This window comes from Centruroides vittatus, unplaced genomic scaffold, assembly GCF_030686945.1.
Source record: "Centruroides vittatus isolate TY-2023 unplaced genomic scaffold, ASM3068694v2 contig_397, whole genome shotgun sequence".
Classification (NCBI taxonomy): domain Eukaryota; kingdom Metazoa; phylum Arthropoda; class Arachnida; order Scorpiones; family Buthidae; genus Centruroides; species Centruroides vittatus.
The window spans coordinates 2,158,434-2,230,522 of NW_027122212.1; the positions used below are offsets into that span (position 1 = coordinate 2,158,434).

General features: G+C 31.0%; 3 protein-coding genes across 3 annotated transcripts; 1 reads left to right on the plus strand and 2 right to left on the minus strand.

The window, feature by feature from the left end:
* Nucleotides 1-22,845: 22,845 nt before the first annotated feature.
* LOC136976196 (ionotropic receptor 21a-like) lies at nt 22,846-31,450 on the minus strand. Its single transcript, XM_067271423.1, has 7 exons — nt 31,308-31,450; nt 28,028-28,118; nt 27,635-27,793; nt 27,419-27,566; nt 27,116-27,348; nt 23,177-23,430; nt 22,846-23,092 (listed from the first exon to the last, which is right to left on the minus strand). The coding sequence occupies exons 1-7, from the start codon at nt 31,448-31,450 to the stop codon at nt 22,846-22,848; spliced, it is 1,275 nt and encodes a 424-aa protein (XP_067127524.1).
* Nucleotides 31,451-49,877: 18,427 nt separating this feature from the next.
* Nucleotides 49,878-58,949, plus strand: LOC136976197 (probable glutamate receptor). Its single transcript, XM_067271424.1, has 6 exons — nt 49,878-50,051; nt 54,576-54,734; nt 56,367-56,514; nt 56,604-56,830; nt 58,416-58,672; nt 58,748-58,949. Exons 1-6 carry the CDS (start codon nt 49,878-49,880, stop codon nt 58,947-58,949), a joined length of 1,167 nt encoding a protein of 388 aa, XP_067127525.1.
* A 4,531-nt stretch (nt 58,950-63,480) lies between these two features.
* Nucleotides 63,481-69,523, minus strand: LOC136976199 (glutamate receptor ionotropic, kainate glr-3-like). Its single transcript, XM_067271425.1, has 7 exons — nt 69,502-69,523; nt 69,282-69,421; nt 68,889-69,047; nt 68,673-68,820; nt 68,370-68,602; nt 63,812-64,065; nt 63,481-63,727 (listed from the first exon to the last, which is right to left on the minus strand). The coding sequence occupies exons 1-7, from the start codon at nt 69,521-69,523 to the stop codon at nt 63,481-63,483; spliced, it is 1,203 nt and encodes a 400-aa protein (XP_067127526.1).
* Between the last annotated feature and the right edge of the window lie 2,566 nt (nt 69,524-72,089).

Genomic DNA, 72,089 nt, shown 5'->3' on the forward strand with positions numbered 1-72,089 from the left:
GCAAGGCGCGTCAAAGGCAGAAACACAAAATCGCAATTTCGAGTCCTATTTTGAAAAAGAAAATATCAAATTTTTTCGTTCCAAATGTTTCTCATACGGATGAATCACTCAGGAGCTCACTGTAGCACCAGCCACATAAACTTCATGTGGACACGGGCACATTCTGGCGACACTGGTAACGAGGAGGCTGACCGGCTCGCTAGAAAGGCCTCCTTGAGTACTACAAACATTAACTTCGAAGACGTCCCGATGGTGGCAACCAAGAAACTCATCTGGAACACCATGATCAATATATGACAACGCAACTGGGAAGAGGAAGAGACAGGAAGGACAACTTTCAGCTTCTTTCCAGACATTGCACAGTGGCTACAGCTTCAACACCTCAGCATTAACTTCAGAACTACTCAATTGTTCACCAACCACGGGAACTTCCTGGCCTACCTAAACAGATTTGGGCACAGGTTACGGGTAAAACTAAACATTTATGATTTGAAAATAAAAAAGTGCCTGAACGCTAATCAATTGCAACTTAAAATAAGTAATAAGAAAATTATCCAGGATAATTTTCTTATTACTTATTTTAAGTTGCTAGATAGATAGATAATATATTTAGAAGGATTTTGCATATAAATAATCTTACTAGAGTGTTGGCTAAATTCATAGAAATAATGAAAATGATTCAGCAATTTTTACGTTTCAATTTGATAAAACGTCTATAACATACCATTGAAACAAAACTAAGATACAGAATATCTACTGGAGGTTCTTGCTCAAATTACAACTTAAACAGATTACAAAATCAGTAAAACCATTTTATTAGAGCAATCCATAGTTTGAAATACAATGATTCTGTTTTTACCTACCACCATCAGAATAAGATATACAAAGTATCAAGCTTATACAAGAAACGAGTACTCATGGATGACCAAAATTACTTAAACAATAAAAAACAGATTGTTTCTCTCTGACTTAATCAGTAAATACTGTAAATCAACAACTTACAACTCCAGAATGAAAAATAATTGTTACCAGAAATAAGATTAACAGTGGGTCGAACAGCACCTTTATTTCAATTAGTAATAAATGGAATAAATTGGAAAATGTATAGAAAAAACAGAATAATTACAAATTATCAAGAAAAACTTGAAAAATAATATTGATTTTGTGTTTTTCATTTTTTTGTATTTTTTTTTGTTTTGTATTCTTGTACACTTTGAAGAGGTCAACTGGCTATAGTGTATTATTTAAATAATTAAAATAAATATTCTCATTTATTGCACTTATTGCTATATGTTGAACAACAAATTTGCGCTTCCGCACAACATACATGTAGAATTACAATTCTACACGTTTGAACAAGAATATGAATTCGAAGATATTATTATAACATTGCTGCTTACTGCCATGGATTCTATCAAAATGAGGGCCGATTTTAACACTGCTAACTACGGAAAATATACCACTAAGTAGCTTGTGTTTAAATTAGAAAAAAGTGAAAGAAAAATAATTATTTTTAATCGGAGAAAATTTTGTATAATAAGATATTTTATTTTTTAATATTTTCGAATTTAAATAATTCAAAACTTATATCAGAACTAAACTGTTTATTCATTTTAGAATTCTGGAATTAACAGACAATTTAGCGGATGCACGAATTTTCTGTTACAAGTATATTAAACGTAAGAGAGTTAACATATAAAACTGTCATCAGACCCGTGCTTATGTATGGGTGCAAGTGCTGGCCGATGACAGCTACCGAAGAGAAGCGATTGCATGTGGCAGAGATGCGAATGCTGAGTTGGAAGCGCGGAGTCAAGAGGATGGATAGGATTAGAAATGACTACATCAGAGGAAGTTTAAAGGTAGCACCTATATCAGACAAAAATAAAAAGCCACAGACTGACGTTGTTTGGACACGTGGTGAAAAGAAATGAGGAACATGCAACAAAAAAGGCGCTAAATATGAAACTACAGCAATATAGAGATAGAGAAAGACACAAGAAAAGATGGATTGAATGTGTAAAAAAGGATATGCTGGACTGTGGAGTGGATGAAAAAACAATTTGGGATAGATCAACGTGGCGTAAATTGATATTCCGGGCTGACCCCAAATAATTTGAGATATAAGCCAGGACGGAGAATATGTATATTAAACGTACAGTAATCTAAAATATCATTCATCGATCTAAGAAATTATGTATGCGTAGTGTGAATAAGCTTTTGTCTTTATAATTTGTGTATTCTGATTTAAAATGAATTATTTTAGTCCAAATTGCAGAATAATTGTCAAATAGTTTAATTTTTTAGATAAAATTTCGGTTCTTTATAAATTCATATAAGTTTAAATACGATACACAATAAGAATTTGATTGAATTCGAAAGAGAGCGTTTTCATTTTATAAAGTAACGAGCTGTCATTTATTGTAAATAGATTTATTCATTCTGACAAAATAAGGTTTTGTAAAATTTTAAACTATAAGCCGCTCGAATAGTAAACATTGTCCAACGTATAATAAAAACGTTACGTGGAAATAGTTCAATAAATATGCTGTAAACAATGATCTTGCGAATAAATGACGTTACAGTTGTATTCGAGGCTGAAAATTTTTCAAGTGTTTAAGCAACAAAAAGTTCATATTTTGTGATACTTTTAAATTTAAACAAGAAATCAATAAGATGTATTTTAAAGAAACAATAAAATTGTCAGAATCGTGCTACTTTGTTATTTTCTTGTCAATCATTATCATTTCTATGACAACAGCTTGGCGGTGTTGGTAACAAGTACTTTTCTTCCACTGCTTCTATTCAATAATAACATGAATTTCTGTTTTTTGAAAATAGTTTTTCTGGCGGTGAATTATTGTTCGATCGTGGGAGAAAACAGTAAGTACGACACAGTTTTTTCAAAATATCTCTGATATATTTTTAAAAAATACAGGTTGCGTATTTTAATAAGAAAATTTTAAGTTATGTAATTTGTTATTTTTATAGTTTTTTTTTTATTCAACTTTTGAACAGTTTTTCAAATATTTTTAAATGCATATCTTAAACGTATCACTTATTTCCTACACTTTTTAAATTACTTATTATTAATATACAACAAATAATATTAAAATGTATTAAAAGATTCAAAATTTGATTATTGTTGATTAAATTAGCTGTTAAAAGAGTTTTTTTTAAAATTAGGGATTTTTATTTTCTATTTATACGTTTGTAACGTGAAGTTGTCGGTCATGTCGAAGACCGTCTGCTTTCTATACATTTTCTGTCAGAAACGTTAATCCGAAACCATTGTTAATCAAACAGTCTGTTTCGATGCTAAAAACTAAAAACAAAATGACATTATTTTATAGAAATTCGAGAGTGAGGACCTTAAAGAAAGTGTTTGCAAATTCTCAAGATCTAGAGTCTCACAAAACTATATATAAAAATTAATAACTATTGATACAACCAAACATACATAAGAATATATAACACATAAGTACTGTATATAATAGGAAAAATATATATAATGAAATTATTTTGCAATTAAATTATTAAGAAACTATTTTATCTTAATATCCGGATATTTTTATTTCCAACTGTCTACGTTAATATATTTTAAAGTAATTTATACATAATTTATACATTTATCATTCTTTATATGAGCGATATTCTATGTAACGTGTAATGCACTTTACGAACTTAGATACATTTCAATAATTTTCTAATTTAATAATTCTACAGACAATAAATATCATTGTTACTGAAGATAATAATAAAAGTAAGGTACCTGTACATGAACCAAATTTTGTTACCCTGTAAAAAAATAATTTTGTTTGTTTGTTTGCTTGTTCCACCCTTTAAAACATGTTCGTTGTAGCTCTTTACTTGTATTTCTTAAAAAATTTCATAATATTAATGAATATGACGAACTTAGAAAATAAATAGTAACCATAACTATTCTAAGTGACAAAATTTCCGTCAAAATAGGTCAATTTTGCCATTCCTTATTATTATACTTTTTACAAGGATGCGTATGTAAAAGGAGCTTGAAATTAATTAGAATTTTTCTCTAACTTTATTTTATTTTATTTTATTATTATGTATAAAAAACTACATGAGTCTGTCCCTTTGCATAATTAACGAGGGTTGAAAGAAAAACTTCAAAGTGTTTACTGGTACCTTCGTGTTCATCTACTTGACACAGATCAGAGCCTCTCAAGAAATCTTCTCCCATTTACAATACATTTCTTGATTTCTCGCCATGTTATCTGAACGAAACAAAAATAAAAATCTATGGAATTTAACTACTACTTTTAATCATTATATTATTTATTTTAATTTATTACATCTTGGCTGTTTAATTCTAAATTATTTTACCTTAAAAGATCTTCGACAGGAAATGTTTTATGACTAACAATTTATTTTTTGAACATAACACGAATGCTATAGTATAAAACGTATTAATTTTGATAAAATTATATAAGTTTTTTCGAATAATTAACCATAGTGTAGAAAATGTAATTATATTTCTTTAACATGTCAATAAAATTCTGATACGGTTTTCATGAATTAAATCATGCGATACAGAACCGAACTATGAAATATACATATCTGTTATTACGCTGTTTGGATAATAAAGTATTTTTTCTCCATTAATAAACAGTTTCGTGTATTTTGTGAAGAAAATATAAAAACTACAATTAACTTAAATATTAGAAATAATTTAAAACATTAGTTTTTAGCAATGCATGACTATAGCTTATTGTAAACAAGTCACAAATATTTTGTAACACTCATTGAAAATTTTCTAGAATATGAAAATGGAAGTTATGTATGGAAAATAGCTCTAAATTTGGTAATTTCTACTTATTTTTGTATAGATAAATGTTTTAATTAAATAAAGATTTTTAAATTGTGAAATTATTTCATTATTTATTATATAATTTTTTAGCCAGATATTAAAGGAAACACATCCATCGAAAAAAGAATTGAATCGGACGTATTTTTCAATCTTATTCAAGAGAAGTTAAAATTTCGGTAATGCCTTTTTATGAAATTAAATATTAAATTTTCAACTGAAAAAGGTCTATTCTATAGTCATACTCAAAATATAGTAATAAAGGCAGTCTAATGCTTATTTGTCTGATCCTAATAAGTATATACAATAGACTCTTTCATATTTGAACTAATATGGGCGAGAGTGATCCGGATATCGAACATTACACTCGCTTATCCGGATAAGGAATGTAATAATTTTTAAATAAGACAGTAACATATATATCTACTGTATGCATAATAAATGTTTATTTTGAGCTTAATAAAAAACATTTAAAAGTATACACACTCCAGTACGTAAAGATAAAATTCGGAGTAGTGTACAGTGCAATACTTACGAAAACTTTCCATTGTCTTTCATTATTTTGCATAAGGGAGACTCCGGATATGAGAGAGTCTGCTGTAAATTTGAAACCGAGAGTGGTAGCCGATTTAAACACTGCTTTTTTCTTTTCGTATTTTAATATTTTCAACTTCTTAAACCTGAAAAGCATTGTATTTTTAAAATTAAAACTAATAATACAGATGACGATTCATATTTTTTTTTAAATATTGTAATGATGGACTAAATGATAAAATCAAATTTAAAATCTTGTGAACCATTTAGAATTTATAACGAAATACTCTTAGGTACAACAGTAAATTCAAATTCGTGTACTATACAGAATGATCGCATTCGTTTTTTATTTTTAATATAATGTAATGATTTTTAATATTTAATAACCAAATCAGAACAATAGCTTAGTTTTGATGATTTAATATACGATTTAAATACAATCAGGAAGTAATTGCTTCTGAGTAATTTTTGAATTTTGAATTTATATTTTACTGTAGCCAAACGCAATATGTACTGTTTTGATTATTACATTCAAAATGTCAGTCAATATTCCGATATTTTTAGATACGAAGTAATAAATCCAATGCCGAATGTGTATATACAGAAAAATGAAGACGGTTCATTTTCAGGATCCTTCGGATTGGTTGCTAACCAGGTAAATTCATAAAATCTGTTCTGTTTTTGGTCTGAAAGATAAACTTTCAATTCCAGTTAGTATAATACTTCCTGCGTGACAATAATTATGATTTACACTTAAATAGAATAAAAAATTCGTTAATTATTAGGGAATGTAATTTAGTTGAAGTTGACTTAGAAATAGAAATTACGTTTACTAACCTAACCTGAAAATTTGGAGAATTTTCGGAATTTTCCAACACTGATGATGATTAAATACGATAATTTTCCATTAATCAGGACAGGAAAAGTATATCTGTGTAATATAAATTTTATATGATGTTGAAAATGATACGTAAGAGATAATGATCGTTTTCTTTCGTCGCAATATGTTTTAAAAGACAGGCTAATTTGAGAGCTTTGTTTCCATTGCTAATTATCAAATTTTTATCATTAAACAATGAAGAAATATTTTATTAACAACTATCAAACGTAGTAACGCTCTTAAACTGCGCTTGCAGGAAAGACAATTATCTGTCTAATATTATTTTTCAACAAAATGTAGAATTTGTGTATTATGAGTACATTTTTACTTTTTGAACATTTTATAAATTTAGTACGTAATTTTGTTTTGTTTTAATATAAGTTATTTTTATAATCTCTGAGTTTTAAAAACAGGAAGCTGATATGACGTTGGATATATTTTCTGTAACGTACGATCGTTTCCTTGTAGTGGATTTTTCGTCAATCTTTGCAGTTCGCCCTATAACATTTATGCTGGAGAGCGGAGATGCAAAATTCAGCTGGAAAGCGATTGCTAGTCCTTTTGCATATCAAGTATTTATGCATAATTATATAATCTTGTATTATTTTACTCTTTTTATTTTCATATTCACACTTTATTTATACACGCGTTAATCATTTTAACATGTTCAGTTTTTTTTACTTCAAAATTTAAGTTTATGCCTATTGATTTCTGTTTTATCTAATTTTGGGTTAACAATAAATAAACTAATATAATAAATTATATTTTAAAACAAAATAATAACGGATCTGTGGATATATAATGTTACTAACAAATTGTAGAAATAAAATCTACATTTATTCCATTTTCATTCTTTTCCTTATCTTTTACATTTTATGAAACTTTTGTACAATTCTGTCAATTATAAAAAATACAATTAACAGAAGTCTCTTTTTGTCGCGAGTGTCTATAACTAAGGTAACAAACACATTTAACGCAGTAAATCAAAATAGCTACCAGTAAAAGATTTTAAAAAGTTTATATCATTTTGCATGACAAATAGAATTATAATGTCAATTGGAAGTGTAACTGAATTATAATGTCAACATGTCCAGAAAACTGGTGTGCATACTGGGGAAACTATTCCAAAAATAGGAATCATCGTTATACGTGCAGACCAATGTTGACTACAATTAACAAATTTTTAGGAAGTCCATTAACTGTTTTTGGTTTCGTGGAGCTATATAGAGATGACAGCCATATAACTCTCCTCTGAGCCTGCTGTTGCCACTGCAAGATACGAATGGCAACTATGTATAAACGACTAGAAGAGAAGGAGCGTCTTGCTAGATGGCCAGTGGTGTGTCTCCTGCTTTTCCTACAGGGTAGAGCCCACTTCCCATCTTTCTTAATTCCGTGAGCATCATCTCTGATGACGCGGATACAGTTTTCTAATTTATCCCCACGCATTAACATCTGAAGAGTGCGTGGACACTTCATCAATCCTCTGACACATGGGAAAACGACTGCTATGCTAAGGGCCGTCCTAATGTGCTGAGACATCGTGTTGGATGTCTGAACATTCCTGCACGCCGTCAAGGTAGGCACATTGACTAGTCAGCGATATACAGATGAGATCCATAAACCGCATTCGAGGCCATTTTTACGCAGACATTGCCCAATTTATTTTTACAAACGATAACACTAGATCTCTGAAACCTGATTACATATGTACAGGATGCTCTAAGTATGCCATTGCGGTATTTTTCCAGAAACTTGCTATGAACTAAAATCTGCTTTTGTGAAGGAGTGAGATTTATTGACCCAAAGGTTTTTCCAAAATTTGTAAACAGCAAAATGGGTCATTTTGGATGATGTACAGCAGTCAGGGATAGTCACATCGCTATTAGCATTTTCTTTCTGGGAATCTGCTACCTCATGATTTACGTACTGTTAGCAAAATGTACAATACACACCTTCGTAAGTTAATCTGTTGTTTTTATTTGGTATGACTAGTTGATCTCTCATCGAATACGGTATCTGTCTGTATACATGCCGATTCACCAAGTACTTTTCCAAATAGCATACAATTTGTTTTTACCTTAACTTCGAAATAAAGTGTAGGGCTATGCATTTCGAAATGCTTATCCTTAACTAAAGCAAAGAAACTTCTCGTGTTTCGCGTAGACGAATGAACTAATATTGTACATAAGTTTCATAAAGTATAGAATTAATATTTTTTTCTACGTGCTTATATATAAAGTAAAATGAAAAATAAAATTATTAAAAATATTTTATTTTAAAGAGTTGGATGGCCATTGTCACATCAATTTTAATCGTTGGATTTGTTTTACCTCAAATAATAAATTTTAATCACACAGAAGTTACGGAAAATGATTACTGGACTTTTAAAAATACATTTTGGTTCTTATTTGCGACGATCACTAAGCAAGGTACACTAGTAATTAATAAAGTTTTTAAATTATGTTCTCTTTCATTAAAGTTTTTATCATTTAATACAGCTGTAAATTTAAAGTCCATGCGTAGATTTTCATTCCAAATTATCAGTCGGCACTTGGTTATTATCCATTTTCGTTATGGTATCAGTATATAGCGGAAGTCTGATGTCGTTCCTAACAGCACCCGTACAAGAATCCGCACCTACGACTTTTAATCAACTAGCAACGATTGTAAAAAGTGGAGAATATTCTTGTGGTGCCTACGACCAAGGCGCAGTTTACACATTTCTGATGGTAAGTGACAACACAAAAGTAACTTTTCTTAAATTTGATGACTAAAGACATTTATGTAGTTAGAAATTTTTAATGTTCTATCACATTAGTTAAAATAACAAAATGATAGTACTGTACGCAACATGAAAGTATTTATAGACATAGACTACATCACTTTATAACCCGTAGCATGTCGTGTTAATAAATAAATTAACAAATCAAATTAAATTTCAATATTAAATTATAATAATAACAATTTTTAATGCTTTCAATGAATAAATATTTATTTAACTGCGTTGATTTATTACTTTTGCAGGAAGCTAAGACTGGAGTTGCAAAAATATTAAAAGATCACATAAGTATAAAAAATAATTTCTTTAATTATTATAACGAAAACATCGTCTTTGATCTTTTACAAAACCATCGATTTGCTTTTATTTCGGATAAAGATATGCTAACAAATTATAAAAACATTTTACCAGGAAACTGGTACATAGCGGACGATGCTCTTTTAACTGTAGGTGGTGCATATGCTGTCAGTAAAGGGTTTCCTTACAAGAAACGTATAGATAAAATGTAAGTAGTTTCCTTCGTTACTTATGTGATACACTTGAAATGTTTCAATGAGCAATTAAATGGTCGAACAGCAAAATAGGATGAACAATATGTTAATTATTTATGTACATAAAATTATTATTGCTTAGGATAAATGCATTTACATAATTGGAAATAGTTGAGTTCAAATTAATGGCTAGCTTATTATAACTTTAAAAATTTTATGTATTCCTTTTACTAATATGAAATATACAATTCGAAATTTAAAAAAGAAATATAAATATAGAATCAGCTATCAGATATACAATATTTGTTAATTTAAATAAAGCAAATGTTTTACTGCAAGGCAGCAAGGTTACATATTTCAAGCTACAAGATAAGATCAATGCCCTGCAATGCAAAGTGTGTTCATCACGGAAGTACATTGAACCTCTCTGTGAATTTCTTTTCGTCAAGCATCTTTCGTGCGTGCAGAAATAAAACCTCTATCTTTGTTCATTTTTGCATTTGACCAATATTTTATTTGTAATAGGATAAAACGAGGAAAATGAAAGGGTTAGGAGAGTAGACCAGAGTTTTTTGAAGTTTTAAAGCGGGTACCCCAGTTGTCTAGATAATGAACAGTAAAAAACAATCATGCAGTTAAATTCATTTCGAAATCTGCACAGTTCTGTCCATTTTAGAAAAAATTTACTTTGATATCTAATATTTTTGAGTGTTTGAATTTATGCAGTCAGCTTAATATTTTTACTTTCACGGTTGTTATAAATTAATATATAATAGAGGGAAAGTATGGCTATCGGTCAAAATGACCCCCTCAAGATTTTTAGAGTTTTGAACTCAGGGCACCTTAAATCGTCGAGAAATGCCAAAGAATTTGGTTTTATTTGCTGTATATATGAATATTAGTGTGTTGAATGCAAGGGACATGATTTTATTCATCGTAAGCCAAAGTTAAAGAAAGTGAACTTTCAATACTTTGGATTCACTTATATCAGGAATACTCAGAAGATTCTATTAATGCATTAAAGATTTTGATGTGCTTTTCAAATACTATATCTGCGAAAATACGTTTTCAGTAACTGCAGCTACAGAAATAGGTTGAACGGCGAAAATGATATGACTCTACAAGTTACATCCATCGTGCTAGAATTTTACAACTTAGCACTTCAACTGTACTTTAGCCCTTAAAATTAATTTAAATTTTATAATTTGTGTAACAGAAATGTTATTTGAGTGTTATCTGAATGCTATTTTTTAAATGTTTGGGCTGCAATTTGAAAAATTGTGGACCTATATAAATTTTACTCGCATCTATCTGTCCTTCGTTATCTCTAAAACGGAATTAAATAGATAAAAATCGAGACCAGATGTGGAAAGCTTAGGGGTAGAAGACCCCGATTAACTTTTGGTTTGCACCGGAAATAACTTTATTTCAATTGAACATTTTTTCCTGAACGGAATTAGATAGATGACTGACATGACTCCGTTGTTAACGGGAAAAGTATGGTGTACAGTAGGAAGACACTACTAAATTTGAGAGCGTTATGAAGAAACATTGCAGTCCGGCATTGAGACGATGTCACAATAAATAATTGCTCGATATTTTACAAATTGACTTGAAAGGGGTCCACAAATATTTTTCTTGAAAAAAAGAGTTCCACTTTACCAAGGAATTAGGGAAACTTTGCTTTAATTTGTTACATTCGCTTTCTTTCATGGCGAGCATCTGAAAACAGCCCTTGGCTATGTCGCTTCGTTGGGTCATACGTTCAAATATATTGATAAATTAAGCTGCGTATTTTATTATGTAGATCAATAAATTGCGTAAATTGTAAATTTGCAATCTTGGGAAGATTCCCTACAGAGCACTTTTAAGATCTTTTAAGTATTTCTTTATCGTTAATATAACAATATTTTTCGGATATTTTCATTACCGTTTCACTTTACATTTAAATGATAATTTTTATTTGTTTCTTAAATATCAGTATTCCATTATTTCATTCAAAATATTTCATTTATTTTCAGAATTTGTCGATTAGTAGAATCTGGAATTCATAATAAATTCTACGGAACAAACGAATATTTTGAAATAAATAATTCTGAACAACTTGCGTTAAATTTGGAAGAGCTTCTAGGATTATTTGGATTACTCATCATTGGATATATTCTAGCGATTATGTGTTTACTTCTCGAATTATTGCTTGCTAGACAAAGTACGAAAAACTGCAAGTCAAAAGTGTAAAACTTTTTTCGAACGACACTAATACAAAATTACTTAACGTTGTGTGAAACGTAACCATTGTTTTCAATTAAAAAATTCGTTTTTATCCACTACTACTAAATTTAAATTATAAACAATTTCGTTTTCGTTTATAAATGATATTTTCAACTGTACATACATAAATCAGAAAATGTAACCAGTGAATAAACCAGTAAAAAGAAGCAATTACTGTATATCTTTTGAATCCGTCAATTAATCAATTTCGTGAGATTATAACATACGTTTTAGATTTTCAGTTGTAAATCTCAACAATATCCCAAATTCCCAAGGTAGGAATTTTTAATATCATATACTGTATAGTAGCTAACAGACTCTAGTATCAATTGATATAAAAGATGTAAGTTTTCTCTAATGAATCTCGCGATAAATTTGCCTTGTCTTTGGGATTCCTGTTATGTTTTCGACATTATGCACTAATACATAAGATAAATACTTTACATTTTTAACCACTTGACCAATTGCACCAGAGTACGATCCATTTTGCTCTTTTCTTCCAAAGGTTTTCGGTATGGGTTGAACAACTTCGTATCTGAAAATTCCTTGTTTGCAGTTCAATAATATAAATAATAAGTAAACTTAACACGGTAAAATATATAATGTTCTTATTAAGGTATTAAAATATAAATTCATTGAAAACATATAACTTCTATTATATTCAAACACAATAAAAGGTATAAACAGAAGATAAACGCATATTGTTATTATAGTCATTAGCTTTCGTCTTATTTATTATTATAAAAAGCTTCTCGTTTATTGATTACTGTATCATATTTCGCCGATCTATCGAATATTTAGTCACTAATTCGGTATCAATCAAGACTTATCGAATCACCTAAAAAATCAGGAGTAGGAAATCTAACAAAAACACAGTAAATTAATCATTTTGGTAACTTTTGTTAATGCTGAAAATTAAACTATAATTATTAAAGTTAATAAGAAATAGCATCTAACTCTAGTATTAAATTATTTCGTAATTAAATAATATTATAGCCTTTATCTAGCCCGATATCTTATGGCATTGATGGCGTGTAGGTTAGAATGTATTCAGCATTAATATTATTGTTTAGTTAATTATGTTATATTCGTATTCGCGTATATTTTTATATTTTTTACGATATTTTAAAATGATTTACGAAACGTTTTATTGAAACTTATCGTATTTAATGAAAGAATTATTTATCTATTTCTAGAAGATGAGTAACTAATATATAATTTATTTTATATATAAAGCAAAAAATGAGCATTTTTCATTATATGCAAAAGATAACATTTGAAATCATGTTAGTTTCAAAAATATTGACAAAAACAATAGCAACAAAATATCACAAAACTTCACAAATATAAACCCCCAATAATATATTTGAACTGTTCCACAACTGGGCAGAAACTAGACCATATGTCCCCACTAAAGTATATCTTAGGGTGCTATTCAGTTTACAAATACGTAGTAAAAACAAAATTTTAGAGTTAAAAAGATCGATTGCAAATAAAATAACTTATAAGTTATAATTTACATCTAAATACCAACAACTGCCGAATCGTATCGGGCTATTTACGGCTATTACATAAATTATAAACCAATTTGGCACTAGAGGTAGACGTTAGGCTCCATCTCATATTAACTTTAATAATTATAATTTATTTAATTAATTTAAATAATTTAGACCTACTGGAAGAAAAAATTGTAGTGACAGCGGGCCAATAGAGAGCAGAGTGCGCGATCCTTTCCATAATGCGGTTTGCGCGCCAATTTTCGTACGTGCGTTAATCAAGCCGAATAGTTTGGCCGAATATTCGGCCATTCAGCCACACTCCTGGCTGAATATTCGGTATTCGGCCACGCTCCTAGCCGAATATTAGTAATTCGGTGAAAACATATAACTTCTATTATATTCAAACACAATAAAAGGTATAAACAGAAGATAAACGCATATTGTTATTATAGTCATTAGCTTTGTCTTATTTATTATTATAAAAAGCTTCTCGTTTATTGATTACTGTATTATATTTCCCATCTATCAATATAACTACTAATTTGGTTATCAATCAAGACTTATCACATCACCATCAAAAAAGTAACCAGATTAGAAATTCTTTATTCTTTGATTAAATCCAAACTGCACATTTCGAAGTCTTTTAACTTCCTCTTCAGTTGGAGTAGACCATTTTCATAAAACTTGCAATTTTAAATTTCCAAGAAATAATTTTTTTTTTCGAAAAATTCATTTATATGAAAGAAGGTGCCGTTAGATTGTAGTGTGATAAATCCTGACTAATAGACAAATTAGTTGCTACATCGATAAAAGGGGGAAAAAACTCGGTCATATGTATTTATATATTTAATTTAACAATTTCATAATATAGAGTTTTGTTTAGAATAACGCCAACAGATATTCTATACAAATTAGATTTTGCAATTACGCTAATTTGAAATATTACGAAAATAACAATCAAATAAAATAATATCAAGTAATTGTAAAAGCCTTACTGTCCTTAATTTTAATATTATTGTTAATGACTTTACTTATTAATAGGACTTTATTCTGGTTTTTAAAGATTGGTACAGCAATGAAAGTTAGTTCAGCAAACAAAACAACAATAAAAAACAAAATTTCTTTATTATATCACCTGTAGTAATAATTTCTGTACACTTATTATACGTGTTTCGGGCTAGCATGCGCCTCATCGGCGGTATTACTACCAAACACTAAAAAAGTAACAATAACAAAACAAATAAGTTACTGTATATCTTAAAATTTCTCAGCAATAAAATACAATTTTAAAACTTACTGTAAATACATATTCCAATCCCGAGTACAGCTACAACTGAATAATATTTCTCTTTTTACAATTATTTAACATTTCACTGTATAATTAAAATTAAATAAATAAAGTAAATAAAGTCCAAGTAGACAATTAACAATAATAATAAAATAATATCAATTTTAAAATGCATTGTCTGTCGTATTAACAAAATCAAATGTTTTCTGTTTTCCAGGAATATATTAATTATATCTATAGAAAAACCTCAAGCCGAAGTACCATACCTTCGAGCTGACGACCACGCCATTAGAGGTTCCAAACCTTGTCTCGAATTTTGTCTCAAATCTGCCCGTAATTAACAGTCAAGCGTTTTTACCCGGGTTGTAAATATCTCCAGCTGCACGCACCCGCATGACAATTGGTTTTGTTATACATTCTATTTTTTTGTTTTCGCGATCGTCGGAGAGAATTTGGTCGTATTTCCGATCTGCGCTCTTTCGATATTTTATTTATCAAAAGCATTTTAATTGAACCAACTTTTCTCTTAAAACAGATTTTGGTCGAGATCTCACATATTAAAGAACACCTTTATTTATACTGCACATATATTGAACTTATATAATTCATATGTTTTCAGTTATTCAACTTCATAAAGCAAACAACTTATAATCGCCGTCCTTTTATTTTTAGAGCACATATTTCGTCCTCTATACCATGATTATATATTATTACTTTTATCTACCTAGCATACATTTTCGCTGTCTACTAAAAATAATGTCATAATGTTTGCGTTACTGCCATCTTTTATTTTGCCTAAAACTTTATTATTTACTTTTGATACCTTCAGTATATTATTTATGAATTTTTTTTTTCATAATTTCACATGTAATATTTGTAAAAATGTTACATAAGATGTAAATTTTGGTATCCTGTGACTTTTATAAAAAAAGTTTTATTTTATTTCTGTATTTCGATTTTGTAATATTTCGCTTAAAATCAAGCGTTAAATTTACATCTATGCAAAACTTAAGGACGAACTCAATTGCTAGCGGCGACAGCTAGAAAAGTCACGGATCAATTTCGCCATTAACTTGTGAGTGCCGAATTGCAGTTTGAGGTGGACGCATTCCATAATGACAGGGTATCGGCATAACCATGACGATAATTAGATTTAACATTTACAAGAAAATTTTCAAAAACTCTTACAAAAAGTTAACAGAAGAAAACACAAGGCTTTTTCATCTTTCTTCATTCTACGTACTTTTTACATGTCAGATAAGACTGTTTGTTTCCTGAGGTGTGAAAAGAGCGATGTGTGAATTAAGATGAAAAAAGCCTCGTGTTTTCTTCAGTTAACTTATTGTGAAAATTAAAAAGCTTTTTTTGTCGATTTTAAATGCTGCATGTGTTTTTTTCACCAAACACTTACTTTTATTGCTTTGATTTGTAAAATTTTAGTTGTTGTGTAATGTCGAGTAATGCAGTTCTTGCTATATTTTTTGCATTCGTTGACAGTTCTCTGTATTTACGAACAGATGTAGTTCGTCCTTATGTTTTAGACATATCTGTGTATCGATAAGTATGAAATGCTCTCAACATGGATTACTTTTTAACTATAATATAATATTTGTTAGTGAATTAGTACAAGAAATACAGATATATCGTTCTATCTTTATTTGAAGTAGAAGATATTTTTCTCTATTAGAATGTCATGCTAATTCAGAATATTATTAATCACATGAAACTATTGTCTATTTGATTGATAATAATTGCTTACAGTTTATTGGTTTTCGCAAATAAAATTAATAGCATACTTGATAAAATCGAAAACAGTAACTTTCTGTTTTACAAATACCAATAATCAGCAAAAGCTCGATTTAATGGACAAAATTTCCAGCCCGTATATCATACTTGAAAATTAACACCGTGTTAGTTTAAATATGTTTTTTATATGTAATTGAATTTGGCAGTTAAATATTACTAAAGTTTTCTGTATTTTCTAAAAAAGTTTGTTTATTTATTTCCATTTTGATCGTATATTCGTTTATTGCGCTCTCGGCACTACGACGAATACCTAAACAATAATACCTACTGTAAATATAGAAAATTTATCTGTGAAAGTAAACTTCTCATATATATTTACTCATAAAGATATCTTTTAGTAATTAAAAGTAAAAACAAATAAACTTATTTGTTATTTTTTTCTATAAGAATTGCAAAATTTTACTTTATTATATAATGGACTTAACAGAAAACTCCTCTCACAAAATTTTTAATTAAATCGATATTTTTACTGCACTTTATTATAATAATATACATTCATTTTAAGACAGTGATTATACTTCGAAGAAAATAAAACGCTGAAATAGATTGAACCGATTAAAATTAAACAACTTTTTCATTATTGTTAGAAGCATCAGATTGCTTAAGAAAACTAATGACACAGGGAAACAACCGGAGAGGTATTCAGGATTCATTGACTGTAAAGAAAGTGCATTTTGAATATAGCAGGCTTGGAAAAGTGTTTTTTTACAGAAAAAAAAAACGCTTTTAAGATAATACAACACGGTTTTACAACAAATTAAAAAAAAATAGTTTTGGTCATAATTGCAATACTTATCGAAATAATTTCTTTTATAAATTTCATAAAATAATTGAAGAATTGAAACATCTTAACCTATCAGTGTTTCATTAATTAATAAACAACGACATTTATTTTTAAGATTTGGATCTTAATCGAAATTTCAGTATCAATTTTGGATTTATCTTGTCATCAATAATCAACTACGAAGAACAATTAATTGGATCTAGGAGACGATGGTCAGTAAGCAAGACTTTTTGGTATCTGTTTACAACGATAACATTTCAAGGTAAACTTAGCCTAATATAAGTGGACAAATGAACCATTCGTTTTTCTATGCAGAGAGAAGTATATTGTAATTGTAACGCATTCTTTTCTTTTCAGGGGCAGATTTAAACTATCTGAAGCCATTACCGTCAAGATTATCTCTTGGATTGTGGCTTTTGTCTCTACTAGTCCTCGGTTACAGTTGCAGCGGAACATTAATATTTTTCCTAACAACACCCGTTTACGACACGGCACCGACAACATTCGGCGAATTAGCTTCTGCTGTGCAAAATGAAAAGTGGTCTTGTGGATCATACGAGAATTCAAAATTTGTAATATTCAAAGTAAGCAAAATTGATTAAAAATGCTTGGAAAATTAATTGCATAAAATATAAAATAATCAGCACTATATAAATACTGTATTAATAGATGAAACCATAGAAAGCACACGAATGTGATCAGACTAGTATAAAACGTACAAAAATTGCGAGTAGATTCTGTACAAAAATTTACGATCAAATGATAAATAATCTATTTCATAATAGGAAAATGTAAGCTACTTAATACATAACAGAGTATGGTACTTTATGGTATTTAAACCGTGACGTTGATTAGAAATTTTATTGTTTTCTATACTTCATATAGAAACTTCACCAAATATTAACTAACTTCTGTATAGTTTCAAAAACAAAATTTTCAGTATGTTATGTCAATTCGTAAGAAATTGTTTGCGATGTTATTTTATGATATTCGAAAATCTTGTTTTCTTGTCTATTCTATCGAATTAATTGAAAGTTTACTGAAAATATGACTGTGATAGATATTGTATCAAATAAAATTATATTTGTCACTGCACTGAGTTCGAGCAGATTACATAGCGTTACACAGAAATCGAGCGTTTGGCCATGGGAAAAAAAATAAAAATTTCTTTGAATTTTCGGATGTTTTCTAAGTCCCCAAATTTTTTGAAAAATTTTTACCCGCGCGAAAAAATTTTATTGCGATTTTAATTAACGGCGCGCGATTAACGCTTAATTGTTTTTTTTATGGGATATTTTTATGGAACTTCATTCATCCTTCTAAAGTTCTAGTGCGCCGATTTTACTTCGGTAAAGTTATTTAAAGCTATTTTCTGATGTCAAAAACAACATCCAATAGTTTTTTAATGTTTTAATTAATAGATTTTTTATATATACGTTTAATTAAGTCGGGGGGATCGGAAATTTCAATGAAAATCGTAATTTTCAAAAAAATATTTAGAAATATACCGCCATCTAGTATTCACCATACTTTTTACCCCTCTCCTCCTGAGACGTTTATGAGAATGTCCCGCGAAAGACCACACCAGCTGTTCTCAAGGTCATCCAGCTGTGTAAACAATGACTCATTGGTGTCAGATTTTGCGCTAAGGCGACAAAGGAAATTGTACTTTAAAGCTTTTTCTTCAAAATTAACACATTTCTTTCGTTTTTTTTCGTTTTTATTATTTTTAATAGCACTGCCAAAAATAAAAATTATCAATAGTTTTTAAAATTACAACGATGGATAAAGTAATTTAAAATTATAATTCATATATCTATTGCGTTAATACTAATATAATGTACTACTATTACTATATAATTTTTGATAAGAGTGATTTACATAATCTTAGATTTATCTAAGATTATGTAAATTTACTTTATTTACTTTAAAGATTTACATAATCTCTATTACGTATGTACTGCACTTTTGACATACGTAATAAAGCAATAGATATATGAATATGAAAACCAACCGAGAACAAGAAAACAAGATGATGTAAATCACTTTTAGATTTACATCATTTCGTTTTCTTGTTCTCGGTTTTTGCGACATTTTATGCATTTCTATGTAATTGGTAGGTGACAATTTAATAACATTAACGCTGTTTACTTTTGTGGAAATCGGGACGGGTCGAAATTGGGAGTTAGTGTTACATGCAAAAATAGAGATTTTGGTTTTGCATCAGAAAGTTATCGGTTTTTCGAAACATGTCAGAAGAACGGAATGTTCTATAAAAGGCCTATGATATACCATTCACAGATTCATGAAACCGGTGATATTTCGCCGAAAGTGAACAAACTCGTATACACTTTATCGAACAGAAATTTACGTCATATATACATTATAAAACTACATAAAAAATATATAAAATATTAATTTGTTTCTGGGTGGTTAAACATACGACCAGCAGTTTAAACAAAATATTTTCACCCTATTAGGAAAGTTAAAATGAATATTTGTTAAAATAAGTTTTATTTTTGCGCAAAACGCACATTATCATTTTACCTCACATAAAATACTTGAAAATTTCTATATATGAATGATAAACAATAGACAGTTTGTATATCCTATAAAAATTATTATTCCCAATTAGATAAAAACAGATTTTTCACGAAAGAAGCATTAAGCATTGTAATTAAATATACTTTGATTTACATTATTAGGATATATTTTTAGGGCGTTAACTCCGGTGTCAGAAAAATTTTAATGACTCACATCGATAGAAACAACAATTGGATAAGACCCGAAGAAATAATTAAAAGAATAAGAAGCGATCGATCTGTTTTCATAGGCGCTAGTAATATTGTAAATAAAAAAATAATACCCGAATTGAAAAGAAGAATATTGGAGAGCACGGATTCTCTGATGACGTTCAGCGTAGCATATTAATTAAGGAAAGCTTTTCCGTATAAAGACGATTTGAATAAAATGTAATATTTTAAGTTAAATTATGATCATCCTTTATATGTGTGTATTATTTAAAATAGAGTACAGTAGAGAATCGAAAATCGGAATCAATTGGGGACTGGGGTTGTTCAGATTAGTGATTTGTTCCGATTACCGATTATGTACGAATAAATATATTAACCTGTCCGATGTTTAAATTTTTCTTCGTTTGCGCGTCGCTTCGTGTTAAATTTTCGTCGATTTTAAGCCTAACGAAAATTTTTATAATAATAATCGAGGCTATCGTATCGTTAAAAATTATTTTCTGCATTTTGTACAAACAAAATAAATATATTGAAGAATATAAAGAACATAAAAATTATACTTTAGACGTAAATCTAGTATCAAAAACGTTCGATACAGCACGACACAGTCCGACTGAAAATAGTATTCGTCGATTACCGGCGATTCCAATTACCGTGGTTTCGATTTAACGACTCGTACCGTATTTCTTTTATATTTTTAGCATGCGTCGTATGTTTGAGTCTGGAGTAACAGAAAAGTTTGAGAAGAAAACGTTTCGTAAGCGAGACAACGATGACAATGAAATCACATCCGTTAGACACGACTCACCTTTCCGGTTGCTTTTTTCTTCTCGTAGAAGGTTACTCAGTAACGTTTATTTGCCTTGTTGGAGAACGACTAGTTGCAGTCAGAGCGAGAAAGTAGTGTCATCCATCTTATTTAACGATACTCAAATCGCGATGAAAGCATTTAATTTATTCAAAAACACAACTATACGGTTTCTCGCCATTTCCTCTATAAAAAATCATATTTAGAATATTTGTGTTAATTTTACTTCAGAATATAATTACGCTTTATTCGAGTAGCAATTGTACAAATAAAATCTTGTAATGGATATGAATGCTTTGAATAATATTAAGGATGACCAAGACACGTGTAGAAAATACGATCTACACGTAATAAAATACGTTAATAAAATCAAAATAATCAATATAAATATGTAGTGAATTTCTCGTCAGAGATTTAATATTTATAACGTATAAATAGCAAATGTAATAGATTTATAGCAGTTTTCTTTTCAATTTTCTCTAATGAATGTTAAATATTTCTCAATGACTTTGCCATATGAATTCTCTTGTATTCAGAATTACGTAGATCGAAATCTTCTACAGCTTATACAAAATTAGCGAAATTACACGTCTTCGAGTAAATATACTGTATACTGAATATATTAATATTAATCTAAAAGATGTCTGTAATATTTCAATAATGAAATTTGTTTTAATTTGACAATTTGTTTTGTAGTCAATAATTTTTTTTATTATACAGATTATTATATTTTACAGTGCATTGTAATCCGAAACTGCCTTCACCTTATTTTCTAGATACCGTATGAAAAAATTATACATTAGTATATTTGCCAACATAAAACTGAATACATATAAGTCTTTATGAAAGTAAGTATTGTTTACTTGAAGACTTACATATTTACCAGAATTCTATACATAAAATTACGTGTCCTGACTGACTGACTGATTGATCCATCACCGCCCATGGTACGTGATGAAAATGCACACTAAGGCAGAGACTCCACTAGCCTAAAAACGGGTGTAAAACCCCTCGCCGTAAAAGCTTTTAATCACGTGACCATGATATTTTACTCCTGAGCAGGTCGTAAAACCAACGTAAAAGCGAGTTGAGCAGTGTTCAACTTTCGACGCGAATACGGCCGTGAAACTGTACCATCCACCAATCAGAAATCAGTGAAATCTAGGTCATTGTGACACGGTGTGAAAATGGCGAAAAACGAGCTTTTGTGTATGTTCTCTCGTGGTTACTTTAGAATAGATCTGGAAAGATTTATCGGAAACATCCGAAAGTATTCGTGTATCTACGACTAGAGGTGTCTCGATTATAATAATGGATGCCTAAAACACATGATATGGACGGCCAAAGGGAAATCCTTCAATTTTGTGGAGTATATAATAAAAAAGCTAAGCTTATAGGTGGTGTATATTATCTTAATAATACGATAATAAAAGTTAATTAATATATGAAAGTAAAGATATTATTTTTACTACATTTGTAATTACAGTACCGAAAAAACTCGTAGAATATAATCATTGTCTTTATATCGATATATCACGTATATATCTGTACAGGTACAACTTTGACAACACCGTCGCCGTAAAAACTTCGCTAGCCGGACCTCCACCGCAATCCTAGCGCAAACGTAAGTAGGTCACGCGATTAAAAGTTTTTACGGCACGGGGTTTTACGCCCTTTTCACTCTAGTGGAGTCTCTGTCTAAGAAAGGATTTTTCGAAATCCCTTCTTAGGCCGAAACTCCACAGGCGCGGGAGAGGTAAAAGTTTATGGCTTAACCTAAAGAACGGCTTCTACTGAACAGTACTATTTTATATGCGATTTTTTGTTTATAACTACGTTTAGTTTTCATTGAGTTTTGTATTTATAGAATACTTAGGTGTATTAAATTGATATTTCAGACATTGTTATAAATATTTTTATATATTTTGTTGTTTTACCTAAATGTTCGAACCGTTTTAAATTCAAAAGCAATAATTTTGTATTTTAGCAGTTTATTCAAATTTCGGAATTTTAGTTACATTTAAGATAGACATGGTGGTGTTTAAATTGAAGTGATGTTTTCTGATCTTCATTGAAAGTGCACTGTGAAGAACGATGAAATAGTTTCTAATTGGAAAATGTATTTTCAGCAAGAAATCCTCTCAGTAATACTTTTTTTGTTAACTTTGCAATCAGCAATTCTGAAATTAACGAAGAAAACGATAATGCATATCCAATAAGCAGTAAAATGAAAGCGCCGCCGAGTTCTTCTAATTTTAAGGGATGTATTGCTTGAACTGGAATTTCCTCGTCAGCGTCATTTTTAAGTCCATAAATTTTGTCAGTAACACCAGTTGAAATCCAATTCGATATTCTTGAAAAAATTAAATGGAAAAATATTTTAAGGATTAAGAATATCATTTGTAAAATAAATATTAAAATTACAAACAAATCTTACATTGTGTTTAGTTCCCTCTTGTAACTAAATTCTTTGTTCATCGCAAACGCTGAACTAAATATTAGAAGTGTATCGTCAGAAATAAAAACATTTCCGCGTAGCTGTTGTTTTAATTTTTTCAGTTTAGACTTCGTTGATATAATAGCAAGTCTCCGGTTCTGTAAATGTCTGACGACAACATCCATTTCAGTGAAATAATTATTATTAAATGTAAGGTGCTCTTTTAATATCGACCCATCTTCTGTTTTCGATTCCTACAAAATACGATATGTCAACTCTGCAGATTTATAAATGTCAAAAAAATATATAAGTTATTTAAATTTCCTTAGTTATAGGGTAGCTGGTCTTATTACTTTTAACTCTGTAATCCTTTCATTTCCGGTATAGTATTTCATACTGAAAACAAATATCCAATGAAGCAACTACGTACAATTTATTCCTAAATTTTTTACCCAATCCCCATATTATTAAGACGTATTTAAAATTATAAACACTGGATACGTAGTTGTACCTGGAATGGACTTTCACCTATTGTTGTTTTTATATGAATGTACGGGCAAATTATTTATGGAACTGAAGCAAGTGCATCGCCAAAGGGGGGAGGAGCAGGAGCGGGCAGCTGCCCTCTCCTAAAAATTCGAAAAAATTATTTAAATACTAAGTTTTAATTAAAATAATTTCTTAGGCTTCTTTAAGTTAAAAAAGTGTTTTAATTAAAATATTTCTTTTCCGGTACATAGTAAATGATTAAAACTTTATGAATCGTTTTTATTTTACCTACATACAATTCATATCCTCTATCAATTTACTTCATCTTGTCCTCCCCTGGCCCATTAGCTGGCGTCATCCTTGCACTGAAGAGAAGTTGAGAATTTACGTCGGCCTGAAATGCACACGTAGAAACATGTGAATAATAAATTGTATGTGGTTAAACCATTGAATATGTTTTTTCTGTATGAAATAATATATTTGATGTAAAATGATTATAGAGTTAATACTAATATATATTTAAATGGTTTATATAAACATTTCGGATCAGATGCGTAGAAATCTAATGTTATTCTAAGTATTATTTGGAGTATTGATATAATGATTGAACGCTTAATTACAGTATTATTTTTTCTAAAACTGTAATTATCAGAATTTTTACAAATACAGCTGTGCTTTTTTCCATAAAAATAAATTGTGTGTGAATAATTTACTACTTAAATAAACCAAAAAAATGTATAAATTCCCTAGTTGAACTTTATAAAAGTGAAATTTTCAAATTTTCAGCTAATGTAATTATTAGCGAATTGGTTTTTTATTATGTAAAATTATTTAGGGAAAAACATTAAAAACCATAATTTCTTTTTTATAAGTTAGAATCAGATTAATGCAAAAAGATTGTGAATTAAGAAGTACGTAATAAATGTTGACACTTGAACGCTGTAAGACTAGTTTAAAAGGCGAAGAATTAATCCATAAGCCATTATATAACATTTATTAGCATTGTTAGTAAAATATCGGAAGGAATGAATGGAATCTGATAGAAAAAAAATTAATAAAATAAGAATAAATAAAAAGTTTTGAACTATAACATCATTCAGCAAATCATCAGAAGAAAATTTCATAAAAAGTTTTATTATGACATATCTGAAAGATAAGAAATGATTAAAACTCTAAGTACAATTCAATATAATATATGTTTTATGTTTAATTTCGACCTGTCTGATATTTACCGTTTTAACAGTTAACGTTTACGTTTCTTTCACATTTAATACTTTTCAAATATTTATTTCTGATTCTCGTCGTATTTTCTTACAACAGTAGCAAGTTAATATCATTCCAGAAATATTTCAAAAATTTTCTGATGACTTTTTTTATGGTAGAAAATCCCTTCGCATTTAGAAAGTAATTTCATTTCGTATACGGGAGAGCGGAGCTAGTTGTGACAGGCAAGTACTGACAAGCTTATCACTGTTTTCTTGAAGTTGGTAATACGAAACTCCATCATTGCAATATTCTATGTATGTCGCTTAAAATTGCGTGTGAAGTTTGACAGAAAATATTGCCCAGCATTGAAATTATACTAATTAATATGCTTTTAGTGTTTAACAGTAAAATATGGTTGATGCTTTAAGTAGGATTTGTTCAAGCATACGATGAGGTAAGTTTATAGTAATTTTATATCTATGGGCAACAGTCCTTTGGACATTAGTGTACAGAATGCTGTGATGGCAATACGAATTTGTCGTAGTTACAGAGACAGAATTTTAGAAAACGGCAGATGGAGCTAGTTGTGACACACAACGAAGGAAAAAATTATTTTTCTGTTATACGAACTCTGTTAATCTGCGTTTAATATCCAATTTCTTCTGCAGAAATGGTGCATAATTACAACGGGTAAACGGAGAGAGCAAAAGCAGTCTTATAACACTACGTAAGAGTGAGTAAGGAATAGTAAAGAAGGTGTATTTTACAAGACTCTTCAATGTCTATAGAATGTCTGTACTTTGATGTGTCACTAACGTCTCCTATCCTGATGCTGTTAAATTCACATAAACTGTATCAACAATGATTCTTATCATGTTTGTATTCATTGTCAATCTAAAACACACGAGAAAAGTAAAGATGGTTATGTGAAATCGGGGGGGGGTGCCGAATAAGTCGAACCCCTCTCGATTGTCACCAATGTGTGGATTTATAGATCTTACCCAAAGTTAACTTTTTTTAACTGCGGTATTATGGCGGCATTGTGTATATATTATAATAGGAAAAATATTCCAAATAAATTCACAATACGTTGTTATATACTTGGGTTCTTTTATGTGACTACAAGTTTTAAGTAAAAGCCTTCTCCCCGTTATTGTTTGGACTTTGCAAGTCTTTTACATTTTTCTCACTACTTGTCCCATGCGTGTCACAACATGCCCCATGATTGGGCATATTGTGACAAGTCGTACACTTGTGAAAAATAATAAATTACTCCAAACTATTTAAAGCGTGCTTAAAAGTTTTATGCTTACATAATGTGGGAAACAACAGTGTATACAATCCATATGATTTTATTTTTCGAAGTGCATGTAGTATACACATTATATAGTTAATAGTAAAAACTGTCATAACTAGTCACGCTCACCCCTAGTAATTCTCAAAGCAAACGTTGTGTAGTTTATACAGATATATATCAATAAAGATATTAAGCAATATATACTGATATAAAATGGAATACTGCAAATTTTGCATAAATTTGAAGAGCACATGAAAACTTTATGAATATCTTCAGAACAAGTAGAACGCTATCTTTATGCACTGCAATTCTCCCCTTTTCTAAATAGTCTAAACTGTTGTATTCTAGCATGTGTAATAAGAGAAATTACCTAGGAATACAAATATATATATATATATTGTGTGTTCGCTTTTGTATATAAAATATTTGGAAAATTTTATATATTAAGTCATTTTTCTATTATTTTATAAATCGAGCGTTTATTAAGAATCCCAGAAATTTTCAACATATTAATAAGATATAATATAGATAACTCGGAATTACTTATTGAGATTTCAATATTTGTGAAAAAATTGATGTTAAAAGTATTTTCAATGACTGTCTACCATATTTTAACGTGTAGAAAATAATTTGGGAAACATTTTTCTATAAGACTTAATATGTCACGTAACAGATAAAATAACTAGCATATAGAGTATATGGACATGTGTAGTATTTTAAGATTTGATTAAACGTTCGGAGATAAACAGAAATATTTTGATTTAACGGCTTCGTAAGGTTTTTTTAAAATACCCAAAACAATCTACACTTAAAAACATTATAGGCGAATTTAATTGACTAACAATATAATTAATATTATTAGAGTAGTTGCGGCCGACGTTTTCAATGCGAAAACGTGAATGTCTGACGTTCACGTTGAAAACTTAGTTTCGCAAAATCGCTCTTACCATTAAAAAGGTTCTAACAGCAACATTTGCATATATCCCACATTCGTAATCTCCGTTTTTCACGGCAGATGCCAGTTGGTGAAAAGTTTTCGGTATTGACTGTTCTTCAGAAGCAGTAAGGAAGGACACCAAACATCCGCTATAGCTGGATAATAATACCAAAACTGCTAATAACCAACTTCCAATCGTTAATCGAAGTGAATAGTGATTAACTTGGCTTAAAATATTACTTTCTGCAATGCATAACGACAAGGAATTATCTCTCAATGTCAATTATTTAATATCTTAAATAAGTAAACTTACCTTGATTACTCAACGTGGAAAACAGAAACCAAAATATTTTTCTGAACGATAATCCAAAGGCTTTTCCGATTATTTTGTAATAAGCGCGGATCATAAAATACAATGCAAATCCAGAAGTGATAAAAGATGCAAAGATTAACAGCCAAACCTTTAAGATAAAATTTCGGATTCATTTTATTGTTAAATTTTGGATTAATTTTACAAATATTTATTTACCTGAAAGGAAAACGGTCGGAAGAGGGCATTCCAACTAAATTTCATTTTTGGAACCAATAAGAGAAAAGTGTTTGGGTGCGTGGACACAGCTGTAGAAAAATCGGATACCTGAATTCGATCGTAAGTAAGAAAGATACGCTTGAAAAGGATATCCGCTTCCTATAAAGAAAATGTGCGCCGAAGATTTAAAAATTGATTTAAAAGTAAATTATTTTGAAAAATTTCATATTCATCAGAAGTAACATAATAATTTTATGCTTCTTAGTGTTTTTAAATATATTCTTACAAGTATAATTATATACAGAGTTATACCCATTGTACTACAAAATTTAAATTGTAGAGCTGATTAAATAATTTAACGATATAACGTAACTTATTTTTCAGTTTATTTACCGATTTAACAACTTGTCCAAAACATCCGGTATATTCACCAAGTTCGTTTCTTCCTATAACCTTATCTTGTATCGGCTTGGCTACTTCATAACTAGAAATAAATACATTAGAAATACTTTGTTTATTCAGTATGGTCTGTACTAATATTAAATATATGTTAATATGTTAATATCTTTTACAATCATCATATTTGAAAAATGGTGAATAATGTATTGCCAACCATTATAATTGTTTTTCTGCATTACACGAAAGATTCAAATATACCGAGTTGTCTGGAAGTCGTTTTAACATTTAAACCTTTAATAAATTTTCGTTTGTTAATTTATTATATATATATTTTTTGATGTATTATACTAAAGAAAATTGAAGTTTTAAAATTACTTATGATAATTGGGTTAATGTTACCCTATGTCACAAATCCGAGTGGACCCTTTCTGTCGCATCCTCCATAAGAGCACCTTGGGATATTTTCACTCGAATGTCTTTCTTAATATTACTTTAAATCTACTGGATAATCCGGAGACTAACTTATGCTCGTTACTTCGCTTAATCTCAAAGAAAAAAGTTCTGGTTTCGTGGAGATTTGTATCGTACGTGTTTTGTGTATGTTATAAAACATGCACAAAACACGTACGATACAAATCTCCACGAAACATTGTTCTAAACTATAGAGTTTAGAACAGTGTTTCTCAAACTTTTTGGTCCGCGACTCCCTTTTTTGCACTTAAAAATTTCAAAGGACCCCGAAGAATGAGTATGTTTAGAAAAACATCCCGGAGGGAGGGAGTTAATTTAAATTTAGGAGGAGTTAGTTTCTTTGGTTTAATTAATCTAGCCCATGTTGAAATTTCTTTCCATTGCATGTCTCTTTGAGTTGAATTTTTGTCAATGTTAAGAATAACGAATTTTTTAAAAAATTATTTCTTTATTTTTCACAAACAAAATAAATATATTGAAAAATATAAAAACAAAAAAATTATATTTTGGAAGTGAAGCTAGTCTCAAAACGGTCCGATTCAGCACAACAAAGTCCTCAGAAAAACAAGCAAAACTTACCACTCACGATGGAAAAAAAGTCTCGTTCAAATAATGGCGCGTCTTTAAGTACCATCTCATGTTCACGCCAGTACTGCCAGCTAAAAAAGTATATCAAATAAAATAATATCGGAGTAGCCCAAGATATAGCCAAATATTGCAGCACTAGCGTAAATTTTAATTTGCTGACTGAAACGCTTTCGGTTGATCGGTTTTCGGATAAACGACGCTCTACTGTATTTCTAACTCGACTTGCATACAGACGCAACGCTGCTAGTGAACACCGTTCCAAATGACAACGTTGTTCTATTATAGTTTAGGCGAAGAGTGGAACTCGGGTGATTCCCCAATAGCACACAAATTTATGAATATTATATTTAGACTCGTATTAAAATATTTATATTGTTATTATTATTTATATGTGCAATTTATTTAAGTAAAAATTATTTTTTATTTCTATTATTTGTAAACATGAATCCATAGTAAATTTATAAAATATTTGTAAAAAAGAATTGATTTGGCATCAATTTTTCAGCGACCCTCAAATATTTTTGCGACTCTCACTTTGAGAATCACTGGTTTAGAAAGACGGTGCGATGATTTTGAAAATAAAATACAAGGTTATTTTTATGCATCTTTCGTCAGTTGTAACAAGATAACTTTGTGGCAAACATGCTTTCGAAACAGGACAGAAAAAAATTATTAAATTTCTAAACTGTAAAGCAACTTATATGCACAGTATATAGGTATGTTTCCGTTTTTGTGGATATTAATATAGTTGTTTAAGTGGGCTTTTACTCTGTTATTTCAAAATAAAATATAAATTTTAAACGAACTCGAAATATTTTCATCACATAAATTTGTAGGTCTATAACAATTGTAATTAAGTATACAGTATTTCTGAAAACATAATTTATTTTTTCTTGAATATTTTGTATAATAAATAATGCCCGAATTTTGAGAATGAAAAACAAATTGAATTAAACATTATAAAGTTAAAATTAAAAACAATGGGATCGGTTATTAAATAAGTTAAACTGATAATTCTAAAAAAGTATATTTCCAGAAATAAAGGAGTTAAATTACGCCAGTATTTTAATTAATTGTATTTACATAATTTACGATGCAGTAATGTTCGATAATACGTCTTTTTCGAATATTTTTCGTTATATACAGTGTTTTAATATTATTTCTATCAGTTATACCATTTGTAATGTTACAATATTGATGCCACAGAGATTCAATTCGTTTTAGTGTAATTGCCGCTTCAGAGATGGATCACAATTTAAATGTTAAATTTAAATTGTGATCCATTCCATGTGATCCATTTATATCTGTGTTAAATTTCTCGAAGTCGGATAAAAGAGAGTAATTTTAACTTGTTCATTTCCGGAAATACGTTTTTTTAGAATTATTATTTTAACTTAAATAAACATTTTAATTGCTGCTAAAAAATTACAGAAACTGAGTGACAAATTAGGAGAAATGTCTTTTAGTTTAAAGTAAGTAAAAGACACAATGATGAGAGAATATTAGAAACAATGCTAAGTATATGAAATTTACACGTTCGAAGTTTATTCGTATAACTCAAGCCGGATGTTGAAAGAATAACGCACCATAGGAGCGCCTGTGGAAGTGTGAATGCAGCCCAGCAAGCACGATATGCAGTGTACTGCTCAGTTGTTATGTTATTATGCGCAATTATGCGAAAATGTAACGCAAAATGTAGAAATAACAACATTTGTACCACATACGTACAATACTGAGTTAGCAATAACTAGTAGGTTGTTTTAAATCAAAAACATTTTAATTCAAAATAAAATTACATGTTAATTTCATGTTTCTTTTTTTGAAATGAAGAAAAAGAAAAGTTCTCTCGTAAACTCCAAGAGAAATGGAGTTATTAAGAGCTATATCTGAGAGTAATGATCCAACAACAGCTACAAAGAACTGCAAATGATTTCGGCAGTTAAGTATACCGGCAATAAAATTAAAAAACTCTCTAGATCTTGTCGTTCAAGTAATTATTCGGTTAACACTACCGATGTTGTCTGTTCTTCACTCGCAAGCAAAGCGGATTTTCCTGCGCCTGGGAACAGTTTGGTCCTGTTGTTGAACTCCACAAACATTTCTTCAAAGTTTATCATTTCCTTATAGTCTTTTAAAAATAAGACTTTTGACGATGATGTTGGGACTTGTACTGATGATCACAGAACCTCTTGAGAATCGTAAAAATAAGATTCACCTAATTCCTATTTTTAGAGCCTGAATTGAAGGAGTTGGGTTTACTATGAATATGGCTATGATGCGATAGCTACATTGTCTGTCATAACCTCCAAGTCTTGGGACATCATCCAAGTCATTCGTGCGTCGAAATATAGCTACCATTCTTAAGATTGTAGTATTTGATAATAGAATCGATCGAAATGCATGAAATCGCGCAGCAACCTTATGCTACATACTAGAAGATATATTTTTAACATCTCGCTTGTCTCTGCCTTCGTAACTTATATCTCATTCTGTCACACAAAGCACTATTCTAAACCGACTTTAATTAACTGTTTGGGGCAAGATCATACCACCGCCGCAGACACAGTAATTTGTATCACTTAGAATGCTTGCAATGCACTGTATATTAATAAAGATTCTCATACTGTACAGTACAGTAAATATTTATTAATAATTAACGAAAATCAGAATCAGGAATTACATCAACAACTCTTGAAAGCACATTACAAACATACAATCTGCAAAGCGATCACAGACGGGAAATACTGTAGCCTACCTATAAATAAGAAAAATTACAACAAGTTTTAAAAGGTTTATCTTTTCCGCATTTCTATATATGTTGATGTATACACAAACACGCGCATACAGTATATAATCAGTCGCGCACACGTGTGCAGGTAATGAAGCGAGTGTTACGTCATAAGAACATTTTCAAACTTCGAAAATACGTTTTTAGTTTTAAGAATTGAGAATTCTGTACAAGAATAAAGTCATATAAAAATTAAAAGCAAAATTACTCACCTAATATTTAGCATATTTACCAGTGTCTCAATAAATTCTATATTTTCGAATGGCTTTCCCTTCCATTAACTTTTTGTAATCCTCCTGAAAAGTTTAACGAAATTAAGTGCACTATAAATCAATTTACATTATTTTATTAAATTAATAAATTAAAATACTCGCCTTTGTCATAGAAATTTTTATTACGTTATATTTTTTCTGGTTCTGGGCTAAAAATACAAAAAGATAAATAAATTCTACAAGTTAGTATTAGTTAATGTAAAGTTATTAGAGAAACGTAGTCAAGAGTCAAGCAATTGCTCTTAAATAAATATAAAAATTACTTTCAATTACTTTCAGTTATTTAATTAATAAAGCAGTTTATAATAATCATACCCTACTAATAATTCTCAAGTAATACTTAAAAGTTAACCAATGAACTTCATACATAATTATTTTCCACTAATCACTTTAAATTTTTTAAATGTAATCATTACTTAAATGATTTTCCAATGATATTTGCATTACTTGTCAATTACTTAACCTATTGTAATTGTTTAAAATTGATGGGTTGCATCACTAAATTTATTCTGTACAGAAACCGAAATTTTGCAGGAAACCAAAACACTGCTACTGAAATTCAAAATCTTTCAAGAACATGGAGAATTTCAGTTGTTTATATCAATGACACCAAACGAGATTTCAAATACGCGATTCATACTCACGAAGAGGATGATGGCCACTTAGATTGCTATTAGGCTAGAACCTGACGTCACAACACGAGTTGTGACGTTAGGTTCTTTAGCACGTCACAACTCGTTAGGTGAAGCACTCGTTAGGTGGATCACTGGTGGAGCAACTGACGTTTGGTGAGCACTGGTTCTTCAACGTCTCAACTCGTGTTGTGACGTTGAAGAACCAGTGCTCCACCTAACGTCAGTTGCTCCACCAGTGCTCCATTCTTAGTACTTTCCAAATGAGAGAGAATTAAAGTTTTTTTTTTCCTCTCCGTGAAGATCAATAAGTTGAATATATAAGATTAGTATCGTTCTTCATGAAGAGTTTGTATTGTATATAAAAACATTTAAATGCCCCAGTAGTAATGTGTTTTATATTTAGTTAAAATAGCAGCTGAGTTAAAATGGATTATTCTTTATAATTCATAAATTAAAGAAAATACTTACTTTCAATTTACAATATTGCTCAAGTAATGCCTAATAGAGAAGAAATAAGCTAAATTATAAATAAGTTTTAAATTTTTGATAGATACAATAGAAGTGTGCTTATTATATTTGGTAATAAACGTTACAATTGTTAAAACAAAATTAAAAATTTGTATACTAAATATACGCAGACGAATGTAATATTATTTGAGAATGTTGAATATAAGAATATGAATAATTATATGTTTCAAGAAAGAATTTGAAACAAAAATGTAAATTTTTATTTCTCAACACAATGATGATAAGAAGTTGTTTAGAAATGCAGAATGCTAGTAGACAGACAATCGAATTATTGCAACAGTTCATTCGACACTTTTAATGATTTTCTTATGATCAAATTAACTTTATAATTTGGCCATGATTATTATTGCAATATATATTTTTCAAATTTATATATGAATTACTTCGATTTATATTATGATGTTTCTACATACAAATAAGTGAAAAAATCGAATATAGTAGCTCATTTTAATTTTACAGTTAACCCTCCGTGATTATATAATTTTATTGCACATCATAGATTTAACAAACACTTCATGTAGGCTGAATACAATTTTATTAAAAACGTTATTTCATCGAGTGCAACACTCGATGAAATAACGTTATACAACTTATTGCAATATGCAACATATTGCAATAAGTTATATTGTGACTAAAACTAATAGTTAAACAAATATACCTGTATACGTGAAAAAGAACATTTAATATATGTCTAAGATTATTTCTGGAAAAGTTTTTGAATTTTAAATCAATTTATAATTTTGCCATTTCGAAAGTTAAAACAAGATTTTATTTATAAGATTAAAATAAAGGGTCATTAGTTAATCCTCGTGCATTTCAAATATCAATACTTTAATAGCTTAATTTCTATAAGATATAAGAAAAATCTGCAAAATGTATTAAGAGATGATTTTCTCAAGATTTAACATCTGTACTCTGAGACAAGTATTGTTAGTTCAAGTAAAAGTAAAATGCAATTAATAATTTTTTCTATGGAAAACATTCTGCACAATACAAAATACAGAATCTGCAAAGTAATTCATGTCTGAATTATTTTATAGACTATTTCCTATAGAACAGATTTTATTGAAACTATACATTGTGTAAAGACTTTAGAACAATTTTGTATTGAACGTTTTGTGTAATTTCTTTATATCATCTAAAAGTTTTTCTTTTCTTAACAGAAATATTTTGACGATTTTTTTTAACTTTCACTTGCTGCCACTTTTTAGAGAGGAAATCACGTGAATTTAATTTAAATATTTTTCTCGGAATGGAGTTACATATATGACCAGCACGACTCTCTTGTTGTCACGTAAAGTATGATCTACGGGGGCAAGACCCTACTAATCTGTGGTGTAGAAAATATACCGTATATTTCCGTAGATAAGACGATAGTCGAATCTAGCTTAATTCACCACACTATACCTTTTTGTGTTGCCGAGATAGTTTTATTGAAAAAACTAACGTTTTCGGCCTACTCAATAGGCCATCCTCAGGCTTAACTTGCGAAATGGAACATTGGCGTTTCATTAAAAAGAACACATTTGTTTAAAAATTCAAAACATCAACAACGGAAAAAAGAACAAGAAAGTAACTGAAAAATAATATATACAAACTAGCAGATAAGCCCGGCGTTGCTCGGGCAAAAAGTAACGATAGCAAAGATTAAATTTATTACATTGTAGCCAATCTTACCCGTTTTCACAGAATGCAAGAATCAGGTCCCCCTGTTTCCAGACTAATTAAAGAATTTTTAGATGGGTCTAAAAGTATGTTCCATTTCCCGCAAAACGAAAAAACTTATCTACGTCTTACACGTCGCTTTCTCTTAACAATTTCATTGTTATGTATACCACTTGATGGAAGTGTTAGGTATAACACTTCCATCAAGAATGGAAGTGTTAAGCCTTAATTCTCTCCCTCTACCCGGTGGAGGGAATTTCGAAAAATCCCGCCTTAGTGTTCGTTCTCGTGGCATATCCTAACTGCGTACCAAATTTCAACTTTCAACTCCTAACCGTTTGGACACGTCTCGATAATGTATATAGAAGCTTTAATTCTGTCCGTCTCCCCGGTGGAGAGGAATTTCGAAAAATCCCTTCTTAGTGTGCTTCAACGTGACGTTCCCTAACTGTGTAACAAATTTCAACTTTCAACTCCTTACCGTTTGGGCGCTGCACTGATTATTATCATTATTATTATTATCAACTCGTCTCGATTATATATATAAATATAAATATACAATAAAATCAAAATAGTAGTAGAAATAAAAAGTAAAAAATAAAAATAAAAATAAATCTACTAGTGATACTTTATATAAACATAGTAGCAAATGGTTAAGGAATATTTGATGAAAAATGTAAATATAAACTAATGCAGGACTACGATATCGTGTTAAATTTTTTGACTATAAATTTCCAAGCTGTCGGTAGGCTGTATGCATCCCTTGCATTTATTTATGCATGCCTCTTCCAGCTTGCTTTTGTAAATTTCAATTGTTTCAAGCAATCCCAACTACTTTTACAGAGATTTTTAATACTTTAATACAGCCCTGGGATACTTTTTTTAAAAGTAGAAAATTGCACAAATCAAACTTATTCTGAAAGACACCATAACAGACTAAGTAAACCACGGACTTCAGAGTTATATCACTAATCTCCATCTTAGGCAAGGTGCTGGATGCCTTACTGGCAAGAAGGCTCCAATACCACATGGAGTCCAAACAGCTTCTGCACCCACACCAACATAGCTTTCGGAAAAACAAAAGCACCAGGACTGCCCTATGCCAACTAATGAAAATAATCAACGATGCCAAACAGCAGGATAAACACTCACTTGCTGTTTGTATAGATTTCAGAAAATCATTTCACCACGAGTGGTGGCCAGCAGTAATAGACTCTCTAATCAAGAACGGCTGCCCCTCAAACATCACCACCATTTTAAAAGCTTCTTATAGCGCTGACAGGCATGCATAAAAACAAACACAATCGTTCTCACAAAAGTAATAAACCGGGTTGCTCACAGGGCTTTTACTCTGGGCCCCTTCTGTGGCGTCTTGCCTATGTTAACCTCCTGAGGATACAGGAGAGCCAAGTACTTCACCAATCCAACCCTCAATCTGATATTATAGGTTTCGCTGATGATACCTCGAGAAACCAGGAGGTACTTCAGGTGAAAATAAATAGACTTTTTGACAGCAGTTAATTCATGGGCAGAAGAAAATAAATTAAAAATCAACCTAAAAAATATGTATTTTGTGAAACCGTGTCTTTTTCGTATTGTTGACTTGTTAAACACTAAGTTTATAGTGTATTTTGAAGAAAAATGGCAAATTTTTATCGGTTATCTTTATTTAGTTGATCTGACTGTATCGTTCTCCCAATGAGAAATCCCTTGACAAGAAAACCGCCACTCAAGATCGATGGTCAGAAAATCAAGACCAGTATTGAAATGAAATACTTAGGTATCCTACTCGATAATATCCAAACTTGAAAAACGCGTATCAACAGTATTAAAAAGAAATTCATCAATTTTGCACACTCCCTTTACTGCAAATTCATAAACTAAACACTAAGTTCAATATTGTCAAGCGAATAGTGACCTAACTTCAAGGCCTTCTAAACAAAGGCATCACGATCTCTCTTTCATGGATTCAGGATTACTCATGAAACGCCGGTAAGGAGAAGGCTGACCTCCTCGCTAAGAGAAACGCACGGAGTGAGGCAGTCTTTGGGAAGCTTCCCAGCAGCTGGCTTTACAAAAAATTGAAGACCCATACTATCGAAAGCTGGCAATTAAGATGGGATAATGAAACCACGAGAAGGACTACGCACTGGTTTCCTTGCATCACACAAAGCATCCTTGCATCACACAAAGACAAAAAATGAACTTTTTCATCCCAGCTTTTCACACAACCCAAATATTGACTGGCCATGGGAATTGCTGTGCTTATTTATGGAGGTTCCTGCAGAAAGGGAATGGAAAGCGCAACTGCTCAGTGAGGAAGGATAAAGATACTACCCACATCCTCTACATGTGTTCAGTGGAAGCAGCTTATTGACATCCTATACCACCAAGGTTTTCACTGGCTTTGTACACCTAAAAACTTTTTTTAAACAAGCAGACCTTCATTGCTCTGAAGACTTTCATAATGGACACTGGTATTACCAACCCATCTTTCTAAGCTCATGGTTTATCCTTACCACCTTATTTCTCGCTATGTATCCTGGACAAGCGGCAGTTAAGAGAGTTTGCTTTGTGTTCACGCGTTGTTGCTCATTGTTCGTGTTTTGTTTGCTCTTGGAAAGCCCCTTGGTCTCCAGGTGCAGATCATTTGTTTCGCTACAATCAAGAGCTCTTTGTAAACCCAGCAGATCTAGTCGACCAACTTTTGGGTCTTTAGTTGGGATGTTACCCCATTTAGTATTACCTCTCTTCGCCTTGCGTGGTCTTTTTGTCATATCACTATAGGGGCGTGACTTGTTAATTTATTACGCGTAAAGACAGGCCATATTGTGCGCCCTCTCTGGGAAGTGTTCCCAAGCTGTATTGTATTTTCGCGCAGTTTCTTCCGGATTTATTTGTCAGGGTTGCTGTGCGGTTGCCTTCTAGTTGGCCATCTTCCTTACCTTTTTAGCCTTGTAGGCCTAAGTGTAGGTTGTGCAATGGACCCGGGCTGGAAAAGCCATCCAGCCTGTTTTTATACTACCGTGTTTATTTTAATTCCGAGTTATAATGTTCTTTGTTTGTTGCTCATTCACAGTTTTGTAATGTTCGTTAAATCGCGAATGCATCGATGCAATATCGCGATGTAACAACATTTCCTCTGCCTTGTGAAAGGCAGCACCATAGGCGTCCTAGCCAAACTGTATTTATGTTATATATTCTGTTTACATATGGGCTGTGACCCATGTTTTGTAATTCACAAACAAAAAAAAATCAACAAACGGAGCAAGCAGACACCATGGGTCCCATTTTCACACTTTCCTATCATTCTTTGTCTATCTTTCTCCTTCTCGATTCTTCGAAAACCGTTAGTCTTTCTTTTCAAAGGCTATGCCGTATAAGTTCGGCCTTCTAACAGTTTTCAACCATGTACAGTACCATGTTCTCAGAATTTGCAATTAGCGTCTTTAATATTTTTAAGAATGGCTAATTATCGTGTGAGTAGTGGACTTTTAGATACTATTGTATTTAATAGGAGAATTTAAAATAATACTATTAGATAAGCTCTAATCATACAAAAATATTTTAATATAAAATCCCGTAACAAACAGCGCCATGCATAATTTTAATATTAAGAAACATTCAGCTAATGTGTCTAAAATATTTTTAAATAGAAGTTTCACGAAATTACTGATATTAGGTTTTGTTATTTAAATTAGATTTTATAGTATAATGGAAAATTATTGAACTGCTTTTCAGCTCTGGTTCTTCTATTAATTTCTGTTGTCCAATCTTATTATTTACACTTTGTTATTATAAATTATACAACACCACCTTAAGTTGCTGAGAAATATTTATTAAAACGTAACTAACGTTTTCGACCAAATCGATTGGCCATCCTCAGGTTAATTAAAAAAAATAATGATGTTCTAAAAATATAACATCTAAATTCGAACACAAACACAATGGAACAAATTCAAATGCAAAATTAACGGAAGAAGTATAACAAAATATATATATACATGTATAAAAAGTAACTATAATAATATACAGTGTATATATATATGTGTATAAAATAAAAATAATACAGCGTATAAAAATAAGATAAAACAATAAATAGATATAATATTATATATCATGTAATAATAACGCATATAATATACGAAAAATGTAAAAATCAAGGGACGAATTATTAGCTCTTATTATATATTTTAATAATAACTTATATGTATACTTTTTACTTAGTACTGAAAATGATACTTATGTTAATTAAAAACAGGAAAATAATTTAGTCAGAAACACAATTTCATGCTATAAACATATTTTTAATGTATACAAATGAAAAATGTTACATGAAAACAGAAATAAACGTTTTTGACCGATAGTTTGTGTAATCCTGTACAACTTTTTTTTTACTTTTCTATAGTTAGCACAACGTAAAGTATAAATTAAATTTTGAATTTAAAATATTAAAACAATTAATAAAATATATTAAGTACTTACTTTCATTTCCAAAAGATAGATACGCATTATTTACGACCAGTATAAACAAAATTAATTTGTTTTTATGTTCCATTCAATCTGAAACATATAATTAAATATTCTGTAATAATTAAAAATGTATTTGAAATTTTAAATTTGTAAACAGAAAGTTTCGTTTATATAATAAAGTTGAAAGAAAAATTTTAATTAATACCGATAGTTTGTGTGATTTCTTTATATTATTAAAATGTATCGCGTTGCAATTGAAGGCTTCTTCCGGTTTGGATACCTTCATTGAAGCATTTTAAAGTTTTTGCGGTTTTTGGCAATTTTTCTCATTGTTTTTGATCTTTTGTGTTAGATTAAGTTTGTTTAGTAGTTTTTGGTAAGTAGGTCTAAGTTAGTTATTAGTTCTAGATGGCCAGTTCCTCTTCTTCTGGTGGTTTTAGGACAGTGGGATTTGATTCGGACATCTCGTCGGTATGCATTAAATTAATTATGGCAGCAGTATGGTTAATCATAATAAATGAAATTGTCTATGGTATCATCTATTATGAGATTTTGTTATAAGAAGTCTTTTATATCATTAATTATTTTTAAAATGGAACAAAGATTAATTTTCAGGGTATGAATAAGTTTCATCAAAAATTGTAGACATTAATAACAAAAAAATTTTCATTAAATCTGACCGCACTCAACATATGATACCGACTCACCTACATCTACAACTTCAACCTTCAACCAGCAAAATTTGACACATGTACGCCCCTTATATAAAAGTTAACATGCGAAATTACGTTTATTAACCTTTATCTCATCCTGAGATATTAAACGAAATGGACGCCAAAACACACACTCACGCATACATACATATTATGGGTATCAGTTTTTCGACTTTTTTAGATTGAGAATTGTGAAAACATCATGATTCCAAAAGCCCGGAGAGTGAAATGTAACATGATTACAATGTTATAGTTATATTATAACAGTCGGGAATGTAACCCGTGTCACGTTAGTACAATCAGGAAAGTAACAATGACGTAAAAATTTGAGATCATTACAATACTTTCCGTGCTATTTTATTCGTGCTATTAACAGCCGGAGAAGTAAAGACACGTTCTAACAAATAAAACATTTCTAAATAATTTTATGTAACTGAATTCTGTGGCAAGGAGAATAGTAAATAATACAGAGAACAAAACTGAGATGAATAACGGGTGAACCATGAAAAAGCAAATTTAAAGAAATGAGGACTTGGAACGAAACGGAAGAAAAGTTTCGTTACGGAAAAAAATGGCAAATCGTATTATGGATAAATAAATGATTTGTAAGGTTTATGATAAAAAGGCGATCGAGAGAAATAGAAGTGATGAATTAAGTAAAAAGGGGAGTGAAACAGAGGAATGGCCATAATTTGTCAAACTGTGATAAGATGAAAAGTAAATTCGAAAGCAGTAGACAATTTATTTGAGGTGAAATATATATATATATATCAATTGACGTTTCATGCTGAATACTGTACAAAGTCTTTACTCAGATAATCAATTAATTCTTTCTTTTTTTTTAATGTAGAACTTAATTCTTTTGTCATTGTTTACGGCACACGAGGCATTTTTACTTGTAACACGTAAACTGAATCCATTAGCTTTTATCCAGATTAAATTATATTTTATCTATCCAAATTGATTCAATAAACCTAAATATATTTTCAAACGACTTTAAAATTGAAATAGAAACAACGAAACAGAAAAGGCGTTTTATGAAATATTAGATATTCCTGGGCTTGTCTCATGCATTACACAAGAAAATCAATTCCCGTCTAATGCGTATCTCTAGCTCATGTATGATACTACTTTCTTTATTTTATGACAATTTTCGTAGTTCTTTTAATAATTTTGTCTACCTTGTGTCTTTTGATACGATATCGCTTTTTCGCGAGCGCTCATGCTATGGTCTTATGTCTCTAAAACTGAAACTGGCAGAGTTTATTCTAAGTTGATCAAACAGATTTTGAGAACGAACACAATTGAATTAGCCACATAGAAGCCGTAAAAAGCTACAATAAGCCACATATGCATAAAAAATGTTTATTTTACATTCAGGTTTATTTTTGACAATTACAATTAATTATGAAAGTATTGTATTAAAGTTTTTTGTGTTCCTCTCGATTAGCTGAAGAGCTGCCACCTCTGACTAATGACTCATTATTATCATCTCAGCGGTGGTTAATGCAGTTTGCTCTTCTATGGACTTCAAGTCTACCTTAACAATGAAGAATTTTCAAATGTGCACACTGCAGTATGGAAAGGCAAGATTTCGAGTTGTGTACATTATTTTGAAAAATTTTTAGTTGTCTTTGGCAAGTCCGGATATGGAAGGAGAAATTGGAGAGTGGATTACAATGTTAACCATTACTTGTAAAAGTACTGTGTAGCTTTTATGTTTTATCATATGAAATGTATAATGTAGGAATTGTGCCGAAATACATACCATAACAAAGTATGTACATAGAAAAGGAAACAAAGAGAAATAACTTATTTACTGTTTGATCCGTATGTCTCTTTGAACCGGTCTTATAAGACAAATATATAAGTGTATTTAAATGCTATAATACTAAAATATGTAATTTATTTATTCTTGCAAACTGTACTATGTAAATAGTAATTTTATAATAACAATTTTAACTACTGCTTATCGATTACAGATATTGTAAACTAAATTAATGACGTCGATGTTTTTTGTTTAATTAATAATTCTAAAAATTATTGCTCACTGAAGAGGAATTTTACATCTGAAATGCATATTAGGAAAACACTTTTATTGTAGATACAAATCTTAGATACTGAAAACAGAAAATTAAAATTTGAATAATTAGTTACTAGCTGGTATGATAAGCTTGCATTACAAGTGTCTATTTTATTAATTTAATGAGAACTAATTTTTCACATTGTACCAAGTTATTTCTAAATGATAAAGCTTTCAAAATAAAACTAGATAATATAAGTAATAAATAGAATATTCACAGTTATCAAAATAATGCATGATGATATTATTTTGAAAATGAATAGTTATTTATGGACTAACAGATCAAATAGAATGAGTAATTAAACATGTAGAAAACCGAAAAAGTTTTTGAAATATTCTTCTGTCACATCAATGTTACTAGCTGTAAATATCACTGGTGAATTATGTGATTCATACATACTTTTCTAAGAGATTTAAATATTTTCCAAGCTGCGCCGTTTTCTTCAAGATTATATTCTATTAAAATGTTTATAAACAACTTTTCTTATAAAACAACAAATATCTTTGTAAAACGATTTTGTTTTTCAGCCTATTTTATTCATAATTGTCTGTGTTATGAATAAAACATACTTATTATGCGGAAAAACACAAACAGAAACTTAACTTATGATATTAGTTCCAGAACTTAGCGGAAATTAGAGAATTCTTTCTCTGTTAAATCTTTATTTAGGTATGCTCTCTAGACACTTCTTAAAATTTTCCACTTAAATCCAACAGTATAAAATAATTACAGAACTTTTAAAGATAGCCCCATCTATCGTGACAAACAACAAAGAAGTCACAAAAGACTGTTAACTTTTCAAAACGCGATCCAGTAATATATTACTAAAAATATCTAAAACGTTTTGAAAATTTTTTCTTTTGCCGTACTTAACATACTTGAAAATGCACATTATTTATAGAAAACCATAGAGTTAGTTAAAAAATAATCTTTCGGTTTATTTGCTGAAATGATTTTTTGACATTTTATTTGCTAAGAGAAAATACTTTCTGCGTTTTAGTTCGAATGTCGTGTCAACAAGGATTTTATATTATTAAAGTTTGAATAGTTTTCGTTGGATATGAGATAAAAAGGCATTCTGTAATTACAGAACAGAAAGTTAAAATAAACATTTTTTTCTAATTTACCAAACTTTGCTGTGCTCTTACAAATGAGCTAATTCCAGAAGTCTCATATAATATAATGGTATGAGTATTCGGGGGTCGTGAGGCTAGTGGCTACCTAAAGACCGCTTACTTGGCAACAGTCTGGCAAAGACTGCTCACAATATCGTTCTGGATGATTTTTTAATGAAGAAGAAGGCGCGTTGGTAAGTCGATAGGTGTCCTTCGCTCGAATAAGACAGGTGGACTGGTTGTACATAACAAAACAAAGGTTTATTATATTTTAAATCTACGATATACATGCTCGTTATACAATAAGAGACTAAATATGGCAATAAAATACAAAAATTAAACCGTACAATATAATCGCGGCTATTCGTAGTCTTATCCTGCGTGGGGCTAGCCTAATGACGCGGAGAGTATACAGTTTTCTAACAAAAATATTTCTTGACGATCTTGACGAAGTATATGGCGCTGTCATATATGATGTTCGCTTGGAAGGGACGGGTTTCTCCTCGTGTGGAGAATGAGTCTTCTCTTCGGACTCCAAAACCCACCTTCTTATGTCATCTACACATCAAGATGATAACCTCCAGGAACTCCCGGTGTCTTCACCTTTTATACGAAAATGCGTGGGAAATCAGTCATGTAATCGTCACTTGTTTAAGATACTAAGATTACTTTTGCAGGTGTGCCTGCTCGGCAATGATTTGCATTGACGTTATGGAGTCGCTTTTCTGTTCTTTTGTAATCGAATGTTGTTGTTTCGCAACGGCCTATTGTTTAATTTCTCTAACGTTTGTTGATGACAAGGACGATATTCTACACCTTTTTCTTGCAATGTTATTTTAACGATAGCACTAACATCTCTCGAAAATTAAACTTCAGAAAATTTTAAAAATTTGCACCCTAAAACCAGCGGGTTCACGATGGTAATAATGACATAAGTTTTGAGTTTTGTAATGACATAATACAAAATACTTATCCTGTTGCCATCACGATGTCCCATAAAAATGCGAACTCTGAAAAGTAGAAAATAAACTGAAATTGTATAGTAGAAAACTTGTATGCTACTGTTTTGTTTATAAGTTTTTTCATTATAAATATAAAGTAGGTACCGGGAGAATACGTACTGTATATACAAATAAATCATTTTCAATACTGATCTGTGCAATAAGTTGTTCGTGAACTTTTTTGCAGGAATTTTCATCTCAACACTATATTTATCAAAAAGAAGAATAACAAATGAACGTTAATTGTGAATAAAAATCTCAATGCAAATGTGCCCCTGTATCAGCTTGTCAGGAGCACATTTGCATTGAGATTTGTATTCACAATGCAAATGAGCCCCTGCAGTCAGCTTAGTTCAGGGGCTCATTTGCACACGTGTTGAGGAAGCGACAGTATAAAACCCTGCTGCAGTCAGCTTAATTCAGGGGCTCATTTGCACAACGTGTTGAAGGAAGCGACAGTATATAAAGCCGTTGCTACAGTGTATCCGTTGCGTCTCAACGGATACACTAGTATCAGTCCTGACGAGCATCAAAGGGGTGCTGACCCTTCGGTCATATACACCCTCCGGATAATAGACAAAATATATTTGTTGTTAAAGTAATTGTTAAAATACAATCAAGAATTTGAATTAAAGTTTTAAAGTGTGCAATTTTTCAGTACAAAATTGTATTCGCTTACTAATAAATTAATACAAATAATCGATATGTGCATTTCTTTTGTATACAATACATTATTATAATTCTTTCTATTTAAAAAATTAGTCCAACAAAAGCTGCTATATCGTTATTTTAAAACGATGGAAAAATCTATAGACATTAACAGATGACTCACACGTGACAAAATTTTATATTTAATAATTCCAGCATTAAAAGTAATAAATATTGATTTTTCTTAAAATGTCTACCCCAATATCCTAGGAAAAGTCTGGCAGAGGCTGACTGTATTAAGTTATTAGTCTATCTGTTGTCTGGAAGTCTTCGAGCGCCAATCTGGTCTGTAACATGCAGTCAAAGCTATCTCTCGAGGAGTCGGTGGAGTTGCATTATCTAAAGGAGGCGGGATAACCATGTAAGCAAATTGCCCTCCATATGGGCAGTTTTGATTTAACTGTGAGGAGCGGATGAAGCAATGGATAAGTCATATATACGAGTTGGACAGGCTCTACAGGATGTCTCAAAAATTTCCGTACATACAAAGGTGAAATGAAACTTAACGCTGAAATCTTAATGTTTTGCGAATAAAGATTTGCGTCAGTGAATTGATGGAGTATAGTAACGGCGGAACACATGGGTGATGTGCCAATGGCGTAAATTCTAGCAGGACTTACTGTGTGGAAACTGAATTCTGTTTAGGTGTTAGACACATGAAGAAAACTCGGAACACTGCATGCAGACCAGCCCATTGGTCAGGCACGAACCAACGACCAACTACCAGTGTTCAATGGTTTTATTTATTCCGCCACTGGTGGGCTTGATTGGTGTCACTGTATGGAGACTTTTGGGACAGCCTGTAGTCGTCCTCAGACAGACCACCAAGACAAATGATCGTCTGATAGTAAGGCAAGCACGAACAATTGAAAAGGCGTCGATGTTAAACATCTAGAGACAAAGGAATCTCACTAATGTAACCTATTTTTCTCTATACTAGTGGAAGATGACTAACAGAGGTAAATTTGCACGTAAGGCGCCTTCTACGCCGCGCGCTCAAATTTGCCCTTAACGCCCCAAAAGCGATGAGATGACAGAAAATAGTCTACTGTTTTCCGGTTCCGTTTAGAAACAGATCATCACCGTGTTAGTGTGCGTGGAAGACGAATGGCAATTGCTTCGACAAGGCCTTTACTATTAAGCGGCTTGCTGCCTCATTGCCGTCGTGCTTAAGATCCAACTTGCATGATATTCGTTTACCCGCAGTTAATATTTTTCGTCCCACTAGGACGAGAAATATTAACTGCAGAAGGACTCTTCAGAAAAGCTTGTGTTCTCGTGTTTTGCCTTGTATGTCAGGAATGCAAATATCTATTTCGAGCAAGATAATGCTCAGTTGTCAACGGCTAGAGATTCATTCCACAATTCCTGGCCTGCCCGGTCAACAAATTTCTAGTTCATCGATCATAGAGGAGACCAATGGTAAGACAGATTCGGTAATCTATGAGTTTGAAGGATCTAGGTAAAACTTGTTACATTTGTCCCAGAATGTCATTTATTTCCTGTATATCCACCTGCCCGACTGTATTTCAATTCGTATCCAGCAAGGAAAAATCCTACAAGATACTGAATTTCTTTAAATAGTATCATTATTTTACGTGAAATTGTTTATTTGCTATTATATTGTAATCATTTATAAATTATTACAATACAACGCAATGGTGTTGATAATTACAATAAATCATCAACGCCATTATGTTATAACTAATAAAGTATAATTCCATTCCAATGCTTTTCTTTTGCTGTGTAATTTTTTATGTAATATTGTATATTATCAGAGGAATTATTATTATTTTTTGGATAAAATTTCAAATTAATTGTTCAACAGATATTTTTCAAGAAGTGATTCGGTCATTTAATTACATATCATTTGTTGACATAATTATTTAAAATGCATCAAAACAAAATTGTTTTTAATTTTCTAGAAATCATCTCGATTTCAGTATTTAGAAACGGTTTAAATGATTATATTGTTTTTCTTTGTACTTGTAAACCCAAAGAAAGAAAATTCACAAAATGACTAATGGTTAAATTACATCTCACTTAGTCATCATTAATTTTAAATGATTAAAGTATTACGAATTACATTTAAATAGTTAATTAATTAAATATGAATATTAAAAATAAATTAAATGCAATTGATACTAAATTAACTATTTAAAATGACTTTTACAAACTTGTTTTAAAATTAATTTATTTCGTCGAAAATGTTAGATTTATGGGCCTATTTGTAAAACAAAAATAATTACTTTTGCCAAGATTATCCTAAATACAAGATACTAGTATTAACAGAAGATAAGCTGTATTTTATACATAACAGATGATTATATCACGCTCGCATCAAAAAATAAAAAACTATTTTGTTTTAAGTTGCAAAACAGTCGATAATATTCATTTTATCTACATGACAATTTGGATTTTGATTGAAATAAAATTACCTCTATATGCAAGAAAAAATACAATTGTAATTCGGAAACGAATCATTTTAAGTAGAATAAATATTTCTTTTAATATGAACTGGGGAGCATAATATATTGTAATATAGAACACGAACTAATTTTGTTTGTGTCCTATAACAACAAATAATTCATAAACCAAGTTTCTTTTCACATATTTTAAGTGAAATATTATAAACTTAAGAAGAGTAAAACATTATACCTGAAAATAAATAATTTACATTTAACATAAAAAGATTATTTTTGTAAATATGTAAATACTTTTTTACAGGATAAGAAAGTGTTTTAATAAAAATCTTGATCAATTTAGAATTATGTTTTGGAAAGCTTTGTTATTTAACTTGATAAAGATACTATACGTTAACTTGATAATGCTAAATATTTTATTGGGAAGTTATTATTTTTTTATCTTAGCCGGTGAATCTATAAATCTGGATTTATTATTAAAAATTAAAAATAAAATATAGCCTACTCTAAATGATAAAAAACAAAACAATTCCCATAAAAATGTACTATAATATATTTGTCTGATCAGAACAGAAACGAAGTGAATAAATACATAATACCAATTTAAATAATAATTACCATACACACAATTTTGGGTCAGCTTAAATCGTTTACTTTATTTTTAAATCCATCCAGAGACAGATAGGAGACAACCTAAAGATAAAATACAATTCTTCATTAATCAAAATGACCGAAGATACCACATTAAAAACACAAAAGTTTTCACAATATTAATCATCTAATGCTTTGATAAAAGAATACATTATTATTTTGTTTTTAATCTTGAAACTACCGTAATTGTTTTATATTGTTCTTCTAAACATGCAATAATAACGATTTTTTAGAATAATGAATAACTCACGAAACTGAAAAAATGAAATATAAAATTACATTTCGTTCCCATGACGAAAATATCTGTAAGCAATTTCGAATATAGTTACAAAAAGTGTTTCTTGGGAACGGCTTAAGTTCTGTCCGTTCTACAAATTGCCAGTGAAAATGGAATACTGTCTGCTCGCTCTTTTTTTGTTCGTAACTTTCAACAATATTTCTTCGAATGAAGGTGAGAACGTTAAGTTTCATTTATTGTTATGTTTTCATTACCATTTTTTGTATTTATTCGCGATATAATTAATTATATCGCAAGTGAATAGAGAAAATTAAAAAAAAAATTATAAGCTGGTTGTCATTTTGTGCCAACATTATATACCGTAAGTTAATACAACATTAAGTAGCTTGAAATTTTATGAATTTATTTCGTTATTACGCAGCTGAAATTTATAACCTTGTTCAAACATGAAGATTCAAATAAGAATTAATGAAATAACAGATTATGAAACAAAAATTTAGCGTTATATGTTCAAGTTGTTCTTAGTGTTAAGAATTAATTTTTTTTATCATCAACGACAGCAGATTTTCCTGATAAAAGTTAACTAATATTTAATTTTTAGTAGCTATACTTTTTTATATCGAAATTAACGTTTTATTTTGCAGCAGATAGACTTTTCATGCAAAATTATCTCTTATCATATTATTATATTATGTATGTTATTGATAAGTAGTTCCACACAAAATCTCTTTAATTGCTACTTAACATCACGTATATTGCATATGCTCGGATTTAAATAGCAGTGTTAAGTAATTTGTTGGATGAAATATTTTCTAATAAGTGTATTTAATTGATTACACTGCACAACAATGAAAATGTTTCAGGCTCAAAATTAGCGCATTCTTATGTATTTCCATATGCTGAATTCAAATATCACCATAAAAATGACCAATTAGTTCCTGCTTTGGAGATACAGTGATATGTCATTTTTTAGGGTCTACGTTTGTATTTTGGGGAAAATTTCTTTTTCGGGGAAGTTGTCACACCTCTCAACTGACATAGCACAATATTTTCCATATGTTTGTAGATTATAAACGTAATTAATGTAGCTATGACTCTGAGTTTAATATTGCTTCTGTTTTTCTTATTACAAAATTCCTGGTTTTGGAGTGCTTTTGAAATGTAATACTGGTTATACCAAAATGCCACGAAAATGTGTAAATTTTGTGAACAATTTTTGTTATATTTCTGGCGAAATAACATTTTCGTCACAGAAACACAATCTGACGCCTCTTCTGAAGACTGCCTATCACCATTATTTGGGTATGAAGGTAGGGGCAGGATAAGTCATGGGCTCCACGTTGCAACTCTTGTTCAGTTATACTACAAGAATGACTGAAAAATAAAAAATAATCTATGGATTTTGCTGTGCCTAAGGTTTGACGGGAGCCTACAAACAATACAGATGACTGCTATTTCTGCTTGACTCCACTTATAAAGGCAAGATTGTCAATGAAGAAAAAAGAAACAGTTCAATACCCAAATCTTGCATCTGCTATTCGACCTATTCCACATTCAGATAGTCTACCAGTTCCTACTCCAACCCAACATTATGAGATTGAAGTAGAAAGTGTGGGAGAGAAAGAATCCAACAAACCTTCCACATTCCATGACCCTAATTTTGAGGTAAAAGATGATACACCACACAGACTGAGTCAAGCAGAATTGAGTGATCTCATTCGAAACCTAGACTTGTCAAAGAATAAGGCAGAACTTTTAGCGACAAGACTACAGCAATGGAATATTCTCCATTTCTGTAGTCTGTTGGTCTGTGTGTAGGGATGCACGGAAACTCACTTACAAGAGGCAAGTCAAAAGAAAACGATGTTATGAAGTAACCACATGATTCTCTTCACTCCGAACCGCCTGCCAAATATTCTTCCATCAATCTAGAACGCTTAGAATGTAATTGTAATTTTAAAAAAAATTCAAAAGCACTTTCGATGTTGTGAGCATATGTAATTAAAGTTTATCGTTTTCTCTTAAGCCGATAAAAACACATGCTGCCACCTATTGTATATCACAGAAACTAGAGCTAATGAAAATTTCTCTTTGACGTATTCGATTTTCTTATCCCAAAATTAGTAAGATTTCACTCATGAAAGAAAGGAACATCCAAAAACATTTTGTATGTTGTGCAGTGTTATTTTCAATTTTTTCAATTTACAATATACAGGGTGTTTCACAATGTTTTGACAAATTCAAAGTTGAGAAACTCGCGTTAAAACCGAGATACAGTGACAATGGCGCTCTCTATTAGTAGTGCGGACTGTCAACTTTCATCTCATCAATAGGTTATTACGTAGTATCATGGCGTACTGGTGGAAGCAACATCGTGCATTTGCGGTAGAGTGCTATTTTCGCATTGGCGAATCACGTGCGCGTGCAACATAAATTTCGTAAACATTTTAAGATTCAGCCGCGATATCCAATTCCTGCTCGTGGAACAATATCGAATTGGGTAAAAAACTTCCGTGAAACTGCCAGTGCATCGAATCGAAAGTCATCCGGCCGTAGGAAGACCGTACAAACTCCCGAGAACATCGATCGTGTGCGTAGCAGTTTACAGAAAAGTCCTCGTCGTTCCCTAAGAAAACATGCCCAAGCGCTGAAATTTTCGCCGGCACCCACTCGTCGCATATTACGGTATGGTCTGCATTATCATCCTTACAAATTAGCAGTGACACAAAAGTTAGACCCGGAGATTATTCAAAAAGAAAAACATTCGCTGAGGAGATGCTCGATAAAATCGAGAATAAAGAAATTGATCCTGATAAAATTTTAATGACTGGCAAGGCGCAATTCCATTTAACTGGCGTAGTGAATAAACAAAATTATCGCTACTAGACTCATACATGTGATAATCCCAACGCTATCGAAGACAAGCCGTTAAACAACGAGCGAGAAACCGTAGGGGCAGGTGGGGCATCGTCGGTTCGTATTTTTTCGAAGATACTGTAAACACTGCCCGGTATACAGAGATGTTGAATACGTTCCGAATCCTCACCCTTCGCCGTAGTAGACATCTCCGGTCAACTTGGTTCCAACAAGACGGCGTGATATGGCACAGAGCCAACAAGACCTTTGAAGTTCTTCGTAAAGCTTTTGGCAACCGCATAATTTCCAAACGCGCTCGTTTCGAATGGCCACTTCGATCGCCTGATTTAACCCCGCCAGACTTTTACCTGTGGGATTATTTGAAGGTAAAAGTGTACTTTGACCGGCCAAGAAGCTTGGAACAGTTAAGAGATCGAATTGGAGATGAAATTTCCAGAATTCCTCCAGCAGTTACGAAAAATGTATCCAAAAGCTGGGTGAAACGCCTCGAGTCTTGTGTAGCCGCGAATGGTCATCATTTGTCCGATGTAGTATTTCATAAATAAAATTGAATAAATTTTGCTCCTTGTGTAAAATTTTCGATTTTTTTAGCAATTAGTTTGTGAGTTATTCAACATTGAAATCATTGTGAAACACCCTGTATATACAATGTTTAATACGTAGTTATTAAACTGTATTTATTTTCAGCAAAATCTAATGAAGGGTACGTTTGGAAAGTGGCTGCAGTAAATGTAATTTCATTTTTATGCACTTTTTATAACATTAACAATAAAATATAAGCCTGTATCAATGAACAGTTTAAATTTATAGATACCATTTATAATGAATTTTTCGGCATCGAATACACAAATTAAGGAAGGAACTTATATCGAAATTTTGAAAACCATTCAGGAATCATTAAAGTTCAGGTAATTTTGCTTTCACGTAGAACTACGTTACATCTATTTTACTCTAAATGACGGTTATTGCAAAATAGATGCTTTTATGATTTTAATGTTAATGAATAACAATTGTAATAAACTACAATTAGTTACGTTCTGGAAGTGCATAAGTTTATGTACCGTAAATGAATAATAAAAAAATCTGTATGTATTGTATAAGAGTAATACGTGAATTGGTTTATTTTACATTTATTCTAAAATGAAACAAGAATAGGTTAACATGCATGCAATCAAACGAACGTGTATAAATCTCTGCAGTCGTAGAAAGTTTCATTTTAATTTCATCAATAATTTTCATGATTGTTTTTCATAAAAACTGTCCTATTTAAAATCGTACAGAAAATTCGACGTGATCATCTTGCCACTGTTTTCGTAATAACTTTTGGTTTATCTTCTAATGTCATAGATTTGTCAGGAGACCACATCCAGTACAGGTAGTGACAGACTTTTGTAGCGGAAGCACAGTAACAAATTTTTAGATCACCAGAAAATATCCAAATAGAGAGGTATTCCAACTCACGTGTAATTCAGTTTAAAACGATGCATTTTATTCTATTAACTTAATAATAATGTGAATTAACAGCGTATTTTTAGGACAGACTGCTCATGCCCTATGGTAGAGCATAGTAGATAAGTGCAAAGTCATGAATTTTCCGTTGTGTTGTATTTCTAAAAGAAAACAGCAAGAAATCATGCTTTCTTAAATGGACAGTCATCCATTTACCTCTTTCCGTTAGTATACTAATTACGTGCAGTACAAACTTCTTGCCAAAGTACAGTCAGTACATGCGGACTGACAAGCCCATCGTCAGAAATTCCAAACATATTTATTTTAATTCACAACAGAGTAATTATTCGAATTTGTCAGTCAGAAATGATTCAACATTATCAAATTAATTAAAATACAAAATTCGAACCTAAAAATTCCATCGTTAACTACAATTTCTTTTATTTTATCGTCGATATTGGTCACGAACAGTCCGTTTATTTTTAACTTTCTTGTCACCTTCCGCACTTTTATTTCTTAAAAAAACGTCATTCCATTGTGTCAACATAAAACAACGTAAATTAAAACACGGTTTCATTAAAATTAAAACTAAAATTGTAGTTAACCATTTAATTTTTATGTTTCAATTTTGAATTTTAATTAATTTGTGGTCGTCAGCTCGAAGCTATAATACTTGGTTTGAGGTTTTTCTATAGATCTAATTAATATATCCCTGGAAAGCAGAAAACATTTGGTTTTGTTAACACGACAATGAATTTTAAAATTAATATTATTTTATTTGATTGTTATTTTCGTAATATTTCAAATTTGCGTAATTGCAAAATTTAATTTGTATAGAATATCTATTGGCGTTATTCTAAACAAAACTGTATATTATGAAAATGTTAAATTAAATATATAAATGCACATAACCGAGTGTTTTTTCCCTCTTCTATCGATGTAGCAACTAATTTGTCTATTAGTCAGGATTTATCACACTACAATCTAACGGCACCTTCTTTCATATAAATGAATTTTTCGAAAAAAAAAATTATTTCTTGGAAATTTAAAATTGCAAGTTTTATGAAAATGGTCTACTCCAACTGAAGAGGAAGTTAAAAGACTTCGAAATGTGCAGTTTGGATTTAATCAAAGAATAAAGAATTTCTAATCTGGTTACTTTTTTGATGGTGATGTGATAAGTCTTGATTGATAACCAAATTAGTAGTTATATTGATAGATGGGAAATATAATACAGTAATCAATAAACGAGAAGCTTTTTATAATAATAAATAAGACAAAGCTAATGACTATAATAACAATATGCGTTTATCTTCTGTTTATACCTTTTATTGTGTTTGAATATAATAGAAGTTATATGTTTTCAATGAATTTATATTTTAATACCTTAATAAGAACATTATATATTTTACCGTGTTAAGTTTACTTATTATTTATATTATTGAACTGCAAACAAGGAATTTTCAGATACGAAGTTGTTCAACCCATACCGAAAACCTTTGGAAGAAAAGAGCAAAATGGATCGTACTCTGGTGCAATTGGTCAAGTGGTTAAAAATGTAAAGTATTTATCTTATGTATTAGTGCATAATGTCGAAAACATAACAGGAATCCCAAAGACAAGGCAAATTTATCGCGAGATTCATTAGAGAAAACTTACATCTTTTATATCAATTGATACTAGAGTCTGTTAGCAACTATAGAGTATATGATATTTAAAATTCCTACCTGTTTTTCTCCAAAAATACAAAATAGATAATTATGCAGTGTCTGGTATACCTCTAATCTAAATAATTTAAATATTTAAAATCTATTAAAGTATTTTAAAAAGTAATTCGATTTTCTTTTATATTTATTTATATAGAAAGCAGATCTAGTTGCAATTCCATTATTTATTACAAGTGAAAGGTTTGAAGCAGCAGATTATTCATCGGTTGTGGTAATGAATCCGATCACTTTTGTACTGATCGAAAGACTGAAAGAAACAGTTTGGACGACAATTGCGAAACCATTTTCACTCGAGGTAGGTTTGACACTAATATAATTTGTAATTATCTAAATAAATTTGATTATTTCAATTATATTTTTAATTTTTCTAACTAAATCAGAAATTTTATTGCACATTTACGTAAAGGAATATTTAGACATTTGCCTGTTCAAAAAATCAACAAATTTCGTGACAAAAATGAATAAATGATAAGCAGAAAGTTTTGGACAGCTGATTAAAAGTTCGTGTTTTATATTCAGTTATAAAATTAAACTAGAAAAGTTTAACGGATTTTAAATTTATTATACTATTATACTGTATTATATTAAATATAAGCTTCAAAGAGTTCACGACAGATAATGATGATTAAAAATCTTTAAGTAATAAACTACCGAAAATATAAAAATATGAACAGAAATTCTTTTATTTTTCACAGTTTTCGTAAATAGTTCTCGTTAACACATTAATTTCTCCAGAGATATTTCCATTGTAATGAAAATATTTTTATAGAAGCAAACAACAAACCGAAGAAACGTCAAAATGTATGACAGATATACGTGTACATCCTTTTATTCGCAGCGAATGAAAACCTAAGATAATTACAAACAACAATTTAAATGAAATACCAAACTCACAATTTAATATAAATTATGCTTTAAAATAAAACAGGGTATTTGGAGAAACTCTATATATTCATCAGGCTATATTAATACATTTACACAACAGAAGCAGAGAAAAAAGCAGAACTAAAACTTGATTGAAGTATTTCTCTGAAAATTCCTACAATGCAATCTCATTGGCCTACCGAATTACACAGGATGATCCATTTTCATGATTTCTGATAAGTTTGTCTTTTGAATAAATATTTTAGATAAAAGCTTGTTTGCTTTATATGTAAAATTATAATATGCAATAAAAACAGAGATTCCCATTTAAAATAGTGAAATTGACCCCTTTTTTCAATGATTAAAGCACAGTCGTTGAAACTCGTACTGCCGTTTAGCGGCTTCTTGAAGCCTATTATTTGTGGTTTAGTGAAATATTTTTTGGGATGCGTATTTTTCGAGTTATTTCAGTAACTGAATTAAAATGGAAAAAAATTAGAGATAAGATAGCACTTACAGGACGCTGTATATGCTATCTTCTCTTTTTAATTTTTATCACACATACTTGTACTTTGAAGATGAGAAGGTTTATTTCAATTAAATCGATGTTTTTACTGCACTTTATTATAATAATTTACGTTCATTTTATAACAATAATTATACTTAGAGAAAAAACACTGGAATAGACTGACCAATTATAATTAAACAACTTTTTTATTATTGTTAGAAGTAAGCATCAGATTGCTTAAGAGAATTAATTAAACAGGAACACAACTGGAAGAGGTATATAGGCTTTATTGACCGTGTAGGAACCGCAGTTTGATATACATTTTCTTTTCAATCAATAAAGACTGTGGGCAATCAAGTACAAACTGTTTCATTAACGTCACTGTGAAAGTAGGCTTGGAAAAGTGTTTCTTTACAGGAGGGGGAATAGTTTTGGTCATATTTATAATACTTATCGAAATCATTTTTTTTATAAATTTCCTAAAATAATTGGACAAATGAAAAATCTTAACCTGCCAGTGTTTCATTCATTAAAACAACGGCATTTATTTTTAAGATTTGGATCTTAATCGGAATTTCAGTATTAATTTATGGATTAATCTTGTCATCAATAATCAACTTCGAACAACACTTAATTGGATCTAGAAGACGATGGTCACTAAGCAAGACTTTTTGGTATCTGTTTACAACGATAACATTTCAAGGTAAACTTAGTCTAATATAAGTAAACAAATGAACCTTTACTTTTTCTATGAAGTGAGAAGTATATTGTAATTTAGTCTTTTCTTTTCAGGGGCAGATTTAAACAATCTGAAGCGATTACCGTCAAGATTATCTGTTGGATTGTGGCTTTTGTCTCTACTAGTCCTCGGTTACAGTTACAGCGGAACATTAATATCTTTCCTAACACCACCCGTTTACGACACGGCACCGACAACATTCGGCGAATTAGCTTCTGCTGTGCAAAATGAAAAGTGGTCTTGTGGATCATCCGAGAATTCAAAATTTGTAATATTCAAAGTAAGCAAATTGATTAAAAATGCTTGGAAAATTAATTGCATAAAATATAAAATAATCAGCACTATATAAATACTGTATTAATAGATGAAACCATAGAAAGCACACGAATGTGATCAGATTAGTATAAAACGTACAAAAATTGCGGGTAGATTCTGTACAAAAATTTACGATACAAAATGATAAATAATCTATTTCATAATAGGAAAATGTAAGCTACTTAATACATAACAGAGTATGGTACTTTATGGTATTTAAACCGTGACGTTGATTATAAATTTTATTGTTTTCTGTATTCATATAGAAACTTCACCAAATATTAACTAACTTCTGTATAGTTATCAAAAACAAAATTTTCAGTATGTTATGTCAATTCGTAAGAAATTGTTTGCGATGTTATTTTATGATATGCGAAAATCTTTTTTATTGTCTCTTCTATCGAATTAATTGAAAGTTATCTGAAAATATGACTGTGACAGATTTGTATCAAATAAAATTATATTTGTCACCACATTGAGGCTGAAGAGCTTAATAACACTGCCAAAAATCAAAATTATCAATAGTTTTTAAAATTAAAACGAAGGATAAAGTGATTTAAAATTATAATTCGTATATCTATTGCGTTATTACGTATGTTAAAAGTGAATTACATCATCTTGTTTTCTTGTTCTCGGTTGGTTTTTGCAACATTTTATGCAATTTTGCGTAATTGGTAGGTGAAAATTTAATAACATGTAACGCTGTTTACTTTTTTGGAGAATCGGGACGGGTCGAAATTGGGAGTTAGTATTACATGCGAAAATAGGGATTTTGGTTTTGCATCAGTAAGTGATCGGTTTTTCGAAAAATCTTAGAAGAACGGAATGTTCTATAAATGGCGTATGAAGGACCATTCACAGATTAATGAAAGCGGTGATATTTCGCTGAAAGTGAACGAACTTGTATACCTTTCATCGAACAGAAATTTACGTCATATTTGTTTAAAAAGCTTCATAAACAGAATATAAAATCAGTCGTAGAGAATCCGTGTTGTGCTAGATTGCTTGTTTGAATTGTTAAACACAAGATCGTATTATTAACTCAATCACTTGGCTTTTGACTCCGCCTTTATTTAGTTGATACAGTAACTAATTTTACACGTTTCGGGCTTTTGCTCCTCATCAGTCAACTAAAAACAAGAATAGGATATACAACATTAAAATTACTTTTCAAATAAATTGTGTAAATAATTTAAAATACACATATATATTTTACACGTACCAGTTTTTTGCAGAATATAAAATATTAATTGGTTTCTGGGTCGTGAAACTTACGAGCAGCAGTTTAGACAAAACATTGTCATCCAATTAGAAAAATTAGGATGGGTATTTGTTAAAATAAGTTTTGTTTTTGCACTAAAAGCATATTATCATCTTACCTCACATAAAATACTTGAAAATTTCTATATATGAATGATAAACAATAAATGGTTTGTATATCCTATAAAAATTATTTTTTTCAGTTAGATGAGAAAATATTTTTCACGAAAGTAGCTTTAAGTATTCTAAATAAATTTACTTTAATTTACATTATTAGGATATATTTTCAGGGTGTCAACTCCGGTGTTACAAAAATTTTAATGGATCATATCGATAGCAACAACAACTGGATAAATCCCGAAGAAATAATTAAAAGAATAAGAAGCGATCGATTTGCTTTCATAGACGCTAGTAATATTGTAAATAAAAAGATAATACCCGAATTGAAAGGAAGAATATTGAAGAGCACGGATTCTCTAATGACATTCAGCGAAGCATATTACTTAAGGAAGGATTTTCCGTATAAGGACGATTTGAATAAAATGTAGTATTTCAAGTCAAATTACGATCATCATTTATATGTGTGTATTATTTAAAATAGAGTATTTTTTTATATTTTCAGCGTGCGTCGTATGTTTGAGTCTGGAGTAACAGAAAACATTGAGAAGAAAACGTTTCGTAAGCGAGACAACGATGACAATGAAATCACACCGTTAGACACGACTCAGCTTTCCGGTTGCTTTTTTCTTCTCGTAGTAGGTTACTCAATAGCGTTTATTTGCCTTGTTGGAGAACGTCTAATTGCAGTCGGAGCGAGAAAGTAGTGTCATCCATCTCATTTAGCGATACTCAAATCGCGATGAAAGCATTAAATTTATTCAGAAACACAAGCGTTACCGTCTCTCACCATTTCCTCTATAAAAATCACATTTAGAATATTTGTATTAATTTTACTTCAGAATATAATTACGCTTTATTCGAGTACAAATTGCACAAATAAAAACTTGTAATGAATATGAATGCTTTGAATAATATTAAGGATGACCAAGACACGTGTATACAATACGATCTACACATAATCAAATACGTTAATAAAATCAAAATAATCAGTATGAATATGTAGTGAATTTCTCGTCAGGGATTTAATATTTATCTATGACGTGTAAATAGCAAATGTAATAGATTTATAGAAGTTTTCTTCTCAATTTTCTCAAATGAATGTTAAATATTTCTCAATGTCTTTGCTATATGAATTCTCTTGTATTCAGAATTACGTAGATCGACGAAGTTAGCGTAATTACACGACTTTGAGTAAATATACTGTATACTGAATATATTAATATTAATCTAAAAGACGTCTGTAATATTTCAATAATGATATTTGTTTTAATTTGACAATTTGTTTTATAGTCAATAATTTTTCTTATTATGCGGATTATTAGTTTCCAGCGTATTGAAACCGAAACTGACATGACCTTATCTTTTAGATACCGTATGTAAACAATTATACATTAGTATGTTTGTCAACATGAAACTGAATACATGTATTGTTTACTTGAAGACTTACTGTACATATTTACGAGTTATTATTGTATAAAATCAGTAATTTGTTTATTTTAAAACGTGTGTTGCTTATTTAAATGTTAAAGAATGTAAACTTTTAAAAATTCTGATGCTATTTTGATAATTTTGTCATGTCGGCGAGATGCCAATGTAGGGAAACGGATGAGCTTTGATCAACGAGCAGAATTTCTCGCAAAATTATTATGACCGAACAAAAAACATTGTGTTAAATTACGGAATTATTTTTTGTGCGTGCCTAATATTTAATTGTATGATTTCTGTCGTACATAAAACATATTTTAATAAAATAAAATGATAAAAAAGAATTCTTACATTCGGAAACTCAGTGAGTTCCCTCGACAGCTCTGGCCTAAAGTAGCCCTTGCGATATGAGTTGTTATGTTTTTATTTTAAAGTAAAAAAACTGATTTCACTGGTATAGAAAGAATCTACAACACCAAAAGCACCCTCCCCCCTGGATACGCTCGTTACTCTGTTAAAAAACAGTGTATAATAAGCAATTAGCATTTATTTAAATATAATAATTAATACCATTAACTAATTATTAAACTTTCTTATATTGATGAGATTGGACAACGTTGTGTCCAGAATATGAAAGATTAATTAATTGTTCCGTAAATAAAGTTTAAAAAATTTGGATTAATTTTATTAAATACAGTCAGAAAATTTCACAGAGAAAACTGACTGAATAAAACATTTTTATTAATTTATTTGTATTTTTCTATCAAAACTCGAATTTTATGCCGTCTTTTTTATCTTTTTGGAGAAATTCAAAGCAATATTGGGATTCAATCTCTCGAAGTTACTGCAAAATCCGTCTTACGAGGGCTGTTCGGAAAGTTCGCGGCCTCAAATAGAACAAAAAACAAAATAATGTTAAAACTTTTTTATTTTTCAATGTAGTCTCCTTTGTTAGCAATGCACTTATTCCAGCAATGTTCTAACTTTTTATGCCATCACAATAGGTCAATTTGTCAAGGTGTGCAAAATACTCGTTCACTTCAGAGATGACTTCGTCATTTGAGTAGAACTTTCTTTCCAGCTAAGAATTTTTTTAGGTTTGGAAAAAGGTGGAAGTCACTGGGGGCCAAATCAGGTGAGTACGGTGGATGTGGAACTAATTGGAAGCGAATTTCGTTTATCTTTTGTTTAGTGATTCTGGCAGAATGTGCAGGTGCATTATCGTGGTGGAACAGAACCTTTTTCTTCTTCAAGTGTGGCCTCTTTTCTTTCATTTTTTTCTTCAGTTTTTCCAAAACGTCACAGTAATAGACAACATTGACGGTCTTTACTCTTTCTAGGTAGTCAATAAAGATGATGCCTTTAGCATCCCAAAAAACCGAGGCCATCACTTTCCCTGCTGATGGAACTGTCTTTGACTTCTTTGGTGGTGGTGAACTGTGGTGTTTTCATTGCTTCGACTGTTGTTTTGTTTTAGGAGTGTAGTAGTGGATACACGTTTTGTCAGTAGTCACAAACCGACGCAAGAAATCCTGTGGGTTTTTCTGGTAGAAGTCCAAACACTCCTTAGACATCAAAGTGCGAACACGTTTTTGCTTGGCGGTCAGCAGATGCGGCACCGCCTTACTGAGACCTTCGTCATACTCAAATTTTCGGTTAGGATGTGGTGCACCGGTCAACAGAGATGCCTGTTGTCTCAGCTTTCTCATACGTTTTCAAACGGCGATCTGCTAACATCAGATCGTGAACTTTGTCGATAATTTTTTTAGTGACAGCAGTTGACGGCCGTTCGCTGCGAGGGTCATCTTCCACACTCTCTCTGCCAGATTTAAAAAGGGCTGTCCATTTTTTTACAGTTGTGTACGAAGGAGCAGACACTCCCAAAACTTCAACCATGTCAGCTTCGATATGAGATGGGATCAACATCTCTATCTTCTGCATTTTTGACAAAGCATTTGCACACTAACTATCTGCTAAGCTCTTGTGGCAAAACTTTACGACAAATCAAGCGGAAATTAGTATCGTATCTTTAGCAAAGATGGCTAAATTATTCCCGCCAAAAATTAAATTGATCGCAGCGCCGCATATAGGCAAGGCCGCGAACATTCCGAACAGCTTTCGTATAAAAGCAGAATATTAAATTAAATATACGTTACTTCGTAAACAGTTAAAATTGCATTTCATTTCTAAATATATTAATTAACGGTTTTTTCACGAATAAAATAATAACTGTAATAAAAATGATTTATTTATAACATTAATTCAACTAGGAAATTTAGATCCTCAATTTCATCTTTCGATTTAAGTTACAATAAGTACGTACAGTACGTATTGATTGTAAAAAACTGATTATACGATCGCTCCGAATTTATGTTTGTTGTATATCAAAATGTCTTACTCTATATATAATATTTCGATTACGATATTATAAAAATTATAAATTTTACATTTTATGTGAAGTGTGTTGTAATCATCGTTATTATAATAGACCATCATAATATAATACAGGATGAGCTAACTTACCACGAGGTTTAAAAACTAATATATTTTCCTTTTTTAAGTTTCCGATTGTTTTATTTTTTAAATATTTTCACAGTATGTTATATTTATTTAATTACAGTTTAAAAATGACACATCTTAAATGTCTACCACTTTAATTTAAGTCTATTAAAATAATAATTTTTTAATTTCTACGATCTCTAAGAATATAGAAGTATACGGACAAGTGGATAACAATGTGGCATTAATAGATCCAAAAAATGCATTCATTTCGTAATTCATATAAATACTTGTTAAGTCATTACTTACTTTCTTAATTATTTCGTAATTTTGTTTTTAATATTATTGCTTTACTTGTATATACGTTTTATGAGCTATTTATATATTTTCGTGTGTATTTTAACGAGTGTCTCTCCTGTTTGTTGCATCGGGTGTGGACCAGATCACTTTACTGCCCGGAGCAAGGGTGACCACTTGCTCCTGGCAGTAAACAAGTTGGTCGGATGATCGGCAAACGCAAATGAAGGCTTCACTCTCATCCGATCAAAGCTGACCTGGGTGAAAGTTGTTCGTGAAAGGAAAATTTGTAATTGATCGAAAGTTTCCGTCCAAAAAATTCTTACATCGCGGATCGAACGAGAGAGAAGAGAAAAGGGCTCGAGACTGGTAACACGGAAGTCTCAGACACTTAGAAGACCCACTGAGATTAGAGAGAGCATACTCCTCAAGGAAGGGTAAGTGCTGAGACCGGACAAATCGGACGAATTATATTACAGTAGTTAACAAACAGCAGTTTATTTATTTGTAAAAAGGGCTGGCAGAATTACAATTTAATAAAAAGTAAAAGAACATTACAGATGGATACTAGTCCAATCTTCACTGCTTGCCATGTCCAATCACCAGGAACAACTATTTTCATTGCAGAGACAACCTTTCTTTAGAGGCTATGCCTCTGCACAAATATGTAAAACAGTTTAAAATGTCCACAAGTGATAATCCCAACACAATTAAAAATATAATATTTTTTTTAAAAAGGGACATTTTAGACTGTTTTACATATTTGTGCAGAAGCAGAGCCTCTAAAGAAAGGTTGTCTCTGCAATGGAAATAGTTGTTCTTAGTGATTGGACATGGCAAGCAGTGAAGATTGGACTAGTATCCATCCGTAATGTTGTTTTACTTTTTATTAAAGCAGTTTACTTAATTTTCAGAATTTTAGTTACATTTAAGATAGACATGGTGGTGTTTAAATTGAAGTGATGTTTTCTGATCTTCATTGAAAGTGCACTGTGAAGAACGATGAAATAGTTTCTAATTGGAAAATGTATTTTCAGCAAGAAATCCTCTCAGTAATACTTTTTTTGTTAACTTTGCAATCAGCAATTCTGAAATTAACGAAGAAAACGATAATGCATATCCAATAAGCAGTAAAATGAAAGCGCCGCCGAGTTCTTCTAATTTTAAGGGATGTATTGCTTGAACTGGAATTTCCTCGTCAGCGTCATTTTTAAGTCCATAAATTTTGTCAGTAACACCAGTTGAAATCCAATTCGATATTCTTGAAAAAATTAAATGGAAAAATATTTTAAGGATTAAGAATATCATTTGTAAAATAAATATTAAAATTACAAACAAATCTTACATTGTGTTTAGTTCCCTCTTGTAACTAAATTCTTTGTTCATCGCAAACGCTGAACTAAATATTAGAAGTGTATCGTCAGAAATAAAAACATTTCCGCGTAGCTGTTGTTTTAATTTTTTCAGTTTAGACTTCGTTGATATAATAGCAAGTCTCCGGTTCTGTAAATGTCTGACGACAACATCCATTTCAGTGAAATAATTATTATTAAATGTAAGGTGCTCTTTTAATATCGACCCATCTTCTGTTTTCGATTCCTACAAAATACGATATGTCAACTCTGCAGATTTATAAATGTCAAAAAAATATATAAGTTATTTAAATTTCCTTAGTTATAGGGTAGCTGGTCTTATTACTTTTAACTCTGTAATCCTTTCATTTCCGGTATAGTATTTCATACTGAAAACAAATATCCAATGAAGCAACTACGTACAATTTATTCCTAAATTTTTTACCCAATCCCCATATTATTAAGACGTATTTAAAATTATAAACACTGGATACGTAGTTGTACCTGGAATGGACTTTCACCTATGGTTGTTTTTATATGAACGTATATACGGCACTGACTAAAAGTTGAGAATTTACGTCGGCCTGAAATGCACACGTAGAAACATGTGAATAATAAATTGTATGTGGTCAAACCATTGAATATGTTTTTTCTGTATGAAGTAATATATTTGATGTAAAACGATTATAGAGTTAACACTAATATATATTTAAATGGATTATATAAACATTTCGGATCAGATGCGTAGAAATCTAATGTTATTCTAAGTATTATTTGGAGTATTGATATAATGATTGAACGCTTAATTACAGTATTATTTTTTCTAAAACTGTAATTATCAGAATTTTTACAAATACAGCTGTGCTTTTTTCCATAAAAATAAATTGTGTGTGAATAATTTACTACTTAAATAAACCAAAAAAATGTATAAATTCCCTAGTTGAACTTTATAAAAGTGAAATTTTCAAATTTTCAGCTAATGTAATTATTAGCGAATTGGTTTTTTATTATGTAAAATTATTTAGGGAAAAACATTAAAAACCATAATTTCTTTTTTATAAGTTAGAATCAGATTAATGCAAAAAGATTGTGAATTAAGAAGCACGCAATAAATGTAGACACTTGAACGCTGTAAGACTAGTTGAAAAGGGAAGAATTAATCTATAAGCCATTATATATTTTATTAGCATTGTTAGTAAAATATCGGAAGAAATGAATGGAATCTGATAGAAAAAAAATTAATAAAATAAGAATAAATAAAAAGTTTTGAACTATAACATCATTCAGCAAATCATCAGAAGAAAATTTCATAAAAAGTTTTATTATGACATATCTGAAAGATAAGAAATGATTAAAACTCTAAGTACAATTCAATATAATATATGTTTTATGTTTAATTTCGACCTGTCTGATATTTACCGTTTTAACAGTTAACGTTTACGTTTCTTTCACATTTAATACTTTTCAAATATTTATTTCTGATTCTCGTCGTATTTTCTTACAACAGTAGCAAGTTAATATCATTCCAGAAATATTTCAAAAATTTTCTGATGACTTTTTTTATGGTAGAAAATCCCTTCGCATTTAGAAAGTAATTTCATTTCGTATACGGGAGAGCGGAGCTAGTTGTGACAGGCAAGTACTGACAAGCTTATCACTGTTTTCTTGAAGTTGGTAATACGAAACTCCATCATTGCAATATTCTATGTATGTCGCTTAAAATTGCGTGTGAAGTTTGACAGAAAATATTGCCCAGCATTGAAATTATACTAATTAATATGCTTTTAGTGTTTAACAGTAAAATATGGTTGATGCTTTAAGTAGGATTTGTTCAAGCATACGATGAGGTAAGTTTATAGTAATTTTATATCTATGGGCAACAGTCCTTTGGACATTAGTGTACAGAATGCTGTGATGGCAATACGAATTTGTCGTAGTTACAGAGACAGAATTTTAGAAAACGGCAGATGGAGCTAGTTGTGACACACAACGAAGGAAAAAATTATTTTTCTGTTATACGAACTCTGTTAATCTGCGTTTAATATCCAATTTCTTCTGCAGAAATGGTGCATAATTACAACGGGTAAACGGAGAGAGCAAAAGCAGTCTTATAACACTACGTAAGAGTGAGTAAGGAATAGTAAAGAAGGTGTATTTTACAAGACTCTTCAATGTCTATAGAATGTCTGTACTTTGATGTGTCACTAACGTCTCCTATCCTGATGCTGTTAAATTCACATAAACTGTATCAACAATGATTCTTATCATGTTTGTATTCATTGTCAATCTAAAACACACGAGAAAAGTAAAGATGGTTATGTGAAATCGGGGGGGGGTGCCGAATAAGTCGAACCCCTCTCGATTGTCACCAATGTGTGAGATCCCGGGGAGGTAAGAGTTGTCGTACCTCTTTTTCCGGTGACTCACGTGTCCAGGATGGCGGTTACGTCGACGGCGCGTTACGCGTTACGCGAGTGGAGGAGGAGGAAGGATGGGGTCGACGATAAGGCGAAGCCGACAGTCAAGAAAGACACCATTTTATAACAAAAACAAGATTTAATAAAAGCTAAACGAACTAAAGTACACTTCTACCCTCGTATACAAAAAGGGGCCGGAGAGAGAGAGTTTACAATTATTTTTCATACCTCTTAACAAGTCCGTAATAGACGGAATCCGGAAAAAAAGTTGTAGACTGTCGTAGACGGGCACTCAAAACTGTAGAATTCTTTAGAACTTTAGAAAACCTCTATAAATTCCGTAATAGACGGAGTCCGGCGAATGGAGTCGTAGAAGCTTTTGTGGGTCCGGAGGATGCCGCAGTGTACTGTACAGTACTCGTACTCGAAAGACGATCGGAGAGCCCCTTAGGGGGGGAAGGAAGCGTCTTTTATAAGTTTTTGATGGGAAAACCTGTCACGTGATCGAAAACGAATCGCTATTAGGGCCATAGGTGTTCCCGGGATATTAAATAAACGACTAGTTCGGACGCTAACTATAAACCATCGTGCAAGATGATCTACCTGCTCCGAAGGAATAACGGTTTGTTGATAGTTAGGGGACAATCGTTGCCATTCGAGGGTCAATAATTTCCCGGGTATGGAATGTTGTTGATTAAGTTGTTTATAACTGGAGTGAACAAATTCAGAAATTAATAGGTTTTTAACTTCCAGATTTCACAGTTACGTTGCAGCCAAATATGCTAACAACTAGCCCAACCTAAACATTTTGGATTTATAGATCTTACCCAGTTAAAGTTAACTTTTTTATTCGTATTTTTATACTTTACCATATTTTCAGTTTATTATTAGAATATTTTTATTTTTTAACTGCAGTATTATGGTGGCATTGTATATACATTATAATAGGAAAAACATTCCAAATAAATTTACAATAGGTTGTTATATTCTTGGGTTCTTTTATATGACTACAAGTTTTAAGTAAAAGCCTCCTCCTTGTTATTGTTTGGACTTTGCAAGCCTTTTTCATTTTTCTCACTACTTGTCCCATACGACTTGTCGCAATATGCCCAATCATGGGGCATATTGTGACAAGTCGTACACTTGTGAAAAATAATAAATTACTCCAAACTATTTAAAGCGTGCTTAAAAGTTTTATGCTTATATAATGTGGAAAACAACAGTGTATACAATCCATACGATTTTATTTTAGAAGTGCATGTAGTATACACATTATATAGTTAATAGTAAAAACTGTCATAACTAGTCACGCTCACCCCTAGTAATTCTCAAAGCAAACGTTGTGTAGTTTATACAGGTATATATCAGTAAAGATATTAAGCAATATATACTGATATAAAATGGAATACTGCAAATTTTGCATAAATTTGAAGAGCACATGAAAACTTTATGAATATCTTCAGAACAAGTAGAACGCTATCTTTATGCACTGCAATTCTCCCCTTTTCTAAATAGTCTAAACTGTTGTATTCTAGCATGTGTAATAAGAGAAATTACCTAGGAATACAAATATATATATATATATTGTGTGTTCGCTTTTGTATATAAAATATTTGGAAAATTTTATATATTAAGTCATTTTTCTATTATTTTATAAATCGAGCGTTTATTAAGAATCCCAGAAATTTTCAACATATTAATAAGATATAATATAGATAACTCGGAATTACTTATTGAGATTTCAATATTTGTGAAAAAATTGATGTTAAAAGTATTTTCAATGACTGTCTACCATATTTTAACGTGTAGAAAATAATTTGGGAAACATTTTTCTATAAGACTTAATATGTCACGTAACAGATAAAATAACTAGCATATAGAGTATATGGACATGTGTAGTATTTTAAGATTTGATTAAACGTTCGGAGATAAACAGAAATATTTTGATTTAACGGCTTCGTAAGGTTTTTTTAAAATACCCAAAACAATCTACACTTAAAAACATTATAGGCGAATTTAATTGACTAACAATATAATTAATATTATTAGAGTAGTTGCGGCCGACGTTTTCAATGCGAAAACGTGAATGTCTGACGTTCACGTTGAAAACTTAGTTTCGCAAAATCGCTCTTACCATTAAAAAGGTTCTAACAGCAACATTTGCATATATCCCACATTCGTAATCTCCGTTTTTCACGGCAGATGCCAGTTGGTGAAAAGTTTTCGGTATTGACTGTTCTTCAGAAGCAGTAAGGAAGGACACCAAACATCCGCTATAGCTGGATAATAATACCAAAACTGCTAATAACCAACTTCCAATCGTTAATCGAAGTGAATAGTGATTAACTTGGCTTAAAATATTACTTTCTGCAATGCATAACGACAAGGAATTATCTCTCAATGTCAATTATTTAATATCTTAAATAAGTAAACTTACCTTGATTACTCAACGTGGAAAACAGAAACCAAAATATTTTTCTGAACGATAATCCAAAGGCTTTTCCGATTATTTTGTAATAAGCGCGGATCATAAAATACAATGCAAATCCAGAAGTGATAAAAGATGCAAAGATTAACAGCCAAACCTTTAAGATAAAATTTCGGATTCATTTTATTGTTAAATTTTGGATTAATTTTACAAATATTTATTTACCTGAAAGGAAAACGGTCGGAAGAGGGCATTCCAACTAAATTTCATTTTTGGAACCAATAAGAGAAAAGTGTTTGGGTGCGTGGACACAGCTGTAGAAAAATCGGATACCTGAATTCGATCGTAAGTAAGAAAGATACGCTTGAAAAGGATATCCGCTTCCTATAAAGAAAATGTGCGCCGAAGATTTAAAAATTGATTTAAAAGTAAATTATTTTGAAAAATTTCATATTCATCAGAAGTAACATAATAATTTTATGCTTCTTAGTGTTTTTAAATATATTCTTACAAGTATAATTATATACAGAGTTATACCCATTGTACTACAAAATTTAAATTGTAGAGCTGATTAAATAATTTAACGATATAACGTAACTTATTTTTCAGTTTATTTACCGATTTAACAACTTGTCCAAAACATCCGGTATATTCACCAAGTTCGTTTCTTCCTATAACCTTATCTTGTATCGGCTTGGCTACTTCATAACTAGAAATAAATACATTAGAAATACTTTGTTTATTCAGTATGGTCTGTACTAATATTAAATATATGTTAATATGTTAATATCTTTTACAATCATCATATTTGAAAAATGGTGAATAATGTATTGCCAACCATTATAATTGTTTTTCTGCATTACACGAAAGATTCAAATATACCGAGTTGTCTGGAAGTCGTTTTAACATTTAAACCTTTAATAAATTTTCGTTTGTTAATTTATTATATATATATTTTTTGATGTATTATACTAAAGAAAATTGAAGTTTTAAAATTACTTATGATAATTGGGTTAATGTTACCCTAGGTCACAAAATGGCGGCGGCTGGATTTTTTCCCCATCCTGGCGACCGCGGTGGGGAAAAATTTTTTCCCTAGAGTCGTGACGTCGACGCCTTGGAGAATTTTTCCCTGTTTGGTTTCATACCTGAGTTCGACGTTGGCGAGTGTCCTGTAACCTCGAAACGGCGACTTTCGTGTGTGTAAATTTGGGACGGTAGAGGGAGCTTTTTCGTGACGTCGTGCGAGAGTAATATCGGCGGGTAATTCGTAGTGGTTTTACGAACGAATATGCAAATGCTTGATCTGTGACGTGAATTCTGTTCATTTCGATTCAATTTTATGCAAATTGCCTACCAGTTGGAAACGCCTGCTGCTGTGTTACAGTTCGGTTGAACAGTCGTATTTCTTTTCATAACGATTTATCGGTTTCGAAATAACTATTAGCGCTTAATATTTGTTATTATTACTTCCTGTATTTGTAAGTATTCCTATTTCTTTTATTGTAATATTTCGCTAAGCGTTAGAAAAACCTCTAATTAGAAATTAAGGAAAGGCTTTGTTTTTTTTTACCTACATCCCAACCTCCCCTCTTTTAGTTTATTACAAATTGTTCGGAAATGAGTGATTTAGTCGATTTGCTTTCCAACGACGAATTTTGGTCGAAATGCACTTGCCGTGATTTTTACAAGTTGATGGAAGGCGAATTTTTGGAGTTAGGTGTACCTCCTCTTATCGATAGCGCATTTAAATTTGCTGCGAAATTAGGAATACAGCCGACCGAGGCCATTTGCATTTATTGTGATTCCCTATGCAAATTATACTACCGGAGTAATAGAGAAAGCTGTTTCCTGCGATGCACGAAGTGCCGTACAATGACTTCAGCCTTCGAAGGTACATTTAAAAGTAAATTTGGTCGCATTTCCTGGGGTAGCATTCTGTCGTTTATATGGAACTATCTTTGTCTGGAATGTACTGCGACGACCTCTGCGATTGCGGCAGGCATATCTAGAAAGGCGGGTGTCGATTGGTCCAATCACATAAGGTTGGTAATGCTTATTGCTATGAGTAATATGTCATCATTTAAAATCGGAGGGCCAAATAAAACAGTGGAGATTGACGAGACTGTCATATGTAAGAGAAAGTACGAGAGAGGGCGTATATTAAAGAGCACGAAATGGGTGGTTGGCGGAATCTGCCGGGAAGACAAGAATTGCTTCGTATGTCAGGTTAACGACAGAACAGAAAATACTTTGAATTGGATCGTGTATAAATACGTAAATTCAGGCAGCACTATAATAACGGACGAATGGAAAGGATACATGCATATTGACGACATCGAAGGGGTAGCAGTCGAACATAGGACAGTAAATCATTCGAAAAATTTCGTCGATCCCAAAACAGGAGATCATACTCAGAATATCGAACGCCTCTGGGGCTATTTAAAAAACAAGAAACACCTGCCAAAACACTATACTAGTGATCTATCTGACTCGTACATGTACTTGTTTATGTATAAGAAATTCTTGAATTGGCCCTCCAGGAAACCAGGCGAGAGATTTCAAATTTTTGCTCAACACTTACGCAACATCTATCCTGGCAGTGGAAAAGTGCCGATTTGGCGCGAGCCCGAAACCGTTCCTTCGGCGCCCGCGGCGATTACGAAGCAGAAAGGAAACAAGAGAAGGGAAAGATGCCAAAAAGCAGGAAAGTGCTTCCACATCAAAAGAAGGAAAACGCCAATCGACAAATAAAACAGCGGCCGAAGGAAAAAGAAAAGGGAAGAAAAGAAATGCACCGAAAGAAAATCTGGAGGTTAGCGAAACCGGGAAAAACTTGGATCGGACAGGAAAGAAACAAAGGAAGAAGTAGCCAACGTTCATCGGAAAGTGAGTAAAAAATTACTTTTTCGCTTTTTTTAATTTGTTATATTTCGGATAAAATCCGCGTATACTGTCGAGCTATTCAAGATGGCGGCCGGTCACGTGGCCATCTTGAATCGAGGGAAAAATTTTTTCCCTGTCGCAGTCTCCAACGTAAGGAAAAAATCCAGCCGCCGCCATTTTGTGACCTAGGGTAACATTAACCGATAATTGATATAACTTGAATGTTGCCAATCCGAGTGGACCCTTCTGTTGCATCCTCCATAATAGCATCTCGAGATATTTTCACTCGAATGTCTTTCTTAATATTACTTTAAATCTACTGGATAATCCGGAGACTAACTTATCCTCGTTACTTCGATTCATCTGAAAGAAAAAAGTGCTGGTTTTGTGGGATATTTGTATCGTACGTGTGTGTGTATGTTTTATAGGTTAGAAAGACAGTGCGATGATTTCGAAAATAAAAGACAAGGTTATTTTTATGCATCTTTCGACAATTGTAACAAACTTTCTAGCAAACATATTTATAAAACACGAATAAAG

Bases quoted from the DNA above. Each gene is read 5' to 3' on its own strand.
- LOC136976196 (XM_067271423.1), bottom strand. From the start codon at position 31,450: ATGGTAGCTATATTTCGACGCACGAATGACTTGGATGATGTCCCAAGA. The intron at 27,794-28,027 runs GTAAATAAACTG...TTTTCTTTATAG, and splicing joins TTGGACAAGTTGTTAAATCG to GAAGCGGATATCCTTTTCAA. The intron at 23,431-27,115 runs GTAAGAGCGATT...CGTATTTTGTAG, and splicing joins CTGTTAGAACCTTTTTAATG to GAATCGAAAACAGAAGATGG.
- LOC136976197 (XM_067271424.1), top strand. From the start codon at position 49,878: ATGAAGAAAAAAGAAACAGTTCAATACCCAAATCTTGCATCTGCTATT. The intron at 54,735-56,366 runs GTAGGTTTGACA...TTTATTTTTAAG, and splicing joins CGAAACCATTTTCACTCGAG to ATTTGGATCTTAATCGGAAT. The intron at 56,831-58,415 runs GTAAGCAAATTG...ATATATTTTCAG, and splicing joins CAAAATTTGTAATATTCAAA to GGTGTCAACTCCGGTGTTAC.
- LOC136976199 (XM_067271425.1), bottom strand. From the start codon at position 69,523: ATGCAGAAAAACAATTATAATG. The intron at 68,821-68,888 runs GTAAATAAATAT...TTTATCTTAAAG, and splicing joins TCCGACCGTTTTCCTTTCAG to GTTTGGCTGTTAATCTTTGC. The intron at 68,603-68,672 runs GTAAGTTTACTT...TATGCATTGCAG, and splicing joins TTCCACGTTGAGTAATCAAG to AAAGTAATATTTTAAGCCAA.